The 72,089-nt window shown below is 35.5% G+C and overlaps 3 protein-coding genes across 3 annotated transcripts; all 3 read left to right on the top strand.

Moving 5' to 3' along the window:
• Nucleotides 1–39,574: 39,574 nt before the first annotated feature.
• On the top strand, nucleotides 39,575–40,770 carry LOC116110102 (transcription factor bHLH147-like). The gene is made up of 2 exons (XM_031396333.1): nucleotides 39,575–39,762; nucleotides 39,856–40,770. The coding sequence occupies exon 2, from the start codon at nucleotides 39,901–39,903 to the stop codon at nucleotides 40,597–40,599; it is 699 nt and encodes a 232-aa protein (XP_031252193.1). The 5' UTR covers nucleotides 39,575–39,762; nucleotides 39,856–39,900; the 3' UTR covers nucleotides 40,600–40,770.
• Nucleotides 40,771–50,836: 10,066 nt separating this feature from the next.
• LOC116110105 (probable prefoldin subunit 3) lies at nucleotides 50,837–55,257 on the top strand. The gene is made up of 6 exons (XM_031396335.1): nucleotides 50,837–51,053; nucleotides 51,149–51,206; nucleotides 52,178–52,249; nucleotides 54,167–54,286; nucleotides 54,379–54,480; nucleotides 54,772–55,257. Exons 1-6 carry the CDS (start codon nucleotides 50,893–50,895, stop codon nucleotides 54,850–54,852), a joined length of 594 nt encoding a protein of 197 aa, XP_031252195.1. The 5' UTR covers nucleotides 50,837–50,892; the 3' UTR covers nucleotides 54,853–55,257.
• Nucleotides 55,258–69,824: 14,567 nt separating this feature from the next.
• On the top strand, nucleotides 69,825–71,642 carry LOC116110103 (probable WRKY transcription factor 48). Its single transcript, XM_031396334.1, has 3 exons — nucleotides 69,825–70,448; nucleotides 70,657–70,800; nucleotides 70,948–71,642. The coding sequence occupies exons 1-3, from the start codon at nucleotides 69,988–69,990 to the stop codon at nucleotides 71,378–71,380; spliced, it is 1,038 nt and encodes a 345-aa protein (XP_031252194.1). The 5' UTR covers nucleotides 69,825–69,987; the 3' UTR covers nucleotides 71,381–71,642.
• Nucleotides 71,643–72,089: the final 447 nt, after the last annotated feature.

The raw sequence follows: 72,089 nt of genomic DNA, 5'->3' as shown, positions 1-72,089 counted from the left end.
ATACATATATATCACAACCTTTAGTTATGTTTTGGGGGTTTATCAAATTCAAAACAATGGTGACTTTCATCTCCAGAACCACTAGGATTTCCATAGGAACCATGACCCTTGTTCTTATCATCGTCGTCTGATGTTGCAGTATCCTTCTTTGAAGTTAATTCTTTGCCACCAGGTCCCCTACCCTTAGGATTACAATATCCCTCGGTCTCACTCAGGGCCACTCTATGCTCAGTTATCATCTTGTTTTTTTCATCCAAACTAAGCCTGTTTGCATCAGCATCCAGACAAGCCAACACCAACATGAAGGCAACAAAGAATACTATTAAGGTCTTCATGTTCAATCAATCAAATACCTGGCTGCTTGCGTAACCCCTGTAAAGTAAAGCAATTAATTTCTAGTTATCAAAACTATTTTGTTTCTAAGAGAATTTACAATACACTAACAAGAGAAATAAAACTGGAGATATGGGAAGTCAATTACCAGTTTACAATGAGGAAATTCATGTGCACAGATCCTGAGATGGAAGGATGTGGCAATATATAGGCCATTTACGGACCTGTTTCAAATAAGTGCGCATTCTCTTTAAAAACAAAAATTAATATCAAAACTTTTATTAAATAATCTCTCATATTATTTTAAAAATTATAAAATTTTTATATTTTTAAATCATTTTGATAATTAATTATTACTGAAAAGCAGTACTTTTAGATTACACAAAAAAAAAATGTCCTAAATTAATAACTCTATATTCATAAATTAATCTTCTACATAAACTTAACTTATATAAGCTGTAATTGGAACAACTACTAAGCATTCGATGGTAGGTGTAAGCACTTAGAAAAACAAAAGGTGTAGTGGGATATCACAAAGTTGCAATGCGATTGGTCGAGGCTTCGTCCATCAAGGATGAACTATGATTATGATTTGATATATAATTAGGCATTGATCAAATTTTAAATAATTAGTCATAGATATTGTTATGCCTGAAAAGGCAAGGCTGACGTGGAGCCTTCCTTGTCAGTATGAGGTGGCCAGAATTTGGGAAGGTTTTGCGACCGTTTAGACGCAACCACGTTGCGTAATGGCATAAGTGGCACACCCCTGTCAGTGCAGTGGGTGAGTGCTAGGTTAGCAGATGGTTGGAAATAGTCCTCGTGTCTAAACCCTGTATAAGTCGAAAAAATCACTCGAGCAGGTGAGCAATGAGACGCAGAGAAGAATTTGCACGGTACCCACCCACTTGCAGATTTAGTAATCATTACGTTTGTTTATCCCACTATAAATAGGGGTCTTCCTTCCCGTTTGTGGGATGGGCTAATTTTACTCTAAAATAGCGCTCTCTCTCTCTCTTTCTCTCTCTCTCTCTCTCTCTCTCTCTCTCTCTCTCTCTTGTATTCTCTCTAAATGGTAGCTCAGCTCGCTGAACGCGACCTGACCTCTACCCTCTTCTTAATACAATAGTAGTGGACGTAGGATTCACTTTTGAGCATCCGAACCACTTTAAACATTGTCTTTCACTCTTTATTTAACTAGATATTCACATATCACGTGCGACGCCTAAGTCCGCTTAGCATTTCACACATGCGAGTAGTTGGTGTCAAAAATCAAGCGCCTGATTTAGTATCTGCTCTTCATCAGAAAATCTCTGACTAATTGGTCCCACCACAGCAAATGGCTCGCGATTTCAAATCTGAGCAAACCAATTATGACAATGAAGAGATTCTCCAGGTATAGGAGGGCACTCCTCCCTAAGTGTCGCCTATCCAGCAAAATGTCATGGGGGATATTCATTCAAGCTCGCGACTCGATCCAGTTGTCATGAGTTACTTGGAGAGGTTCAATAATATTCTCCAAACGGTCAGCCAAAGGCTGGACTGATTGGATCGGGTCGTGCCACCCAAATCCAACGAGGCGGTGCCACTGCCAAAAACGCCTGCAGGTCACACGAAAGCGCAGAGAAGGGTGAAAACTCATACCGTGCGCACTGCAGCGTGTCAGAGAAAGGGAAAGCAAGTGGCGCTTAATGGACCAAAGGGCTCCGAAGGACAAGCGAACACCTATCTCGCGTCCCGGACAGAAGACCCGTGGCATTGCGACTCGACGACATGTCGCAGCATAAGCCATCTCGCGTTACATCGTGCAAGCACTCCCACAAAAGTGAAAGGCGGGGAGATTCCCAATATCGCCAAAATGACGACTTCGATCGTCGTCGAGCAGGGGAATCCCATCGTCCGTGGTCAGTTCGTACCATTGCAGAGGTCGGGAAGATTCCTCGAATCACTCGATGCCATCACACGACTCCAGCCAGCGTGTGTTGAGATTGGTTGGAGCTTTCGGCCGAGGTAAGGAAGAGTCCAATTTGCGGTCTCTCCTTAATTGCAACTATGAGGATCGAACCCACGTTGCAGAAAATAATACCCAAATAGTGTCGCTGCCACAGATTGAGGAACACAGCGAGCTCTGGATCAGCTCAAAGCTCAGCAGAACGAGTAGGGGAAGGTCGCAAAGGGGTCTCCTTTTTCCTCGATAGTGTTAGCTGCCACTGTCCCATCGAGATTCAGAATGCCCGACATGCGAGCATTCGATGGGAACTCTGATCCGCAAGATCATCTGTACGAGTTCAACGACCTTATGGAACTCTACCAAGTCTTTGACTTAGAAAAATGTCGTTGCTTGGCAGTAATCTTAATTGCCCATGCCAAGCGATGGTTTAGATCGCTCCCAGCAAGATCAATCAACTTATGGCCTCAAATGAGCTCGACATTTCTAAGGCACTTCTAGGCAAACAAGAAGTTCTCAATGCCACTAAGCTACCTAAGAAATATACAGCAAGAAAGGGATGAATCCCTCCAATCTTATATATACAGGTTCCACAGAAAGCTCCACAAAGTGGCTCATACTCTTGAAAAGTCCATTCGAACTCTCATCATTGCGAGAGTTTGCCCGCAGACAGACTTGTGGAAGGAATTGCAATCTAAGGATGATATTTCCCTCACTCACTTCTACAACCTTACTGAAAAGTACCTCCACATTGAAAATTCTGTGGGCACTCTCAACCACTACAACCCCATTCCTTCAGACAGTGCTCCCAACCGATGAGAGAACAGAAGGGCTGATCGCAGATGGGCTAATTACGATCAGCGAAAAGAAAAGAAACAGCAATACGAGCCCAAGAAATCCTATGCCCCAGTTCCTTGTCGCGATCACGACAAGAGTCAATACACTCTTCTGAATGCCTCGGTATTAGCTATTTTGGATAAATCAGAGAAGGCCAGTTTGCTCGGAGAGCCCGAGCCCATGAAAAATCCCCCTTCAGCCAGAAACAATAAAAAATATTGTCGCTATCATTGGGATAATCGACACCACACCGATGAGTGTCGGGCCCTCAAGCAACCAATTGAGGACCTCATTAAGCAGGGGCACTTCAAAGAGTATGTCGATGACTCTACCCCGTTCGAGAGAAAAATCAAGAGGAACCGAGAAAGAAGCGTCGTGGTCGCAAAGGTCTCTACTATGTGGGGATCATTTTTGGAGGGCCACACCTTGCGGGGAATTCTCGAGGTGCCCAAGAAAGGTATGCTCGTGCAGCCTATCATGACCCCATAAGCGTGATGAGCATGACGCCGTGACCCGCCAAGGTTCACAGAGAGAAAGAAATCACATTCTTCAAGAAGGACGCGGTGCGATTACATTATCCCCATGAGGATGCTCTCGTCGTCGCGCCTGAAATAGGTCGGTGCGAGATCCATAGAATGTTGGTAGATAATAGAAGCGCCATAAACATCTTGTTCCAGCAAGCCTTCAAAAAGATGAAACTGGATGAGGCAGATCTAAAGCCTGCCTCTATCCCTCTATGGTTTCACCGGGGACCATCTGATTCCCAAAGGGACGATCTCACTCCAGGTCACGTTGGGAGAGACCAACGAGATGACCAAAATGACTAAGTTCTTAGTAGTTGACTGTCCATCCGCTTTCAATGGCATCTTAGGATGACCTCTACTACGAAGCTTCAAAGCGATCACTTCAATCTACCATCTGAAGTTGAAGTTTTTCACCCCAACGGGGATAGGGGAAGTAAGTGGATCTCAACGCGCATCTCGCGACTACTATATAAGGGCAGTGTAGATGGTGTGCAAGAGAAAAGGAACTCCAATCGGTATCCTTGAGCAGGCAATGACGATCAGTAGGATCAAGCCATAGCCTAGCCTAGTTAAGGATAACATGAATCCTCACATCCAGGAATGTCCTAGCAGTGGGCCGGTCGAGGACCTATATGAGGTATCGATCGATCAAAGCGAGCCAAGCTGAGTGTTAAGAATCGGAAGTAATCTTAACTTTCAGCTCGCCAACGACCTAACAAGCTTCCTCAGGGAAAATATCAATGTATTCGCATGGACTCATATCGACATGATCGGGATCAGCCCGAATATTATATGCCATGCCCTGAATATTGATATGTAGTCAGGTCGGTTCGCCAAAAGAGAAAAGCAATGGACCCTGAGCGATATGCTGCCTTGAAAGTGGAGGTTGATAATCTCCTCTTAAACGGATCCATCCGAGAGGCACTTTACCCGAGCTGGGTTGCCAACCCAATCTTAGTAAAGAAGCCTAACGGCAAATGGCAAACATGCGTTGATTTCACCGACCTTAACAAAGCATGTCCGAATGACAACTTTCCCTTGTCAAGGATCGACCAGCTCGTCGATACCACCTCCAGCCATGAGCTGCTGAGTTTTATAGATGCCTACTTGGGATATAATCAGATTCTGATGTATGCGTTAGATGAAGAACATACCTTCTTTGTTACAAATCGGGGGCTGTATTGCTATAAGGTTATGCCCTTTGGCTTAAAGAACGCTGGGGCAACTTACCAACTTTGGTTAACCGAATTTTTTTTGAATAGATTAGAAAATCAATGGAAGTCTATGTTGATGACATGCTGGTCAAACTGCATGTCATTTCAGATCACATAACACATCTTGCTGAGATGTTTGGTATACTCCGAAGGTACAGAATGAAATCCAATCCTCTCAAGTGTTCGTTCGGAGTATTCTCGGGAAAATTCCTGAAATATATGGTTAACCAGAGGGGAATAGAAGTCAACCCTGAAAAGATTCAAGCTCTCCTCAATATGAGAAGCCCGACCAACCAAAAACAGGTACAGAGTCTCAATGGGAGAATAGCGGCTATCAGTCGCTTCATATCAAGGGCAACAAATCGCTGTTTACCCTTTTTCAATATGCTCAGGGCTAACAAAAAGTTCGAATGGACTTCGGACTACGAACAGGCTTTCCAAAGCATTAAAGAGCACCTCAAAAAGTCATCTCTCATGTCCAAGCCTCTCCCTCGGGAGATTCTTCTTCTGTATCTATCCGTCTCTCAGCATAGTATTAGTATAGCTCTAATTCGAGAAGAAGACAAACTCCAATGGCCAGTATATTACTCGAGCAAGCGACTGCTGGACGCTGAGATATGGTATCCAAAAATAGAGTGATTAGCTTATGCCTTGCTGATCGCCTCCAAGAAGTTGCGACCTTATTTCTATGCCTATACAATCCACGTATTGACCAACTATCTGCTCAAGCAAGTCCTTCAAAAACAAGAAGCTTCTGGTAAGTTGCTCTAATGGGCGATGGAAATAAGTCAGTTCGACCTGCAGTATAGACCGAAGGCAACCATTAAAAGGCAGGTTGTTGTCTATTTCATCTCGAAGTTTACATACCAACCGACTTAGGAATCTGAGCAATGGGCCAGTGAAATCGCCCAGGAAACTGTCCGAAATCTATCGATCTATTCGGTACATAGAGATCCCAAGTATCAGCTCGCCCAAACAGGTCGTGGTCACAACCGAGTCTGTTTCCTAGATGACCCCAATTATTTAGTATCTTTGTGATGGGACCTTGCCCAACGACAAGATTGAAGCAAGAACCCTACGAACCAGAGCTACTCGTTACACACTTATAGGGGATCAGTTATACAAACAAGGGTTTAGTACCTCTCTCCTTGGATGTGTGACCAATGAGGAAGCAGACTATATCATGAGAGAGATACATGGAGGGATCTGTAGTAATCACACCGCCGCACAATCCCTCACCAACAAAGTTGTTCGTCAAGGGTACTACTGGCCCCTGCTTCAAGAATAAACCTTCAACTTTATAAAAAAGTGTGACAAATGTCAACGGTTCGCAAACATACCGCGAGCTCCTTCCCACTAGCTGATAACCATAATCAGCCCCTGGCCATTCTCTATGCGGGAGATTGATCTTATTGGACCCATGCCAGCTAGAAAGGGAGGAGTCAAATATGTAGTGGTCGCAGTGGATTATTTTACCAAGTGGGCAAAAGCTGAACCATTGGCCACGATCACTACCAAGAAACTCAGGGACTTCATCTTAAAAAATATAGTGTGCCATTACAGAATTCCTCATACCTTCATCTCTAATAATGGGAAATAGTTTAACAACGAGGAATTCAAGCAGTTTTGTGATAAGCTGGGGATACATAAAAAAATTCGCCTTAGTTGCAAGACCACAAGCCAATGGTCAGGTTGAAGCTATCAACAAAACCATCAAGCATACTATAAAAGCTAAACTTGGCGCTGCCAAGGGTAATTGGGTCGACCACCTCCCAGAAGTCCTATGGGCACACATGACAACTCCGAGAACCTCTACTTCAAAAACACCCTTCTCGCTAGCGTATGGCTGCGAGGCAATGATTAAAGTGGAAGTAGGGACTAGTTCACTTCGGAGAGACCTGTTCGATGAAACACACAATGAAACACTTATGCATGCAAGTCTGGACTTAGTTTAAGAACATCACGGTAAGGCTAAGCTAAGGATAACAGCCTACCAACAGCGCGCAAAAAGATTCTTTGACTCTAAAGTTAGGAGAAGAGACTTCCAGGTCAGCGACCTAGTTCTGAAAGAAGTTATTCTTGCTACAAGGGAACCAAGTGCGAGAGTATTAAGGCCAAACTGGCAAGGCCCATACCGCATCGCTAAGGTGATACGACTGGGGACTTATCACCTAAAAAGGCTCAACGATTCTGAAGTATCATGAGCTTGGATTAATGTTGAACATCTTCGCCCCTATTATCAATAATTCCAAACTCGCTCTTTAATTTCCTTGTAAAGAATTCTCTTTTAGGCTTTGTAAATAAGATTACTCTTATGTAATATTGTTCCTCGCATTTTGCCTTTCTGTTTGCATATGTAATATTTGTGTAGTACAAAATCTATAAGTGTTATCACAAACAGTTAGAAAACGACCTTATGTCCACATGTGTAATGTTTGTGAGGCATGAAAAATTATAAGTGTTCACAAATGATTTAAGAAATAATCTTTTTATTTATTAAAAGTAAAAGCAAATACAAATGTGTGAGCACATGCACGGTTGTAAAAAAGAAAAGCAGAAACAATCACTGGTTTTCATTCCCAGGCCTTGAAGGTGCGACCTCGGTGTCTCCAGGTTGGTCGTCGACTACCTGGTCAGCTGTCAGTTCCTCCGAGATATACTCCTCTGGATGATCGTCTTCCAAATAAGGCCCTTGACCTTCCTTCTCGTCATCGACCTGCGCCATGGAACCGAGGATCCTCTGGTAGTCATCTGGGAGATCGGTGAGGTCTATGTTCGGATTCTTTGGTCGCAGGGCATAAATGGACTGAATCAGTCAGCGGCTCTCCTCTCAATTTCCAATTGTTGTCGCTTCATCTCTTCGGTTAACGAAGCGACGCACCCTTGGGACAATTCGAGTTCTACCTCAAATGCCCACCTCTGCTTCTCAATGGTTTCCCACAACCTCGCTCATTCTTCTTTTACTCGCAAGGCTCGCTCGGAGTTCGCTCATAGGCTCTTTCTCGCTAGCTTTTTTGGTAAGCCTGGTCACTGTCCTTTGGAGCTCTTTGACCTCCTCTCCCCTCTTCTCTAGCTTGGCCTTCTATAAATCCACCGTGCGGAGTGCAGTATTCCTCTCCGACATGTACTCGTTCTCCTAAATGGTAGATAGGTTTATCTCCTTCTGCGCAGCTTCTAAGTCCCATTTCAGCTGCACGTTCTCCTCTTTCAACTCGATGAGCCCCCCAGCGGCTTCCAGTTAGGTCTTTTGCTGGGCCAAGTGCATAATGAGCAAAAACTGCACAACGAAGGAAACAAGGGGTTAAATTCCATTTCATTGAAAAAACAAGGGAAATATAAGAAAGTCCTCGATGAGGACGAACCCTCTTACCTGGCTTTGCAGCTGGAACGCAATAGTCATCAGGTACACAGGGTTTGGAAGCCAATGAACTATTTAAAAGCTTCGGCGAGCTAGCACTCTATGAGGGTGAACATCACTAGCTGCAAGTGCTCCAGGAATTGCCCCATAGAGTTCAACACAGGTGTGCCAACTCCCGCAACAGGTGGCATCTCGCCTACCGTCTCTTTACTCGCTCTCCTCCTAAGAGCCGTGGTCTCCCTTTGCCCCCTGCACGAACCTTCAGGGGCAAGTGTAATGTAATCGCACGCTTGGAGGGCCCTCCTGAGCAAAAGGCCTGGTAAGGTTGCGACCTCCCAAGTTGCATGCCCAAGCCCTTCGGCTCAGACTCTGATTCCTCGACCTGCAGCTGCTTCCTTTTCTTGGATTTTTGGGCCACAATCTTCTGCTTCAGACAAGCAGTCGCAGGCTGGGGAGCATCTGCTGGTTGTTTGGTGAGAGTTAGTGCCCCTACCGGCATTCCTTCGATGAGGGTAACACTAGGGCCTGCCTCGGCTGGTCCCATGGCATCGACCCAGGGAAAGACGAACCCTTTGGCTATCAGCGACCTAGGCACTTTGGGTGGCATGGTTGCTACATGCAAGTATCGTTATAAAAGAGTTTGCTGCATGCAAAAAATAAAGATTAGCTCAGGTTGCAGACACTTATAAAGAAAGGGTTCCAAGGTCGCTTCGGAATTAAAAAAAGTTGTACTTTCTCAAGTTAGCGGTCATCACGAGCAGTTTCACGTCGCCACTCTGATCGGGCAGGTGACCAAATGCTGTTATTCAGTTAAAGTCAGTGAGAGCCGTCAACCTGGTCGTCTTGTTCCCTGCGAAGAAACAGAAGAGTTCGTTAGCAAAGATTTATACATGAGCAAGCGAGCTCTAGCGCAGTCAACTCGTCGAGACCATTCTCGCCACACTCGATATACATAGCCATGGCTATCATATACTCATTGGGCGTCAGTTGTAAAGGCGCGACCCCGAAGTGATCAAGGATCAACCTTATAAAGGGATGGACGGGAATTAGCGCTCCGCATTTGAATATATTCTCGGAGATCGTAGCCATTCCCTTTTGCAGATTCTGAGTTGAATGCGACCTGTACTGGTAGACATCTACGTTAAGTGCGTATTAGTCTTTTGCCTTCTATATTTCCTCTCGAGTGGCCACCAACAGAATTTCTTGCGAGGGACTCGTTGGGGCATCCTATATTAGCGAGTTCGCCCCCTCGTCTGTTCTGGTTGCTGAAGGGTCTATCTCTTCTACCTTCTAAAAAAGAGTGACATGCAGGGATTACTCAGTCTTCGTATAAAGTTTCATATGATGACGTGAAAGAACAGAAAACCATAATGTGCCTTCCTTAAACCCTAGAAAAAACCCTAAAAATCCTTGGGGACCACCCCAAAAGATTCATGCCTCAAAAGAAAACCCATTCTCCATTCAACCGCCCATAAACACCACCATTATCGTCTGGTTATCTACAAAACAGAAAAGGGAAAGTAATGGAAGGATCTTCCTTACCTCTTGGATGTGGGGATTGAACTTCCTACTACGAACGTCAAACACGCACTAACTTGGAGGATGGAAAATTTGGTTTTGCGAGAGCTTATTGCTTTTTCTGAAAGAGTAAGTGTTGTGACATTGCTTAAGGTGAGCCTTAGGTTTTATAGTAGAAGAAATGGCAACTGGTTTTCCCAAAGCCAAGCAACGTTTGGGCGGAATACATCTCTCATCGTTGATCATGACCACGTGTCATCAATCGGTGAGAAGGAGTAACCGCCACGCTTTGAAAAATTCAATTGTCACTTCCCTCCATTAAAATGAACGAGCGACGACCCGATTCCCTCCTCCACATTAAACGGGCTCTCATCCACATTTAATGCCCTGATAGGGAATGTCGTTTCAGTATGGCTTGCATTTAATGCGCATGGCTGGCATTTATTGCGCATAGGACAAGTTTGTTAGAATAAAGGTCGCTTTATTAATGGGTTAGCTATCTAGCGCAACGAATGACACCTGAAGAGGTCGTTAGAATATAACACTCTTCTTCGCATGTTGGATACAGAACGAGGTGATCCCTTATCAATAGAAATGCACCAAGTTCTATCAAGTCGCAGACCTAGGTCGAGGTATGAGGCACATTGGTACAACACTTAGTAGGGTTTAACCTAGGTCGCCGACTTTGCAGAAGAAGACCATCTCAAGTAGCTCATAAGAATGTGTACCGCGACCTCCTTGCAGCCAGGTCAGTTCGGTCAGGCATCATTCGGGACATGTCAAATCAAGGCATAATTATGAAGTTTTCAAGGTTCGATCCTCAAGCCTTAAAAACTAGGGGACTTCTGTTACGCCTGAAAAGACAGGGCTGACATGGAGCCTTGTCAGCATGAGGTAGCCAAAACTTGGGAAGATTCTGCGACCGTTCAGACGCAGCCACATCTCGTAATGGCATAAGTGGCACGCCTCTGTCAGTGCAGTGGGTGAGTGTCAAGTTAGCAGATTGTTAGAAATCGTCCCCGTGTCCAAACCCTGCATAAGTCGAGGAAATCACTCGGGCAGGTGAGCAATGGGACGCAGAGAAGGATTTGCACGATACCTACCTACTTGCAGATTTAGTAATCATTACTTTGGTTTATCCCACTATAAATATGGGTCTTCCCTCCCGTTTGCGGGATGAGCTAATTTTACTCTAAACCATCTCTCTCTCTCTCTCTCTCTCTCTCTCTCTCTCTTGTATTCTCTCTAAACGGTAGCTCAACTCGCTGAACGCGACCTGACCTCTACCCTCTTATTAATACAATAGCAGTGGACGTAGGATTCATTTTTGAGCATCTGAACCACTTTAAACATTGTTTTCACTCTTTATTTAACTAAATATTCACATATCACGCGTGATGCCTAAGTCTGCTTAGCATTTCACACGTGCGAGTAGTTGATGTCAAAAATCAAGCATCAACAGATATTATATTTGCCATTTTAGGATTAATCAACTTTAGGTAATTCATGCCAAATCAAAAGTGAGAAATGAGCTAAGAAGAGTGCAAGTTTGGAAAAAATTGTTTAATCACGTACAAGTGTGTGACTTAAATGGGTAAGAGTGCATAGATACAAGGATGTAGTCAAGATTTTTATTCAGTAGAGTGAAATCATCTAAGTCGATAAACCAAAACCCCAAATCTTATAACTTAGATTTTTCAAACAATTTCTACTAACCTGATACAATCCTTTAAAAACAAAAGCCAAAGAAGGAGGCCAGAACCAGCACTACAACCCGAGAACAGCAGATGAAAAATCTCCGTCACATGCACAACAGAGTACACAAGAAGCTTACCTTGAAACTGCTCAAGACAAGGAAAACGCCAGAGAACATATTTCTTATTTGCAGTGGTTATCACATAGTGTGTGTGTGTGTATATATATAAGCTTTAAATAAAAAGAGGAAAAGAATGTACAAAATGCCTATACAGTGGCCAGCCTATCAAAAGACAAAATCTCTGGGATAAGATTAAAAACAAAAGTCTAACCAAGACAAAAGAGTTATATAAAATACTATCTTCTAATATCCATCCTACCACAAAGCAATCTCTAGGTTAGGACAAAAACAGAGACCTATATATGTTATTGTTGAATAGTTTAATTTTGAGTATTAGTTTCTATCATATGCATGTTTTGTCATGATGGTTCTTATCATCTTCAGCGTATTCATTATGGATCACTATTGTTTTCCATCTTCACAATTTAATTATTAGCTGGCTAGTTCAATAAATTATAGTGTGACTGATGTCCAAACATGACGATTGAAGAGTATGTTCTTGAGAAGTAATAGTTCCACTATGGGGTAAATTATATTTATCGATCTAAAATACAAGGGATTTGAACATCAATAAACTGTAATTAAATTGATGTTATTTTCTTGGGTAAATCCAATAATTGTCCTTCCCACGACTCGAATACAAGACTCTTAATCTTGAGTCTTGCTAACTCAAGTAGCTAAAAGAAGTATCACCCAATCACAAAAGGAAAGATTAAATTGATGTTTTAGTTTTCTCCGATGATAGTTTCTTTTGCTTTTTAAAAAAAGAAACTCCCCTCAATATGCACCACGTCATGAACTAATTATAATAAACACACCAAAACCATGCAGTCCTGGACTCATGGTCTCTTTATTTTCATTGCATATCTTTGTACATATGGTAACTAGTCGGACTGATACTAAACGGATGCCATATCTATTCTTATGATAGGCACCCTAACATGCTAGTTTCAAATTATTACAATCTTCACCAACCATATATATATGTGTGTATGTATTATACATAAGCTCCATATAAATTTCACAAGCTTTAGTTTTTAGGGTTTCTGATTATTCGTAAAATTAATAGGTTACCTTAAGAACCGTTACCAGAAGGATCGTCGTACTTATTATAACTGAATTTTGTATTCTTATCAACCCTTTCCAGTACCTGTTTCCGAAGTTACTTGTTTGTCATCATTAGCAGCGGCTTTAGTATTTCCATCAGGTGTTTTGTCAGGAAAACAATGGTGTGAACTACCTCTGCCCCTGTCTTTACATTGATCAGCTATCAGCTTGTTCTTTTCGTCTGAAGTGAGGCTTTCATCAGCTTGCAGACTTGCTGAGGCCAACAAGAAGGCAACAAAGAGAACTAGTAAGGTCTTCGTGATCGTCATATTGGTTGCTAGCTGCTATACACCTGAACCCTGCAATAAAGTATTTAAAAAACAATTAATTACAATCATCAAAGTGTTCAATTAATTTCTAAGACAATATTTACTCAAGCACGAGAAATGAAACTAGTGTTATGGGCAATTAATACCGGCTTTGCAACGAGAAAGATAATGTGTGGACATCATGAGATAGAAAGAGTTGGCAATTTATAGGAAATTTGAGTTCCTATTTTGATTACGTGCTCATTTAGTAATTAATGATATTAGATTTGAGTTCCCTTAGAGCGCACGTGCCGCCTCTCTCTTTCGTCCGATTTGGTCAGTTTTGACTTCCTCTTGGAGTATGTCTTTTGTATATTGTACATTTTTCTTTCTTTTGTACATATTTACCATTTCCAAAAAGAGTGATGCTATGGGTATTAATGGATGAGTACTGATATGTGTACTAACTAAAGCATAGTACCCGTACTATGCGTATAGTACGGGTACTATGCTTTAGTTAGTACACATATTAGTACTCATCCATTAGTACCCAAAGTATTATTCTTCCAAAAAAACAAGAAACATTTGTTTAGAAGTGTAAACATTATTTATATCAATATCTTCTTATAATAAAAATGAAATTATTTTTCTAACAAGTAGTTTTTGAGCATTTTGAAATATCAAAATTACCCCATTCTATTTTAGAATTAAGAATACCTTATCCTTATTAGTAATGAATTCTTATTTTTTGGTAATTTATTACCATAAAAAATTTGGAGACTAATTTACACAACCAAAGAGCTAGTAAACTTTTTTTTTATTTATTAAAGTTTAATTTCATAAACTTTGCTTCAAGAAACATCAAATATGTTTAAGTACATAGATGAAAGGTGTCAACACTGAGAAAAGTAATCGATTGGGTATCCAAAATGCGTCACCACATAAGTGGAAATTTTTCATTAACTCTATTCCAAGATATCATATCAAAATAGAACCTTAAACTCTAAACCTTAAACCCTAAACAAAACATTACACGAAACGTGCTGTAAGCACTTAAAAAAGGCAATGGTGTAGTGGGAGTATCACAATGTTGCAACACAATTGGGGAGGGTTTATGATTGATGATTAAGCCATTAATTTTTCAATTTGTAGATATTCAAATTTTTAATAATTAGTCATGGCATAATGTTTCCCATTCAATAATTCAACATTATCTTACCTGCAATATACAATATGGATCGATCTCCCTCAGTAAATATCCTTACCCGAATGTAATAAATTTTTGAATGAATTATAATATATATTTTTTTTCTTTTGGTGACCGGTGTTCGCGAGTGTTCGGATCAGCTTGCACGCACCTCGACTAATCCTTCGAGGCCCTAAAGTTAACAACCGAGTAAACCCTTTAGTGGCTAACCCTATTAGCATTTGAGGGAAATCAAACTCAAAACCTCTTGAGTAATATACCCAAAAGTTTTTATCGTCTCATCTGACCACCCATGATTGGTTTATAATATTTTTTTTCCAACCCAAAGAGATGCCTAATATAGAATTTACCTAAATTTAATAATAATTAACGTTTTCATGAACAATATTAAACACTAGTGTGAGACTAATATTATATGTTTAATAATTGAATCTCATAATTATTATAAAGACCTTAATCAAATGTTTGACTATATGTTCAAAAAAGTGATTACAAAATTAATCAAGTTGCTAATTTAATTATTAGATTCCTAATCAAGAATGGATAAGAATGGATGAAAAGCTAGCACTTAAAATAAATGCATGAATAGATGAAACCCTGTACTGTGTGACCAACTTTTTATTATTCATCACCAGTTCGAGCATACCAAGTTTTAATTACCATGTCCAATAGTTTCTGTTCAGTGCAATACCATTAGTGGAAGTTAATACCATAATTAACTAATAATCTGACTTTCTTTATTAGTTATGTTCTCATTCTCTTTTCCCACCTTGCTTGTATCTAGTAAGACATTATAATAATATTTTTCATTGTGGATTTCGCTCAAGTGTACCAACGTGTGTGGTATATTGAGGTCGACAAATTCAAATTCTAACTATTCGTTGTGGATTTCGCACAAGAGTACCAACGTGTGTGGTATACTGAGGTTGACAAATTTAACTTCTAACTTTTCATTGTGGATTTCGCACAAGCCTACCAGCATGTGTGGTATATTAAGGTCAACAAATTCAACTTCTAATTGTTCGTCGTGGATTTCGTGCAAGTTTACCCTCGTGTGTGGTATATTGAGATCAACAAATTCAACTTCTAACTTTCTCACACTCGGTGTGTAGGGTCAAGATACCAACTTAATTATCACCACTGTAGAACTTACTTTCAAAAGTTAATTGACAGAGAAGAAAGCACAATCACATATATACCCCATAACAGTCTACCAAGTTGGCGTTGTGCTACAAATTTAACTTTTAAGAAGAATAAAGTGAATGAGGAATGATAATTTAGACATTTAAGTTCAATGTTTAATAATAAACAATATATATAGAATTTTTGAATGACACTTTGCATTCAGCTCTTTGTATGAAGATTTTGTAAGTGTAGTAATTAAGGAAAGAAAATGTTAATTCTTTTTTATTTTATTTTATAGTTTCTGTTGCATGCACAAATACAAGTTAGTTTTCATGTATATCTTAATTTATGATTATGTTTAATCTAAAATATATTAGAATATTGAATGTAAAATTGCATTTTTATAATGTCAATGGATTTCCGATAATGTCAAGGAAGTTTTTGGTACTGTCAATAGGGTTTTTAATAATGTTAAAAAAAATTTGATAACATTAAAGTAGTTTTTGATGATGTCAAAAATATTTTTTATTATAATATGAATGGTTTCTCATAATTGGTTCCTTGGATGAATCTGAAGGAGTCCTAATACCTCAAAGAAATTTTTAATAATGTCAAGGGAGTTTTTGATAATGTCAGAGAGATTCATAGCCTCCCTGTATAGGCTTTCAGACTTGGGCTTCAGTCGAATCAGCTTGGGGCCCAGTACTATGGCAAAGTCTGGCTCGATGCAACCAGGCAAGTCCACGAGATTGAAGCGGAACTTCTTGAATCTGTCCATCAACTGGCGTGCATTTAGAAAAGTGTCACGTGAGAGATGGATTATTTTTAAGTTGATTTATAATTACAATTTCAAAAACTCAAATTAATTTTAAAAAAATAATTGAGAAGCAAAGAAATTTAAAAGAAATTTCAAAACCCCCGCCACTTTCAAAGAGCCAAACCAAATGAAAGGCTTCCAAACTCCTCAGCAAGATCAGTCGCGACTGTCCGATCTTGCGAATCGCAAATCCAAGGACTCTCACTCGAAGAACTCAAATTTTCATCCGTTTTCCTTTGTTGCTTTTTTTTTTTTTTTTTTTTTTTTTTTTTTTTTTTTTTTTTTTGTTCTTCACAGGTCGTAAAGAAGAATTTGTTTACTTCAGCTCCTGAAATCTTTTGACGCATACTGTCAAAGAACTTGATTTCTCTCGCAATTCTGAGATTTCGGACGCCGATGAAGTATGTTTCAGCTCGATAATTTTGTTTTATTTTCTGTAATTTCTATTGCTGCTTCTAATTTGTGTTTCCGTTAAAGAAATTCAGAATACGGTTGTTATCGCCTGAAATGACTCTTTTGAAATTGACGTCTAAGGCTTCGTTTGGCTCACATTTGGGAATACTACTATTAATATTCCCAATAAAGTTAAACAGTAAAATTGCTAAACCCCAATATTATTCAATATTATTAACTTTTTTTAAACCTCTTAAATTTATTAATTTAATTATACCCCTAAATATTTTTTAGAGAATTGCAAAAAAACCCTAGCAACCTATATTTACCAGATTCCGGCCACAACACCAGAAATGGCCGGAACTAGTATAATACCGCACTACCGGCTGAATCTAGCTGGTAGTGCGCCGATCTAGCCTTTTCCAGCTAAATCGAAGGCCAAAGATTTGGCCGTTTACGGCCAATCTTTGGCTGTAGCAGTCGTCAACGACGCCCAACCACATGGTCGTCGTTGGCCATCAACGACGGCTGTATCTTTGGCCATCATTGGCGTGCAAATACTGCCAGATTTGGCCGTCAATGCCAGATCTAGCCATAGATCTGGCCAAAAAAGGCCATATCGATGCACGACCAAAGATCTAGCCGGTCATGCGTCGATACGACGACTCCGGCCACCCTCCAGCGGTGGTGGCTGTTAGTGTATATTAGTGTATGCCCTAGAAATCATTCGTGTGTCAGTTTCAGAGCATTTTGTCTTGTATCTATATATATTCATAAATAATAGAAGAAAGAGTTCTTCAATTCAATATATAAATTGCTTCCTTTGTTCAGTCATGCACTTAAAATAAAGTATGTATGAATTGTCTAGATGTTCTTTAATCGGTAAATGAATTATCAAAAGGGTTTCCTAACGAGCAATATAAATTTGGGCAACTATATTGTACAGTAGGCATACCGGATGCTTCCGAAAGATATCATGAGTTGATATAAGTACGGATGACGATGATAGTCATGTCACTGGGGCATTGGTATGGATTAACGGTTGGTGAACTGTTTTTCGAACGTGACCGAATAACGACAAATCACTTGGAAAAGCATGTAGTCAATGATTTATCGTTTGGTTATATCAGTGCACGATGTAGTCCTTTGACCTGAGACATTGTAGTCGGATCCGATACGGATGCGTATGGTTCATACGATGTATAAGTACAAGACTAATCATGTTTCGTATAATAAAGCCTATTTGGTCATGTGTTGTTCATATGCGAAAACAAACGATGGTCAAGAGGGGATCCATTGACTCGAAAATATAGGATCGGGAGTACCGCTGACTCTATCTGGATTCGAGTTCCTAGACGAACGTCGATAAATGTCAAAAAACAGAATCTCTGGCCAGAGTCTATTATTAGTCATACAAAAGGAAGTTTGTGATGACGAGTTCCGGACATATTGATCGACGATTCGGTAGAAGATCGAGTTTAGGATTTTGATGTTCCATGAATCCGTGCTTAATCAGGATATTTCAATGAAGAGACTTTACCTACATGGTACGTATGATCTGAAATGGGTTCGATGAAGCATTTCTTCATCGTGGTTTAGGGACTATGGCACATTGCTAGATGTTTACCATAGTTGTTGGGCCTCCGGACAGGTTTTCGAATTCATCCAGAACCGGCTCATGGCTAATCCACGGTGGACCTACATGGTCACACCAATAGCTTTGAGAAGTTAGAGAAGAATGAGAGAGAGAAATGATTATCCGAAGAGGGCTAGCACCTTCCGAGGGTAATGACGGGATTTCTATGGTAATAGTTACATAGAAAATTGTTTGTGACATTTTAAGGGTTAAAATGGTCAAGCAATAATTAATTATATTTAATTATTATGTCTTAAAGTGTTAAGATTAATGAGATGAACGAAAATTATCTTTTAATAGTTGTTAATGTAAACTAGTTTAGTTTATATGGGCCCTTGAATAATATTGATTATTCAAAGGGTAACATAATAAATTCGTGGGGTCCCTTTTTAAAATAAGATTTTATAGGGGCTTAGAAGTGAAAAATAAATAATTGTAAAATTGCCCAAGTATATATTAATGCAAAATGTTGCATTTTAGTTCATTCTTAACTTGTTCACTCAAACACAAACTAAAAGCTCTCTCTCCCTAGCCACGGCCACTCTCTAATCCTCTCAAGGTTGTGTTAAAGCGTGGAGGTCTCATCTTTTTTAGGCTAATCTTTATCAATTCAAAACAAAGGAGTAGGTATAATCTCATTTCCATGCTTTGTTTAAAAACTGTTTTTTGAATCCATCCTTTTATGCTTTCTTCTCCATTTCCACCACTCTTCACTCTTCATGCATGCATGCTATTCTTTCAGTGGCCGGCTGTCCATATTTAATGGGTGGGTTGGGGGTGTTTTTGTTAACTTTTAATGTTTTATTATAGGGGTGTTTAGTAAATAAACAAACATAGGGGGTGTTTAGAAATAAACAAATATAGGGGGTATTTTTATTTATTTTCAAATCCTACATCGTAATACCCGCCCAATTCAACTTTTTTTAACTTTTTTCCAAAAACTTTTCTAAAAAGTGTAAAAAGGTAAACCAAACGGAGCCTAAGTTTTTCAAATTTCGTAGTTCAAAATTTGTTTTTTCTTCTGTTTAAGAGCTTTGCACTAGCTTCGTTGGAACCGTTCGATCTGCCTCTGACATCGACAATCAAGATCAACAAAATTGAGTCAAATCTTTCATCGAATGATTATCACTAGAAAATATCAAATGGTTTTAAGATCATTTCACTGGAGGCAGAAGTATTGGCGAATCTTTTCAAACAAGCTCAAAATCAAGTTTCCAACTTAATTGATACACACGTCTGGTCTAAGAGACTTTTGGATGCACTTGTTAAGATCATTGTAGAGGAGTTCTACGCAGTGCCTGAAGAGAAGGACCGTTTGACTAAACTTGTTTTGATGAAGACTGGTATTGTGTCGCTATGTTTCTTGATTTGGATTATTGTAGTGTCGGTGATTTTGTTCTTCAATTCAGGCTCTAAGGGATCTTTCATTGGACCTCAGCCTAATTGATCTATTGCTTATGAGGTAAGGTTCCTTGTTTGGCTGAGTAAGTAAAATAACATTTGTTCTTTGCATCTAGTTATTAATTTCTGAAGTGTAATTGAATTTGTTTCTTCCTCATTGCTTCCAATACATGCAGTTGTTAGCTTCATATTCGCTAAATTGAGGTTCTTATATTCTCATTTACATGATCTGTTAGTCCGTTTTAACCATAACTTGCTCTAGCATAGTGTTACTAAAATGTTGCTTAAACTAAATTGAGTCTTCATTCAACATAGTGTTACTCCTCTTTACATGTCAGACCTATAGCTTAAAGCAACCAACGTTTAACCATATGAAGTGACTATATTTGCATCCATAACATAAACTAGGGGTGTTCGGTTCTGGGTATCCTGCATTTTTTGAAGGAATCAGAACTGACGGTTCCTTGAAATTTGGAACCGGAACTAGTAATAACGGTTCCGGTTCCAGTTCTGGGTACCCTGTAAAATTACAATTACCCTCGAAAAGTTTTTAAAATGGCAAAAAAACCCTTAAAACTTACAAATACCCCTCCTGGCACTTGTTAACAAAAATAATATCATAAATTATAAATTTAAAATTACAAACTCCATTACTTTGTAAAGGTAGATTCTCAAAAATCAAACCAACTTACTTTAAATGTTATGAAATATAAATATAAATGTATTCACATTACTTTTTTCTATAAAAGTTTTTATTAACCCCTCAACTCTTTAATTTTATTTTATATTAGTCTCGGTTCCCAGAACCGAAATCGCACAGTAACGGTTCCAAAAATTTGGAATCAAAACCTACCCGTTAACAGCCAATTTCGGGTAGGAACCGGAACCAAACCCCAGGTACTCGCCAGTTCCGGTTCCAATCGGTTCTTTTGAACACTCCTAACATAAACCCATTTCTTGTTTTATAAACTAGTTTTGTAATAGTTTTGGTTTAATTTGTTAAATAAATCAACAAGAATTCTAACTTCACTCAATCAACAATGTGAATAGAATTAAATTATAATCAACACCAACCCAAAAGATCAACAAATAAATTATAGAATACTGAATTATTAGTAAAGGGTTTTTGACAAACCTGTTTGTGCCATGATATTTTATTTCTTTAGTTCCGTAGAAGAGAAGTAGTAGATTTTCCCAAAAGCAACAGAAAGCGTAAATCCTTCTTTCCAATAACGCACACTAAATGACTACATCTAAAATGGGTTTTAGTTATCGAATGCGTTCAGAAAGGGAATTTAGTCAATTTAATAATAGTTTATTGGGCTCTCCCATTAAAGGCCCAATAAACCCTAAAACCCATACTTTGTCGTCAGTTCAGATTAATTAAACGAAGTGTAATGAACAAAACTTTAATATGAGCACATTACCCATTAGTATATCAGTAGACTATTCATTTACTCGGTTTTAATTAAAACAGCATATAATTAATGTTAGCCCGCAATTAAGAAATTTTTCTAACATAATCAACAAAATGTTATCCATTTGTTGAACAAAAGTTTTTGGCTGGAGAGAGATACTCTAAAGTAGTGTTTCTTGAGTATGACTAAAGTGAAATTTGAGGTTTGTGATGTAACCACCGATACTCTTTAGATTTGCAATAACGTTACTTCTTTTTTTACAATCTTTCATCCACTCTAATACATTGTTCTACGTTATTAATCATAATGATGGGTCTTTTCTATTCATACTATTCTGATATAGTTTATTAAAAGAGTTCAAGCGTCTTAGGAAATCTCTAATTCAAGATGAGATTAGAGAGAGTTGTATTTCAATACATATAGAAGAGTACAAATGTGGGAAGATTTACAAGATTTACATAATTGAGACAATTAAAGGAGATTGAATCAATTTATGACATAATTGAGACAAATAAGGGTGATTGAATCAATTTATAGGTCAATAGATTAATATCTTGAAGATGTCGTAGCTGTAGTATCTTGATTTAAGGAGCCTTTGTCAATTTGTATAGCTATAGTATCCAGATTCACATAACTTGGGTCAAGCGGTATAATCTTGGCATCTTTTGAATATGGTAGGCAAGAGAAACGACTAGAAGTCATTTCCTTACCATTTATTTGTCCTAGAAAAAGCTTTTCTATTGTCTAATATTGAGTTATGCCAACTGCTAGTTTGCTCTGACATTATGCTACTAACATCTTCCCTAATCTGAATTTGACTTTTTATTAGCATAGCGCTATTCTCCTTCAGATGCCACACCTTGTTTTTAACTGCATCTAGTGACTATAGTTTATCATGGAGCAAACGACATGTTCCCACCCAAAGATTAGAGAAATGGTAAGTTTCCACCATTGGTTTCATATATTCCAGATTCACACCCTTAAAGTAACAAAAAATTGTTTCATGTAATGGTTAAAGTGTAAAATGATCATTCCATATCCCATAACTCATTCAATCAGAATTGCATCCGATGACCCAAACCCACCTGCGCGACTGCCATCTGAGGCCAATTCGACCTGATTCCAGCGTCATCAAACACCCCCGACACCACCAAAGGATTTCCCTTAACCCACACACGAAAACCCCTTTCATCCCTCCCCAAGAACACCTTTCAATCGTCGACAGCCGTTCATCTAGGGCAAGCATGCTTCAAACCAATTTTCGGTTGATTTCGACATAAAAAATCAACCTTGACACCACCATTCACCTCACCGGCTTCCACTCACCAAAACCCTTATCATCCCCACCTAAGATCACCCATCAATCGCCAGTCATCGGTCATCTATGGTTCACAAGTCGATTTCTAGTTGATTTTAGCATCGACAATCAACCCCGACACCACCATTCACCTCACTGACATCGCCCCACCAAAACCCCCATCATCCTAGACCGTGATTGACCACTAGTCATCGTTCGCCACTTCCCTAATGATTTCGTGCCACAATTGTGATTGGGTTTGATTGAAGTTTTTTTTGGAGTTCCTTTGAAAAGAGATTGATTGTGTTTGGAGTTTATTTATGTTGTTTGAAAGGAGATTGATTGTGTTTGGAGTTTATTTATGTTGTTTGAAAGGAGATTGATTGTGTTTGGAGTGAATTGGACTTTGATTTGGAGATTGTTTGAACGTATTTTGCTTTAAATAAATAGTGGCTAGGTGTCGATGGTGACAATGGCTGGGTGGTGGCAGTGGCTAAGTTGTGGTGGTGGTGGTAGTGGCAATGGCTGAAGATGAGGAGGGGAAGATGAAGAAGAAAAAGATGGGAGGGTAGTTTAGTAATAACACTCTCTGCACCTGTGTTAGAATTTCACAGTCACTAACGGTGTTACTTTAAGGGTAAGAATCTAAAATATATAAAACCAACAGTAAAAACTTGTCATTTCGCTAATCTTTGTGTGGGAACATGTCGCTTGCTCCAATAGATTCCAATTCCTTGTTTTGTTTTTACATCAGTAGGTTCATGTGCAAATTATGTGGATTGACTTGGGCCTAACTTGAAGCCCATTTCTGGCGATGTTAAAAAAGATTAAAACCTAAAAAAGTACTGCACCCCACTTAGTAGTTGGATTTTGCATCTAGGCTCCGAACTTATTGAGAGTCGACATCTGTTTCATCTATGTAAGAGCATAACAAATTTGCACCTCAAACACCTTATATTTGGGATAAAATCTTTCTCGGTTATATATATATAGCTTCTAAATTATTTATATGCATAATAGTGAACATAGATGAAGTGATAATGGCGTAATTTAGCCTCTTTTTGTTTTTTTTTTTTAAGAATAATAATTGAGGATGAGAGGATTGCCGTAACACACACTTCCATTCTTCTCCCCCATCGTTCATGGTTGATGCCATTAAGGAGTCAACATGGCAATATTATAATGTGGTCATTATCAAATTAGAATGCTAAAGTTCTACTGTGTAATCTTTTAGCTTTCTCTCTCCCTCCACTTTCTTTGTTGTGGTTGGGTTATCCATCTGGGATTGGAAATTGAATTAAGTTATGAAGAGGTAAGATTCATTTTTAATGGTGATAAAGCTTGACTTTCTTATATTCTGTTAAAGATTATAAAAAATGCATGAGTTTAGTACTTTAAACTTAGTTTCTGAGAGATGATATCTAAAATGCTAGGGTCAGTTGGATTGTAAAATTTTTTTTAATTTAGTGTAAGGATATCAAAGTAGTAGTTTAAAAAATTATTACAAATGAATAAATAGTTGTAAACCGGTCAAGCGAAGCAGATAAAATTAATTTTTATATTTAGAGTAGAAGCAATCCAACAAGACAACTTCAACAGGGGTTTTTTTGTTACAAGCATTTGGAAGCTTTATATGTGTCTTATCATCGGATTCTATCTTTGTAGTTTATCAACTAGTTTTATATATTAAAACACAAAACTGTGAACGGAGCAAAGACACGAAGAGATGAGAATGAATTTGGGATGAGGGGATGAGAGGCAGAGTATTGTTGAATGATCGCATAGATGCTTGAGTTCTTGCACCTCTTCTATTTAGTTGGCTGCAAAACAACTAACTCTTGTCTGAGTACGCAAACCCTAAATAAGTCTTGCTACCTGATGATCTTCCATCTCAGATAGACCAAGGCGAGACTGAAGGCATTGACACTCGACGACGACACAGTTTTGGCTCTTTGTCGACAATCATGGTATTGATTAAATAAAACCTAATCGTAATCAGGAGGATGAAATTGCTCCCTCAAAAACCTCTTCATACGGTATCACGTCTGTACTGTACTCTTTCCTTGGCGAATTCATGGCTGTTGTAGTTGATCCCACCAAGCATAAGTGCCTCTTTTAAATTTGTAACCTACCAACTTCATTTTCCTATCTTCAACATCAAACTGCTCGAAATATTTTTCCACCGCACCCTCCCAATCAAGGAATTTTTCGATTTCCAGTTGCCAATTAAATGATGGAAGCTCCACTTGAATACTATTGTCACGCTGCTGAGTGCTGNAACTTAATGAATGTGTAGTTACAAAAATTATGGCTATGTTTGACTTAGTATTTTTATCCATATTCTGGATCCTATTCTCCAAATAATGTTTGGCACATTATTCCAGAAATATTACCCTATTTTTTTAATTACTTTTAGACCCCATAAGGTTATTAATTTCACTAAATACCCCCTGAAAAAAAAGTTTAAAATTAACAAAAACACCCCCATCAACCCAACTTGTCAGATTCCGGCAACCACCGTCGGTGATAGCCGGAATCTGTACAACGGCCTAACTTCCGACCAGAAATGGCCGGAAGTTCACCATTGTGGCCTTTTCCGGCCAGATCCACCACGGATCTAGCCTTCAGCGACGGCCAAAGAAATGGCCGTCGTTGACCGAAAACGACGGCCACATCTTTGGCCGTCGGGCCGTCGTTTGGCTTTTTCTGGCCGTCGACGTCCATAATAGACCGTAGATCTGGCCGGAAAATGCCATAACGACGTGTTACAGCATAGATCCGACCGGTCTGTGCCGTAACAAAATTTTTCGGCCAGATTCCGGCGGTGGTGGCCGGAATCTGGCACTGCAGGTGGTAGGGGTGTTTTTGTCATTTTATATGTTAGGGTCTTTAATTAAATTAGTAAACCTAAGGGTTTTTTTATAAATTTTTAAAATTTACCTCGTAATACTCCCCTATCCAATAACCCAATACTATCCCCAAAATCCTATCCAAAATACAAAACCAAACGCACCCTATAGTTTTGATTTCTTATTTTATAATTCATGTTTTAGTAATACAGTATTAAGATTTCAATTCATATTTTAGTAATATTAGAATTTCAATACAGCGTTTCAATTGCCTACTTTTGAAACGGATAAAAGATCGTTTCTTAGAACCAATAAAAATAAGTGTCAATGATGGAACTATAAATATAATTGATGCATGGTCCATTAATGTGAAGCCACAGACAATTGTCAATGGTTTTAAGCACTGCAAAATAAGGATCACTAATATCAATGAATTGTAAGTTATAATAAAGTGAATGAGGAGAATAAAAGAGTCATTATAGAATTAAGTGATCAGATTCGACAAATTCACTACACTAATCGAATGGATATTAATGTCTTCTTCGATTATCCAAATGAGCAATAAATCGTGTATACTTTAACCAAAGGAGAAATCATTGTTGCAATTAGACAATAAGAGAAAGGAAATAATCCTAAGGATAATAGTACGGAAATACAAAAAGTCTTGTGCCATGCAGCTCTAAACATACTTGAGAAACTAAAAATATTTTGGCTTCAACAAGAAGGTATCCATACTAACGAGCTATTACGTACTCGTAAGGTAAAAGATGTGATAACAACTCTAAAACATAAATTATTGTCCGAAACAATTTTAAATAAATATTTTATTTCATTTTAAACCTTTAATTTTACATAACATATATTTTTTTGTAATATATCGACAATTATTACTATGTAAAGACAATTTTTTTAAGACGAGAATTAGAAAAATTATAACTTAAGTTTACTCTTACTTATAATTATCCCTCACGTCATCTTTTCATCTTTTCATCTTTTACGCTCATGTTTCATTAATCTCTTTAAATTAAAAGAAATTAATAAAATTAGGTGAAAATTCAGGGATCTGAACATTAGTAAACTATATTTAAATTGATTATTCAGTTTTCTCCTATGAAGAACTGATCAAGGCCGGCTCAAGGGGTAGACAGGTGAGGCACATGCATAGGGTCCCCAAAAAATAGAGCCAAAAAGTGCCAAATTTTTTATAATTTTTTTTTAAATATATTAAAAAATAAAAATAGTGTATAATTTCTCATCTAGGGCAATCTAAGGGGCCCCCCAAAAAAAACCAAAAACCAAAAACCCAAATTTATTATAAGCTTTTTACATATATTCTCACCCAAAGTTTGACGAAATAACAAGTTTGTACCTTTAGTTTCATATATTCTAATTTACACCCCTAAATTAACACATTGAATTTCTTTTAACAATGAAATGCTAAAATGGTCATTTATATGTCTCAAATTACTCACCCAAAATTCAATCCCAAAATTCGACATTCACATAAATCATCTCCACCTTTCTTCCGCCGCTGGCCGTTTGGAGCTAATTCCGATCGATTTTCTCACCAAAATCGATTGGAACCATCACTATATCATTTTCCAAGTGTTTTCCCAGCCTTGATATCCCTTGATTTGGCCGATTTTTTACGAATCTCGCAACCTAGCTCCACTACTGCGACAACCATTTTCGGCCTTTTCGGCATGTACCTGGCATCATTAGCCTTCCCCAACAGCACCATCTTCCTTCCTTCAGCCTTCTCACCAAAACTCCTATCATACCTTATCCGTTTACTCCGCCATAGCTGACCACCGATACCTTTTGGGCCGCGACTTCTCAAGTCTTTTTCAGTCAATCCTGGCATTGGAAATCACCCATTTCACCATCTATCACTTCTCCAGCATCCGCTCTCCAAAACCCGGTACCAACCTAACCCTGTTAGCCCGTCGATCGTTGTCCATCTTTCCTAGTGATTTTGCATCACAAAAGATAAGAAAAATAAATTTAAAATAATTTTTTTAATATATACTTATATTATTAGAAGACCTTCAAAGTAACTTTTATCTAGGTTACAAATGTTCTTGAGACAATCCTGTAACTGATGATAGTTTCTCTCTTCAATATGCACCACGTGTACTAATAATAATAAACACGCAAAACCATGCAGTCATGGACTCATGGTCTCTTTATTTTCATTAAATATCTTTGTACTGAACGGATGCCATATCTATTCTTATGGTAGGCACCCTAACATGCTAGTTTCAAATTATTACAATCTTCACCAACCATAAAAGCTCCATATATATTTCACAAGTTATACATAAGCTCCATATATATTTCACAAGCTTTAGTTTTTAGGGTTTATGATTATTCGTAAAATTAATAGGTTACCTTAAGAACCGTTACGAGAAGGATTACCGTACTTATTATAGCTGAGTTTTGTATTTTTATCAACCCTTTCCAGTACCTGTTTCCGAAGTTACTTGTTTGTCATCATTAGCAGCGGCCATAGTATTTTCACCAGCTGATTTGGGACCAAAACAATGGTGTCCACCCTCTTCCTTTCCTCTGGGCTTTTGTGGACATAATTCGGTTGTCAAATTCTGGGGTTGATGCTCGGCTATCGGCTTGTTCTTTTCGTCTGAAGTGAGGCTTTCATCAGCTTGCAGACTTGCTGAGGCCAACAAGAAGGCAACAAATAGTACTAGTAAGGTCTTCGTGATCGTCATATTGGTTGCTAGCTGTTATACACCTTAACCCTGCAATAAAGTATTTAAAAAACAATTAATTATAATCATCAAAGTGTTTAAATAATTTCTAAGACAATATTTACTCAAGCACGAGAAATGAAACTAGTGTTATGGGCAATTAATACCGGCTTTGCAACGAGAAAGATAACTTGTGGACATCATGAGATAGAAAGATGAGGCAATTTATAGGAGATTTGAGTTCCTATTTTGATTACGTGCTCATTTATTAATGAATGATATTATATTTGATTTCCCCTAGAGCGCTTGTGCCCCCATCTCTTTTGTATGAGCCTTTTTTTAGTGGTTGTGTCCATCTTTTTGTCTTACTGGTCCAAAATGATGGACATCTGTTTTGATCAATTTTTTGACCTCTTGTATCTCTCATATATTGTACATTTTTTCTTTATACATATTTATCATTCCCACAAAAAAAAAAAAAAAAAAAAAAAAAAAAACATTGTTTAGAAGTGTAACATTATTTATATCAGTATCTTCTCATAATAAAAAATGAAATTTTTTTTTCTAACAAGTAGTTTTTGAGCATTTTGAAATATCAAAACTACCCCATTGATCTATTTTAGAATTAAGTATACCTTACCCTTATTTATAATAAATTCTTATTTTCTGGTAGTTTATTACTGAAAAACATTTGAAGACTAATTTACACAACCAAAGAGCTAGTAAACTTTTATTATTATTAGTGAAGTTTAATTCCATAAATTTTGCTTCAAGAAACATCAAATATATTTAAGTATATAGATGAAAGGTGTCAGTACGGAGAAAAATAATTGGGTCGTTAGGTATCAGAAACTTGTCACGACATAAGTGGGAACCATTTCCTTACGAGTAATGCTAGGTCACAATTCAATCTCAAAACCTACGATGTGATAGCTTGCAATTGATCAATTTGCAAATGAACAGGCGAGACCCATAGTAAGCAAGCAGGACTCATTTGTGAGTTAACTAATTGCGAACTGTCGCGTTAAAGGTTGTGATAGAAGATTGTAAGATTGAGTTATGGACCTAACATTACTCTTTCATTAACTCTATTAGAAGATGTCGTACCAAAAACAAAACATTAAAAACGTGTGCGTAACTCTATTCGAAGATGTCGTACCAAAAACGAAACATTACACGAAACATGTGCTATAAGCACTTAAAAAAGGGAATGGTCTAGTGGGGGTATCACAATGTTGCAGTACCATTGGAGAGGGTTTACTATCCACCCAAGATAAAAATTTTATGATTATGATTAATAATTAAGCCATTAATTTTCCCTTTGTAGATATTCAAATTTCTAATAATTAGTCATGGCATAATGTTTCCCATTCAATAATTCAACATTATCTCACCTGCAATGTATATGGATCTCCCTTATATAAATATTGGGGTCCTGAAGTTAACAATCGGATAAACTTTTGAGTGGCCAACCTTGTTAACAACCGAGGAGAATCAAACTCAAGACTTCTTGAATAATACACCTAAGAATCTCTGTTGCCCCACCCACCCTGAGGAGGATGGTTTATAATATATTTTTTTTCCAACCCAAAGAGAGGCCTAACATAGAATTTACCTAAATTTAATAATAATAATTAACGTTGTCATGAACAATATTAAACACTAGTATCAGACTAATATTATATGTTTAATTATTGAATCTCATAATTAATATAAAGACGTTAATAAAATGTTTGACTATATGTTCAAGAAAGTGATTACAAAATTAATCAAGTTGCTAATTTAATTATTAGATTCCTAGTCAAGAATGGATAAGAATCGATAAAAAGCACTTAAAATATATGCATGAATAGATGAAACCCCGTGTGTGACCAACTTTTTATTATTCATCACCAGTTCGAGCATACCAAGTTTTAATTTACTTTTTAATTACCATGTCCAATAGTTTCTGTTCAGTGAAATGCCATTAATGGAAGTTAATACCATAATTAACTAATAATCTGACTTTCTTAATTAGTTATGTTCTCATTCTCTTTTCCCACCTTGCTTCTATCTAATAAGACATTTATAATAATTTGTTCATTGTGGATTTCGCACAAGTGTACTAGCGTGTGTCGTATATTAAGGTCGACAAATTCAACTTCTAACTATTAATTGTGGATTTCGCAAAAATATACCAATGTGTATAGTATACTAAGGTCGACAAATTCAGCTTCTAACTGTTCATTGTGGATTTCGCACAAGTGTACCATCGTGTGTGGTATATTGAGGTCGACAAATTCAACTTTTAACTGATTATTGTGGATTTTGCTTAAGTGTACCAGCATGTGTGGTATATTGAGGTCGACAAATTCAACTTTTAACTGTTCATTATGGATTTCATGCAAGTGTACCAATGCATGTGGTATATTGAGATCGACAAATTCAACTTTTAACTCCCTCACGCTCAATGTATAGGGCCAAGATCCCAACCCATCACCACTGTAAAACTTACTTCCAAAAGCTTGCTCAAGAGAATAGAGAGCCCAACCACATGTATATACCAATAACAGCCTGCCAAATTGGCAATGTGATAAATTTAACTTCTAACAAGAAGAAAGTGAGTGAGGAATGATATTTTAGACATTTAAGTTAAATGTTTAATAAATAAACAAATATATATATATTCAAGGAAGTTTTGGGTACTGTCAATAGGGTTTTTAATAATGTTAAAAAAAAATATTATTAACATTAAAGTAGTTTTTGATGATGTCAAAAAAAAAAAATTGATAGGGAATTTTTTTATTATAATATGAATGGTTTCTTTGATGAATCCAAAGGAGACCTAATGCCTCAGAAAAAATTTTAATAATGTCAAGGGAGATCTTTGATAATGTCAGAGAGATTCGCCTTCCTGTATAGGCTTTCAGACTTGGGCTTCATTCGAATCAGCTTGGAGCCCAGTACTATAGCAAAGTCTGGCTCGATGCAACCAGGCAAGTCCACGAGATTGAAGCGGAACTTGTTGAATTTGAATCTGTCCATCAACTCGCGTGCATTTAGAAAAGTGTCACGTGAGAGATGGATTATTTTTAAGCTGGTTTTTTATTATTAGAATTTCAAAAACTCAAATTAATTTTAAAAAAATAATTGAGAATATCAAAGAAATTTCAAAACCCCCGCCACTTTCAAAGAGCCAAACCAAATGAAAGGTTTTCAAACTCCACAGCAAAACCAATCGCGACTGTCCGATCTTGCGAATCGCAAATCCAAGGACTCTCACTCGAAGAAGAAGGTAATCGCAATTCAAAGCTTCAACTCAAATTTTCATCTGTTTTCCTTAATTGCTTTTTTTTTTTTCTCTTTCATAGGTCGTGAAGAAGAACTTGTTTACTTCAGTTCCTGAAAATCTTTTGCCGGATATTGTCAAAGAACCTGCTGATTTCTCTTCGATTTCTGAGATTTCGGACGCCGATGAAGTATGTTTCAGCTCGATAACTTTATTTTTGTTTTCTGTTATTTTTTATTGTTGCTTCTAATTTGTGTTTCCTTGAAAGAAATTCAGAATACGATTGTTATCGCCTGAAATGACTCTTTGAGATTGACGTCCGAGTTTTTCAAATTTCTTAGTTCTAAATTTGTTTTTCTTCTATTTAAGAGCTTTGCACTAGCTTCGTTGGAACCGTTCAATCTGCCTCTGACATCTACAATCAAGATCAACAAAAATGAGTCCGATCTTTCATCAGATGATTATTACTTGAAAATATCTAACGGTTATAAGATCATTTCATTGGAGGCAGAAATATTGGCGGATCTTCTCAAACAAACTCGAAATCAAGTTTCAAACTCAATTGATATAGACGCCCGGTCTAAGAGACTTCTGGATGCACTTGTTAAGATCATTGTAGAGGAGCTCTATGCAGTGCCTGAAGAGAAGGACCATTTGACTGAACTTGTTTTGATGAAAACTCGTATTGTGTCGCTGTGTTTCTTGATTTGGATTATTGTAATATCGGTGATTTTGTTCTTCAATTCAAGCTATGGAGGATCTTTCATTGGACCGCCGCCTACTTGATCTATTGCCCATGAGGTAAGGTTCCTTGTTTGGCTCAGTAGGTGAAATAACTGTAGTTCTATGCATCTAGACTTATGGTGAAATTCATGTTATCAATTTATGAAGTGTAATTGGATTGACATCTTCCATTCTTCCTCATTGCTTCCAATACATACTGTTAGTTTCATATTCGATAAATTGAGCTTGTTATATTCTCATTTACATGATCTGTTAGTTCATGTTAACTTTAGCTTGCTCTAGCACAGTGTTACTAAAACGTTGCTTAAACTAAATTGAGCCTTCATTCAACATAGTGTTACTCCTCTTTAAATGTCAGACCTCTAGTTTAGAGCAGCTAACTTTTAATCAAATCAAGTGACTATATTTGTATTCATAACATAAACCCATTCCTTGTTTCATAAACTAGTTTTGTGATAGTTTTAGTGTAATCAACAAAATGTTATCTATTTGTTGAACAAAAGTTTTTGGCTAGAGAGAGATAGAGAGAGCTAGTTGTACTCTAAAGCAGAGTTTCTTGAGTATGACTAAAGTGAAATTTGAGGTTGGTGATTTAACCATTGACACTCTTTAGATTTGCAATAATGTTATCTGTTTTTTTTAAATGTTTCATTCATTTCTTATATCTTGTTTTATACTATTAATCATAGTGATGGGCCTCTTCTATTGTCACTATTCTAATACAATTTATTTGTCCTAGAAAAAAGTTTTTCTGTTGTCTAAATGATTTATGCCAACTATTTAGTTTGCTTTGACATTGTGCTACTAACTTCTTCCCTAATCTGAATTCGACTTTCTGTTAGCATAGCGCTATTCTCCTTTTTTACTGCATCTAGTGAGTATAGTTGCGTCATAATAGATTTCCATTCTTTGTTTTGTTGATTATATCAGTAGGCTCATGTGCGAATTATGTGGACTAGCTTGAAGCCCATTTCTGGCGATGTTAAAAAAGATTAAAACCTAAAGTACCTGACCCAACTTCGTAGTTGGATTTTGCATCTGGGCTCCGAACTTATTGAGAGTTCACATTTGTTTCATCTATGTAGGAGCATAACAAAATTTGTACCTCAAACACCTTATATTTGGGATAAAATCTTTCTCGGTTGATTTACAAATATATATATGTGGCTTCTGAATTATTTATATGCATGGTTGTGAACACAGATTAAGTGATAATGGCGTAATTTAGCTTTTTTATTTTTTTTAAAAGAATAATAATTGAGGATGAGAGGATTGTCGTAATACACATTTCCATCGTTCTCCTCCATCGTTGCATGGTTGACTCCATCAAGGGGTCAAAATGGCAGTATTATGTGGTCATTATCAAATTAGAATGCTGAAATTCTATTGTGAATCTCTTAGCTTTCTCTCTCCCTCCACTTTCTTTGTTGGCGGTTGGAGGCCATGTTATCCATCTGGGATTGGAAATTAAATTAAGTTATGCAGAGGTAAGATTCATTTTTAATGGTGATAGAGGTTGACTTTCTTATATTCTGTTGAAGATTATACAAAAATGCATGAATTTAGTACTTTAAATTTAGTTTCTGAGAAATGATATCTAAAATGCTAGGGTCAAAAACCAAAGTTGTCAGAAAGTCTTGGATAGTAAAAAAGTGTAGTGTAAGGATATCAAAGTAGTGGTCTAAAAAATCATTATAAATGAAATAAATAGTTGTAAACCGGTCAAGCGAAGTAGATAAAATTAATTCTTATATTTAGATTAGGAGCAATCCATCAAAACAACTTCAACAAGGTCTTTCTGATTACAAGCATTTGGAAGCATTATATCTGTCTTATCATCGGATTCTATCTTTGTAGTTTATCAACTAGTTTTATATTATGATACAAAACTGTGAACAGAACAAAGATATTATGTTTTAGAGGAATCCGTTAAAGAGCTGCAGGAAGAGATAAGAAAGAATTTCGGATGAAGGGACGATTAAGAACTAATTTGACAGTTAGATTAATGATTAATAGGTCAATAAAGGAGCTTGAAACTTAGTAAGAAGAGAATTAGCCATTAAGATAATGATGACGTTGCTTGAAGTAAATCTTTGGAGATGATTTAGGCATGGTGGAATTGGATGACCTGCACTTAAAATAATCAAGTGGTGTAATCCTCCAAAGTTTTGTTAGTTTATGAATGATGATATATGACTTTGGAGGTAGCTGTACCTAAAGGCGAAGATTTGTTGTAATCCACCAAAGATTATCCATTTGTTAAATAAGCGTAAAAGTCATTTACTTGGAGAGAGAGAGGTAGAGCTAGCTAATTGTACTTTAAGGCAGTGTTCCCTCAGTATAATTAAAGGGAAATCTGAGGTTTGTAATGTAATCATTGGGTTGGGTGTGTGCAAGGTTTCCATCAACAAGTTTCTCCACGCCAAAATCTGGTTTAACCATTAAGTAAAGGCCAATTTTTAGGTGTCCATAGAAAGTGAAACGACTTGGTTTAGTCTCTAGCGTTTCTTGCAGAATTTCATTCTCTAGGATAATGAAATCCGAACTTTAAAAGCATATTAACTTCGTACCTTAGAGATGAAAGTAGTAAACCTTCATTATTACATAGCACATGTCTCTCCATCTATTTTGTGTACTTATTTATTTTAACTGCTTGCAACTTTGGATTATAGGTGCTGGAATTAAGATGACAGAAGGACATTACAGCTCACCAAATTTTTGGGCTTACATATCTCTATAACGTTGGAACATTTAACTTTATACTATGTATACATGAATCCATGAACAGATAATAATTTAGAGACATTTCTCTATTTGTGTTTGTCAAACCCCAGTACATATTCATGATTGTTGATGCACGATTCATGCCTCGTTGTGGGAACCTGTCATACAGCTTCTGCATGGCTTTTTTTTTTTTTTTTCTTTTATTAGAACTTAATCTTTATGGATAATTAGTGAGCTCACTATCGGAATATAGTCATTTTAATAAAGCACTATACTTTGGCTTTAATATTTTGCCAGCCAAATTGATATCTTTAAAGGGTTATGAAAATCAATGTACCCATTTCTTCATTCAGGGTTATTCTTTACAATCAGCTAACAAACTGATATATTTTTTCAGGTTGAATGAAGCTAAGAAATGAAGCTGACATCAAAGTAGATAGGTCATATTCTTTCTGCTCTTGAGTTTAGTTGGTTTATACAAGAATAGTTTGATTCTGGTTTGAGTCATGAATATTATACATTTCATAACCCTTCATGCTAGTGTTATTAGGTTCAAATCTTTACCATTTCCCAGATTTCTACTCTGAGTTAATATCACAGATTCACTCATAAGCATTTGAGTGAATTAATCAGTTTCTGGTGCTGCTCATTGCTTTCTCCCTTTTTTGGTGCTCTCTGTTTAATTGTGTCTCACAAAAAGGAGGCAAACTCACTGGCATATCATAATGCTTTGTAGTGTTTTTAGATTTTCAAAGAAAAACTATTTTAAGGTTTCCCTGTATAATGCCCACAAAAGTGCATTGCCCATACACATGGATCAATGATTTTGGTGAGAATTAGGATTAGGTTCATCATTATCACCATCTTTTTTTCTTTTTCTTTTTTTTTTTAATTTTTTGACATAAACTAACCAACTCATAATCATAGAGAGAATATTAACATTGTTTTGATCATCCAAGGGCCAGACTGTTTTTATTTAATTTAAGAGATTAATTTTGTTAATTGGATCTTTTTAGGGAGAGTTATAATAACGGGAAGTGTTAGCATGACGATGGTTGTGATAATTGTTTTTAAAGTGGGAAGTCGTCGATTCTATTTGTTAATGTTTTGTTGATGGCACTATCTTTATCTTTGATAAGTATGATGAAGGGTAGTGATTATTGGATTAGAAAAAAGAAGAAGGGACCCATGGCATGACATGTGGAGCATGACTGTCCACACCTCATAAAGGAAGAAAATTCCAAACCTTCTCCAACAAATACAAAACAAAGCCCAAGATAGAAAAGTGCCAGAGGAACAACCCACATTGCACATGCATTTTTCTTTTGTTTATCTTTTCTTTCACCTCCAATAATCATTGCACGGAATTAAAACAAATATTTTTCAATGGGTCCCAGATCCCTAGTCAATTAGTGGAAGCCAACACCATGGATCCATCCAAACATCAGTTGACACCTCAGCAACCCATACTCTGCTCATTTGTATTTTCTTTTATCTTTTTTAGAGCATGGGAGTCTGAAAATTGTGTCCAATTGCTCTGGCTGTGGGTTAACATTTGAACACTCGATCTTAAGCCCACTCTGCTTCACCATTGTAGAAGAAGAAAAACAACTTATTAAAGCGGCTTTTTAAACCATCGAGTTTATAATTTATGGAAACAAATCAAGAGCAATATTAAACAAAACTGAGGATAATGATATAATTTTATTTTTTTTATTTAGATCAAGAAATTCAAACTTTAGAAAAAGGTTGTTGGTTCGGTTCTTTAGTGATCTGCAAATTTTTAAGTTTAAGATAGTATTATCATGTGTTTTTTTTTTTTTTGGTAGATTTGTACGCACTTTAAATAATTTTTAAAGTTTATTGAATATTCTATAAATGTGATAGATGATTACTTAATGTGACTTGAATACAAACCTTTGACTAACTTAAGGTTTTGTTATTTAGTTTCAAACCAAGTGACTTCTAACATCTTTTGATAGTGACTTTGGGTAAAACTCGTCTCAAAAACTTAGTTGTCATGCCTTTGTTTAGTCATCTATTTAGAAATTTAAGTCCATGATATGTACAATAGAACATTATGAGGGTGGACATGTACTTATTTTTTTGGAATTGGGGTAATTACATTTTCTTTTTCCCTAGTTCCCTTTTTAGGTTTTATCCACTTTCTAATTTCCTTACATTTAAGTGTCATTAGACCAACATTCTCTCTATAGATGTGATAGGGATAAAATTACCTGTACGTCCATGACGTATGTTAAAAGGTGAGAGGATAGCATGTTTGAAATATCTAATATTAATTAGAGATATTTATGGTCGCTTTCTTTGTTTTAAAACATTATTGAAACCTCTCTATAATTATAATAAGATTAATTAAATTTATTATTATAAAGAGGTTATAATTTAATAGAGGTATAGTTACAAAAATTTTTTATTTTATAATTCATGTTTTAGTAGTACAATATTAAGATTTCAATTCATATTTTAATAATATTAAGATTTCAATTCAATGCTTCAATTGCTTACTTTTTAAATGAATAGGAAATCGTGTATTAGAACCAATAAAGATAAGTGTCTTTGATGGAATTGTAAATACAATTGTTACATGGTTAAATTGATGTGAAGCCACAGACAATTGTTAATTATCAATTATTTTAAGCATTACAAAATTAAGACCTCTGATGTTGATGAATTACAAGTTATAAATAAAGTGGATGAGAAGAATCAAAGAGTCATTGTAGACTTGAGTGATCAGATTTGACAATTTCACTACACTAATCGAATAGATATTAATGTTTTCTTTAATCATTCAAATGACCAACAAGTCATGTATGCTTTAACTGAGAATAAATAATTGCTACAAGTACACAAGAAGAGAAAAGAAATAATCATGAAGATAATAGTACGGGAATACAAAAATTTTTGTGGCAAAAAGCTCCAAAGATGCTTGAGAAGTTATAAATATTTTGACTTCAACAAGAAGATGTTCATGTTAGCGAATAATGTACCCGCAAATTAAAAAATGTAGTAACAACTCTAAAGTATACATTATTCTCCCAAACAACTTTAGATAAGTATTTTATTTCAACTTAAACTTTTAATGTAACAAATAATATATATTTTTTTTTTTTGGTAGTATACACATAATTATTATTATGTGGAGGCAACTTTCCTTAAGACGGGAATTAGAAAAATTATTACTTATTATAATATGAAGTTTATTCTTATTTATAACTATCCCAAGTTGGGAATAAAATTTTTTATGATTATGTAGAGTTTATTCTTATATAGAGTATCACTATAGAGGGGTTTTACTGTATCTAATATTAATTTGAGATTGATTTTGACAAAACACTTTACAATAATATTTATGTAAAATAACTACTATATCCTTTACTTTTTATTTGTTTGTATGATTAAGTTATAAATATAGTATTATTCAACACTTTAAAAGTGCCTTTTTGAGAATCACTCATCCACGAGTTTTTTAAATGATTAAAACGAATTGAGAATAATATGGATAGGTGTACGGTCTCAAGTTAAAAAAAAAAAAAAAATGGTTTATGAGAATCCGAATTTTAGGCAATCATGTATTATGAGATCCACCACTTCCCCCATTTTTGCATTTCAAAAACAAAAACAGTTGGTGAACAAGATTTGTACAATTCTACAATGCAAAAAATTTGGAGAAAACGGAAATGAAATTGAAAACGAACGGCCATTTTAACATATTATGGAGCAGCTTTCTTGTGAAACCTCATGACCCCAGGACCCCTTCTAGAATTTGTGGGGTTTATTATATATGATAAAAATAAATTTGTTAAATTCAAAATTAAAAGCCTATTATAAATAGTAAAGGGAGGATATCAATTTGTGGACCCGTTTATTTGAAAAATAACTAAGTTTTAAAAAATGCGAAAAAGGACAAATCACACTTAAAAGTTTTAGATACGTTTGAGAAGGGCAAAAATGTAACTAGCCAATTTTTTGTTTTTATATATATATTTGACTTAACAATTTTTTCTAATTTAAAAAAAAAAAGACTATAATTAAAAATATTTACCCTTAAGAATAAGTTCAAATTAAATTTAAAAAAAAATGATAAACCAAAACTACAAAAAAATAAAAAATAAAAACACAAAAATAGTGTCCACGAATTGATATTCTCCCTAAATATTAATGAAAATTAAAAAAAACTTTTCAATCAAAGTAAATAAAGCAACTGTTTTGTAATTTTTATGTTACATTACGTCTTGCAATAACTCGACTTAGTAATCTATCATAAAATATGTGATAACGATAGATTTGTGCTTTTGTATTGGTAAATTAGGATAGGGGACCCAATTTTAGTGCATAGCTTTAACAAAGTGCGCATGAGCTAGGATGGAGAAGTTAATTAGACTTAGTGGTGAAGAGCCACACCACAACTCAATTCGAGTCACAGTGGAGCATAGAGGAACCAGCCGACCAACCACAGGTAAAGCAAAGGCGCACCCACTCAAACCCACCCACCTACACACAAAGTAAAGAGTAAAACAACTTTTTCCCACCCAAGTTTGCTTAAATAACTTTTGACCTAAAAGGTTTCAAAATACTATTTTTGCACCCAAGTTAATATTTTGTTACTACCTAAAGCAAATTCCGATGGAAAAAATTATCTCTATCACCACCATTTAAACTTCTGTTCTCCTTTTTACGAAACCCCTCTCACTCCGGTATCTGATTTCTTGCCAATTATCGATCACCACAAAATTAGGATTTCCTATTCTTAGCTAATTTTTGACAGATTTCGACGACGTACATTCAATCGATTACTATCATTCGATCCACTAGCCTCCACTCTATAAAACCTCTCTCACTTGGCTCTTGGAAACTCGGCGAACGTCGGTTGAAAAAGTGAAATTTTGAGTATTAATGAAATATAAACTTTGGGTGAAAAAGTGGTATTTTGAAAAGTTTGGGGTAAAAAAATTAAGGCAAACCTTGGGTGGGAAAAGGTATTTACTCCAAAGTAAAATGAAATACATTGGGCCACGGCAGCTACAGAAGCATAAAGCAATTTAATGTGGTTTTAAGGAAATGACTGACGCCTGGTCTCTTTTCATTCCTTTATAACCCTTTCCCTCTCCCTTTCTCTCTCCCTTCAATATCTCTCCCACCACCACCACCAAACCTCGCCACCTCATCCTTCCCAAACTCCGTCCCGTTTTCTTTTCTTCCTCTCACCCCGTTCCGATCTTCTCTCTCTCTCCCTCTTTTATTTCCTCTCAAGGTAATATTCTCATCCCAATATATTCTTAAATCATCAGTATTCATTCAGTATAACCAATCTTGGAATATCTGCTTTGTTTTGGTGATTCTACAGAACGATATATATATATCATTTTATTTCATATCCAATTATTTCATCATGTCCTCCACTGTGATATCCAATCCGGTAACCAACTCTGACCGCTCCAAAAGGAAAAAGAAGAAGAAATCTTTGCAACCCAAAGATCAAAACAACCCAAACAACAACATAATCAAATGGAAGTCTGAAGCTCAGCAACAAATCTACTCTTCAAAACTTATTCAAGCTTTAAACCATGTCACCATCAGCAACAAGACCTCCTCGCCATCTGCCCCCCGCGGAGGTCGAGCCGTTCGTGAAGCCGCTGACCGCGTCTTGGCTGTGGCGGCCAAAGGGAGGACCCGGTGGAGCCGAGCCATTTTGACTAATAGGCTGAAGCTCAAGTTTAGAAAGCAGAAGAGGCCGCAGAGAGTGCCGCCGCCGTCGTCTTCTGTGGTGGCAACCGGGAGTAGCCGTTCAAAGAAGACGAGATTTAGCGTTTTGAGGTTGAGAAAGAGTTTGCCGGCTGTGCAGAGGAAAGTTCGTGTTCTTGGCCGGTTGGTACCCGGTTGCCGGAAACAACCGTTTCCGGTAATTCTAGATGAAGCTTCTGATTATATAGCCGCACTTGAGATGCAGGTACGAGCCATGACGGCCATCACCGAGCTACTCTCTGGCGGCGGCGGCGGCGGCGGCGGCGGCAGCAGCAGCAGCAGCGGTGGTGGCGATTCTAGTTCTAGTTCTAGCTCAAGCTCAGCCGCCCCTCCTCCAACCTCTTGATGGTGACACCTTGTTAATTTTCACGTGTATTTTCTCTTTTTAATATTTTTCACTTTCTCCCTCGCCAAGTAATCTCCTCTCCTCCTGTTGAATACATATTTTCTTTCCCTCTATTTTTCTCTCTGTTTCCAAATCACATTAACAATAATTGACTGCTTCATTTTTGTTGTATGGTTTTGCCAATTAATAATGTTATAGTATATGGATTATAAATTTATAAAATTTTTAGGTAGTTTGAGGTTTGTTGAATGCTGCAAATCCATTCAATTTGTGTTTATTGAAGAGGGTTTTCAAAGATTCTGCAATTAAACTGACATAGATGTTAAAAGATGCAAGATCTTTGGTGATAATTTAATGGTGTTCAACTTATTGCTTAAAGATGAATGTAAACGGAATCCCGAAGCAAGGTGTGTTATGTAAATATCAGGTAGACAGAGAAAACGACAGAACAATATGGGGCAGATGGGGAGGTCAATTATTTGGGGCATGTTTGATATGAGTTACTGAGTTTCCATAAAAACTGAAGTGAAATATTTACCAGAGAGAGAGAGAGGGAGATGGATTTGGTCATATCTGAGTTACCAAAATGATTTGAATATCCAACTCCACTGCCCAAAAGTTGGCGAAAACGCCAAAAATTTATGAGAATTCTGGACATATCATGTGGGTTATTGTCCCCACCTGGACAAAACCCCTTTATTTCAGCACATAATATATAACCCCTTAACTTAAACTACCCTAGAAATTAGTGAACCCAGCCCTCCATCGTTAAGACTGCCCAGACAAAACAAGGCTCTTTCTCAAAGGTCACTCTCACCATTAACAGACCCCCCCTCCCTCATGGTTGACACCTGTTCCCTCTTCTTGTCTCTTTAAGTTTCAGCCTAAACAAAACCAATTAATTCACTCCTTTCTACAGTCATTTTCGGTGGAGGACAGGTAGCTTAGCTTTCTTAAGGAGTTAAGTGAAGTTTCAGCAGTATCTATCAGATTAGATTGGATTGGATTGGATTGGATTGATGAAAAAAAATTGAACAAAAATTTAAAGTGAAAGTAGTGCTTCTCAAAGAAGCACTTTCTTTGTTTCCATTTGCAGTCATTATGTTGCTGTGTTGTTGGGGCATACTAACATCAGACTTACACATGCACCCATGTGCGTTTATTTAAGCCTCCTCCCTCTTTTTCAGCAGCCAAAACAGTAGAGACCCCAGTTTTTTTCTTTTTTCTTTTTCTACATTAGTGATGAGAGTTAATAAAAATTCTATCTTTCTTTCTGTTCTATCCACTTTGACTGATAAAATTAAAACCCTCTCTTCCCGAACCCCATCTCTTCTGTGTTTTGCTTTAACTATTGAGACAGTTGAGTTGAGAGATGGAACTAAAGGAGTCTCTTTTTAGCTGTCAACATCCTCCCCACTACTTGTTAAAGGATGCCTTGCTTAAAAACCCCATCAACAATGTTACTAGTCAAACCCTCAAGGTTTTCAACTTAACAGACCACACCCTTACGTTTACTATCCAATGGGTTATCAAGATGGGTATAGTCTTCAACCATTAGCACTATAATCTACAAAGAAATTAAATAGCGTGATCAATGTTTCTAATTATGAGTTTGAGAAGAATATGTGTGGTCTTAGTTTCAAATGTTTAAGGGGAACGAATTGATTCTAAAGTAACCCCCACATGTATAGCCGCAAGAGGCAAAGAAGCAAGCTTTTCCACTTGCCGTTTGAATTCTGTTTACCGTTTTTCTACCTATTCAACCATCTAATTATAACATACCACCTAAATTGGTGCTCAATCAATTCATTTTTGGTGCTTTTTTGTTTTTGTTTTTTTATTAACTGGACTATCTGGGTTAACTTACGCGTCCCACAACAACTCACCGCCACTACCTTTGCACCCAACAGGGAGTCGAACCTGAGATGTAGATTGAAATTATGCACAACCCCAATAAAAAAGATTAAGAAACCTTATCCATAAAACCTTATAATTAATTGGATTGATNAAGTAGTGCTTCTCAAAGAAGCACTTTCTTTGTTTCCATTTGCAGTCATTATGTTGCTGTGTTGTTGGGGCATACTAACATCAGACTTACACATGCACCCATGTGCGTTTATTTAAGCCTCCTCCCTCTTTTTCAGCAGCCAAAACAGTAGAGACCCCAGTTTTTTTCTTTTTTCTTTTTCTACATTAGTGATGAGAGTTAATAAAAATTCTATCTTTCTTTCTGTTCTATCCACTTTGACTGATAAAATTAAAACCCTCTCTTCCCGAACCCCATCTCTTCTGTGTTTTGCTTTAACTATTGAGACAGTTGAGTTGAGAGATGGAACTAAAGGAGTCTCTTTTTAGCTGTCAACATCCTCCCCACTACTTGTTAAAGGATGCCTTGCTTAAAAACCCCATCAACAATGTTACTAGTCAAACCCTCAAGGTTTTCAACTTAACAGACCACACCCTTACGTTTACTATCCAATGGGTTATCAAGATGGGTATAGTCTTCAACCATTAGCACTATAATCTACAAAGAAATTAAATAGCGTGATCAATGTTTCTAATTATGAGTTTGAGAAGAATATGTGTGGTCTTAGTTTCAAATGTTTAAGGGGAACGAATTGATTCTAAAGTAACCCCCACATGTATAGCCGCAAGAGGCAAAGAAGCAAGCTTTTCCACTTGCCGTTTGAATTCTGTTTACCGTTTTTCTACCTATTCAACCATCTAATTATAACATACCACCTAAATTGGTGCTCAATCAATTCATTTTTGGTGCTTTTTTGTTTTTGTTTTTTTATTAACTGGACTATCTGGGTTAGCTTACGCGTCCCACAACAACTCACCGCCACTACTTTTGCAACCAATATGGAGTCGAACCTGAGCTTGTAGATTGAAGCTATGCACAACCCCAGTAAAAAGGATTAAGAAACCTTATCCATAAAACCTTATAATTAATTGGATTGATATAAAAAAGAAAATGGTCATCTAAATTGGATTTGATAGATCTCCAAATTCCAAAAACACCCCACTTATAATAGTAGTGGTTGAGAGAGGTATCAAATTAATCAATCCAATTATTCAACATAATAACAACTAACTAAATTTCTTGGTTGGAAAGCTACCTTCCCTTATCATCTACCATGTATTATCTATCAATCATCTAATTACATAAAATTAAAGGGTTGGCTTCTTGGATGAAGCTTAGAATAATTAAAGGGTTGGCTTAAGTGGTACTAAACTTGAGCCCCAAGTGTTATTGCTTTATTAGGAGTACATTTACTATGAAGGGAACAAATGGGACTTAACTTTAAGCAATTACTTTGTTTAATTAAGGGAGAACGACATTTTCCCACCCAAGGTTTGATGAAACGACACTTTCCCACCCTTCGTTAGGTTCTGTTAGTATTTTCTGTTAATATTTGACTGAAAAGACGAAAATACGCTAAAATATTTTATTTCTTAATTAGTTTATTATAAATTAAAATTTAGTTAATTTAAAGTTTTTATTCGATTATTTATTAGTCCAAGTATAAAGATATATTTTTTTCTTTGTTTATTTAATTAATTAGGAATATTAATTTTTGATGTTAATTAGTAAAAATGAAAAACGTTATAAATAATAGTGATGTGATATTGATAATTTTATAAATAAATATTAAGATTATTTAACTTTAAACAATTTTATAGCATTACTCCTAATTTTTTAGGTGGGGTTAACTATTTTTTCTTTTTTGAATTTTTAATATTTGACTTATTGGCTAATTAAAAAATAATCAAAAATTTATAAAGTAAAATATTTAAGGAAAATATAACAAAACATAACAAAGAGTGGAAAAGTGTCATTTTGAAACTTGATGGGTGGTAAAGTGTCGTTTTGCCAAACCTTGGGTGGGAAAATGTTGTTCTCCCTTTAATTAATTATCATTTTACATATATTGAAGATGAAATTTGAATTTGATCCTTTTCTTTAATCCCAAGAGATAAGATTATATCATTGGGTGGATGGATCTTTGTCCCAATTAATAGATCCAAGAGATGACCCTTCAGTATATCTTTTACACTTTTATTTTTTTAATAATTTTCTATCTAAAATACAAAGAATTATTTGACTTAGACCTAATTAAGCCATTAATAATTTATTTTATATCTATACTTTTAATGACGTGAGACAGTTCGATCTATATTTAATGTAGACATTAGACCATTGAGTGGATTTTTATTGCCAATATTTGCAAGTTGATTAATTAATTATTATTAAGAGATCAAATGGTCTATAATTTATGCATCAAGTTAATTAAATTCATGGATAAGTCTTAAAAAATAAAGTACTTAAGGAAAAAAAAAAAATATAAAGAGTTAAATTATAAACGTGACATACTCTCTTCCACTTAATTCCTTAACTACTCATTCCACCTTGATATTAAAATTTTAAAACTAACTAATATCGACTATCTATTTTCTAAACAGTGTCTCCAAATACAACAAAAACCGATTGATTTGCCGCTTGTAAGAAATGATAAAGTAGGCTTTAAGTAGAACTTACGTTCCAAAAACTAATTCAAGGAGGAGGGAGTCTAACCAAATTAGCGATCTAGAACAAATATATATAACTTCTAATACATATATTATATTTTTTTTCTTTTTTAGAAATTTTAAAATAATTTTTTTTTATAATTATAAATTACACAAACATAAAACTTTATATTGCCGTGTAAGCAACCAACACCCTTCTTCTCTCTTCTATTCTCTTATTCTCGATAGAAAGAAAGAAAGGAAGAAAAATGATGAAGGGGAAGCCATCTTTTCTTAACTTTATATCTTATAATACGACATGCACCAATGTGAATACAACAAAAACCAAAGAAAAAAAAGAAAACGACGTGCATTTAGTTTATATGCATAGTTTACTTTAAAGTATTCCCTATACTCACATGGAGGGGTCCTGCTTTGCTCCATTAAACTCCAAGCAAAACTATACTTTATTTATTTATTTTTTTAATTTTAAAATATTTAATTAAATAAATAAAAGTTTATGTCCATCGATGGCAACCCAATCCCATTTGGCCACCATATATTACCACTGTTCATCGACTCATCCACCTAATTATCAACTTTCAGAGTTCCCCATTGAGGGATTCCTGTGAATATTATATTATTCTAGGCCAGCTGAATCGTTTTGGATTTCAAAATTTCAAGAGCTACCTGTAAATATATAAGTTTAGTTATGAGCAGCATTCTGATGCTGGTTACTTGTTAGGGCTACGTGCATTGAATATATAAACAGTGATAAGATAAGAAGAAAGAAGAAAAGGTATTTGCAGTGACCATTAATAAATAGGCAGAAATTTTGCCAAACTGTTGATACATTCCAAAACGAAAAACCAGGAGCTAGTGCTATACTGGTATAAATCAATGATCTTCAACATGGGGACCAAGAGCTACAGCAGCTGATCGAGAATTAGATCCACCTTTACTTTATGCCAACCTAGAAGCCCCACTCTGAAGAACTGAACAACCAAAATGCTTTGAAATTTATCATTGCAGATGAGATCAATCACTGTAATTCAACTGTTTTCTCCTTTTAATATCCATTGAATCCATTTCTCTTTGAGGAAGACGAGTCCTTTTCATTTTAAAGAACGACGGCCGCCCCGTCTGCATTACCAAAAATGAAAGTTTCATGAAATTAGTATTTTGCCTATGCTCTTCCACGTTTAATTCAATTATATTTACCCAATTGAGTCGTATTATTATTATTATTATTATTATTATTGTTATTATTATTTGTGATCGGGACCTCGATTCATCTCTCTAGACCTTGAAATTAAGGATCAAATAAATCTTTCAGTAGTCACTTTTATTAACAACCACTTAGCGATGATTTATAAATAATGTTATTGAATAAGGTATCATAATAATTTTTTTAAGTGTAAAATCTATGATCCTCAATTGATGATATAATCTTAAATCATTATAATACTAAGCAGGATTAACGATTAATAGCTATACCCTTTCCTAAAGAACCTAGACTAGGCGTGGCTAAGGCTAACACACTAATCAACAAAGGATTAAATTCTTGATTTGATTAATTATTTAATTAATATTATATTGCCGCAATAATGTTGCTGGGTCTTTGTAGCCATTGGGATGGTCCGAAGATTACCAACCCCCAATAAGATTAAATTCTCAGTAAAATTAATTATTAGGATATAGTCCAAAACATCCTTAATTAATTTAATTAAGCATAAATCAACCTCTCTTAGTAATTACACTAAACATGTTAATGCAAAAGGCAAGCACCACTATTTTTCACACATGCAAAGTTACAAAATTTCAACAATGTAGGCCATGTCTGGTTCATTATTTTTATCCATATTCTCAATTCTATTCCCCAAATATTGTTTGACACATTATTCTAAAAATATTACTATATTTTTTTAATTATATTTAGACCCCTTAAACTTATTAATTTCATAATACCCCAGAAAAAAAAGTTTAAAAATTAACAAAAACACCCCCATCAACCCATACTTGCCAGATTTCGACAACCACAGTCGGTGGTAGCCGAAATTTGTATAACGGCCTACTTGCCGACCAGAAATGGCCGAAAGTTAACCGATCTGGCCGTCAACGACAGCCAAAGAAATGGCGTCAACGACGGCTAAATATTGGCCATCGTTGACCGAAAATGACGGCCATATCTTTGGCATCGCTGACAGCCAAAGATTGACTTCTTTTGACCTTTTTTGGTGGTCGACTGCAACATTTGGCCGTAGATCTGGCCTTTTCCGACCAGATCTGTGGTGGATCTAGTCGGAAAAGTCCTTAGCGACGCGTTACGATATAGATCCGACTGGTCTGTGTCGTAACGAAATTTTTCGGCCAGATTCCCGCGGTGGTGGCCGGAATCTGGCACTGCAGGTGGTGGGGGTGTTTTTGTCATTTTATATATTAGGGTCTTTAATTAAATTAGCAAACCAAATGGCTTTTTCATAAATTTTTAAAGTTTACCTCGTAATACTCCCCTATCCAACTATCCAATATTATTCTCAAAATCCTATACAAAATAATGAACCAAACGCACCCGTAGATATCTAAGGCCTAAGATTCAAGTAGCTTCAGATTTTTGAGAGTATGCCATTTGCAGTTTCAATATTCAAGGAGCAAAATTTCTTCTCCACAAGCAGGCTTTTTGTAAGTCTAAACCCTCATCTTTTGAGGTGGTCGGGTGAGACGATTGACACTCTTGAGTGTATTAATACTCAAGAGGTCTTAAGTTCGATTCCATTTGGTTGCTAATAAGGATAGTTACTGGAAAGTTTATCCGGTCATTAACTTCAAGGTCTCGAGGGATTAGTTAAAGTTCATACAAGTAGGCTCGGAACATGCATTTGGACACTTTTCCTAAATGGGTGTGGATAGGAGATGATTTTTTTGTTTTGCCTTTTAATTCTGGCCTCTTAATCAAAACCCCATTACTGTTGATCATGACCCTGTATCCACCCACCATTCTTCAATATCTGCCAAATATTTTTCTGGGATTCACTGAACATGTGAGTCTATTTAGATGCATATAATATTAATGAATGTCATGAGTTGACTTGGTAATTAGTTTAGTATAATTGTGAGATTAAGGAGAATAATTGTTTGGTTTTGGAAATGACATGAGCGCGAGTTTCCAAGAAGGGCACATGATTTATTCAATTCTTTCCCCAGGATGTAGATTGAAGACAATGACTTGACACTGGGATTGGATCAAATTAAGCAAGTTGCAATATGGTGTGAGCTGGTTTCACGACTCATTGATGTTTAATTAATGGACAGAATTAGCTTTAATTGGCATATTAGGGAGAGATTATTATTCTCGTTCAAATAAGTGGAAACACTTTCCCCGTAATTCATGCCCATGTGGGTTATCTCTATTATTGCTTCAAACGAGACTTAATGTGACGTCTTTATTCCTTGTTTACATACACTGTAATTAAAACACAGTGAATCTGGAAACTCTCTGTTGAGAAACCTTTAACAGTCTGAATGAAGTGGGCCTGTTGTATTGAACCTGCTAGTCTTGATGAACCATGGGCCATGGCCATGGATCCATATTAACAACAGCAGCCATAACACAGGACTACAGGAGCATACTGCATACCATGAGAGAGAGGAAATGCAACAATTATAGAATGTGAATGGCAAGTTTTAATTTTAATGTTAAGTATCCTATCTGTCCAAGGATTATTATCTCAGGTCCTCAAGCAAAAGCACTAAATTCATGGCATTTAACAAGGACAAAAGCCAGAACCCAGTTGATAGAGAATGTTAAGGGTTTGCAGTGTCAATGGCAGCGTGGGACACTAAGAACCTTTTCTGGGTGACTTTGGAAACTCTCTGTTGATAAACCTTAAAGCTTCCGAATTGTTAATATTAATCCATGTGCTCGAGCCGCCATTGATTTCACATGTTCCATTGGTTAAACTCCCTTATCCATAACCATTACAGGAGGTACCTTCAATGAATCCCAACTTTATGATTATTGTAACATTAATTACTCCGTTACTTTCAGGGTTTTTGGATTTATAAATCCTTAGAAGCTCATATATTCCAAGTCCAAGAACAAAATCTAAGATTACGATCCATTTTCATATTACCAAAGATGAGGCAACGACATGTATAAATGTAGTGGGAGACTGATATTCATTGAACTTAAATAAAATCTGGAAAGAGAGGAATCAACCAGGCTGTTTGGTTTCAATGGGGTGAGGATAAAGGAAGCGGCTAAGAGGATGTGTTTTTAAGGAATCATGTGAAAGCATGTGAAATGGCATTGAGAGAAAGATAACCAAAACACGAAGCAAAAGCCTGTATAGCTTCATTATTTTCATTGAATATTCATCCCCATGCTCCTGGAGAAAATTATGTGGGTCCATTTTGCCCCCTCCCATGTTATCCTTTGCAATAATGCAAGCAACAACAACAACAACTACATATAAATGTGTCTTGTATAACCTTATATTTGCTACCTTTTCAATTGTTATATGCTTCTTTTGAGCCTGAAAGTTGTGCTTAAAGAGAAGAAGATTTGTCTAAAACTCTTTCTCTTCATGAAAATCATGAGATCAAGAAGGCAAGCGAGGGAAAGAAGTATTTGCAAGAAGCATACGAGGAGGAGCATTATCATGAAGAGAAGGGTTGTTAAAGAAGGTTATAAGAGGTCCATTAAAGGAAACAACTCAAGGATTAGAACCCTGAAAGAGCTTGTAAATGGTAAGTCCTTGAGGTTAGATGAGCTTTTCAGAGAGACAGCTGATTTCATCATGTGTTTACAAACGAAGGTGATGATTATGCAGACAATGATCAAGTTATTATCGCCATCTGATGAATAACTTCAACCAGCTTGTATGTAATTTTATACAACTGCATATGTAGTAGCAGTGGATTATTGTTCGTATGTGTAAAGTGTGGGATGGTTTATGTCATTTGTGAGGTAACATTACCAGATTGGTAATTAACATTTGATTAGAATCTTTAAAGTAATATACAGTGATTCAAACTGTTATTCTTAGTCCAGTAACGTTACTGACCCAATGACTGTAACAACTACTATGTGTAATGTATAATGATACATTTATTTGTTTTAATTACTTGATTCATCAAGAAATTAAACTCTTTGTAGTTGCTCTTTTGATTTGGGTCTTATTGTTTTGCAGTTTTTAACTTCTTTAATGTTCCCACGTTTCTCAAAGTTGAATGAACTCTAAATCAAAGATATACACTTACGTACCCATCCCTGAGTAGCCTATCTGGTTAGGACGAATTGGAGATAGTATAGATAGACGTACGGTTTTAGGTTCGATTCCTCATCAGTGCATCTGCGATTTAAGTGGGGGGCCGTAAAGGTAGGTTATTGTATTAGTCTCTCTAAGAATTAGTTGAAGTACGCGTAAGCTAGACTAGACACCTAGGTTACAAAAAACAATACATTTTACTTGAAGTAAGCTGATAGGTTGACATGATTTTGCAGGTTCTGCAGCATAGGAGGGGTAATAAAAAATTGGGCTTGAAATTGAGTCATGGGATGTGCCCGACCCAAACCCAAATCTAGGGCACAGTTGTAATTAAAAGAAGTGAAAGAAAACCAGCCAAAAGTCCTAAATAACAATTTGTGCAAAACAATAAAACGGCGCCGTAAACTGACGAAGAAGAACGACTAGGAGTTCAGTCGAAAGTCGAAACCTCAGTGCCCAAACCCAAAAACACACAGGAAAGTCTCTAGTCTCTGTAATTGATTAAGCGAGAATGGCATCAACTTCAATAGAAACGACGTCCTCTTTTTCTAGTCAAACAACAGCTACTGAGAGAAGAGGAATACCAGGAGCTCAGTTTGTGGAAGATGTACAAACTTATCTCTCTCAATTGGGTCTCGATGTCAACTCTGCTCTTGCCTTTCTCCAAGAAAGGTCTCTCTCTCAATTGGGTTCTCTTTAAAATCAAATCTTTATGTTTAAAAATGTTGCTTTCTCTATAAAAGTTCATTGCCTTACTGTTTTTGCAGACTTCAGCAATACAAGTTGGTTGAGATGAAACTTCTAGCTCAACAAAGGGATCTTCAGGTGTTCTTATTTTGATATTTTACTCTTTTTTTTTTTTTTCTAGTAAAGCATGCAATTTTTGCTTCAAATTCCTGTATATGAAGTTTAGTGGTAACTGTTTTGAATTTAGATTATGTTAAGATAGTTTTATATGTATATATATTTGCATTTATGTTACTGTCGGTGTTTCAAGAATTAGGGATAGTTTTTTAATGATCAACGTAGTGAGAAGATCTGACTTAAGCTTGATTTGTCATAAATATGAAACCTTGTAGTTGTAGTTTTGATTCGTTTGGACTTGTAGTTCTGTAAAACATAAGTCAAAGAATACTTGAAGCCTAATGTCAGCCCTAGGCTAACAAGAAGCTTGACATGATAGGTTCAAGTGTTGGGAAATCTTTTTACCTTTTTGTGAATTTTATTCAAATAATACTCTAAATGTTATTGTGAGATGTGGTTTGTCTGTCTTTGAGAAGCATAATTTTTTACTGTTTAAAGAGGTTGAGCATGGAATTGCATCTCAACTGTAGAAGTTTCATTGTAATTTTGATTTCCATCTTGTTTTTTGAAGGAATTTGGAAATATTTTGAAAAATGTTACTTTCTAGTTTTTGCCTTATATGAAGACCTTAGGGCTGAAAAATGTGAATTCTTATACTGCTTTCCCAGCTTGCAGTATATAAGTGATCTCAGTAGTTTTACTTTTTGCTGTCTGGATAAATGTTGAATTCATAACATTGTCATATAAGCAATTTATAGTTCTACATTGCAACATAATCACATTTCTACTGTTCTTTCACTCTTGACTAATTCTTAATATCGAAGTCTCTAACTGCTTTCATTTCCGCTTTCTATTGTTGGAGTTAGTTTTTATTTACAATCTATGCTCAAAACTTGACAAAGTTCACTGGACAAATTGATGCTCAACTTAAATTTTATTTCTTGTACTTTTTACAATTTTTGGTAACTCACATTTGTTCTTATGGTTGCCAGGCAAAGATCCCTGATATTGAGAAGTGCTTAGATGTAGTTGCAACTTTACAAGCTAAGAAGGGTACTGGTGAGGTTCGTTTTTGTTATTTTTCTTTTTGATGATATGAAATATGGTTTGAACTAGTGGTACTTGAATGTTTGGTTTTGAAGAAGTCTAGGACATCCAAATTCTCATCCTCATGTTAACTGGTATTGGACATCCTTTGATGGTTGTTTATTTGCCATATTGCAATTGCATGTTATTTATTTATTTTTGAAGTGGATAAAATCTGGTAAGTAGATTGGATAGTCTCACACATTGGTTTGATGGGTAATTGTGCAAGCAATTGTATAGATTGGCATAACAGGTCTTGAAACATGCATTACCATGCTTAATGTAACTGGTATCTGATTTTTCTAAGTTGCAATCTTAATATGATTCAGCCAATGAGCATTGTGTCATGCTGTACTTTGCTACTTGTTCGTTCCATGCCTTGTCAATTGTTTTCTGTTGGACTTCTTAAAAAGTGCCTGATTCCTGAACTAATGCCTTCAACAATTCTACCTAACTTCTGCAGCAACCGTAGTGTCTTTCTTTCTTCTTGAGCCATCAGCTAGAGCCTTTATCACCTGCTTTGGTTTTTACTTATTTATGACACCTTGGAGTCCCTGTCAAAATTTTCTCTTTTCTAGTGTTTTCACTCATCAGCCCCAGCATCATCTATTTTCTATAAACTCACTTTTATTCATGCCATTGTATGATTATTAACTGTTGTTGGTTCTGCATGCATCTCATCTTTAAGAAAAATTTCATCCCTTCATTTCTGATTGGTGTGATTCAACCACGTGTTCTCCATTGTTAATCTAACTGCTATGGTATTGTGTGGAACCTTTCTTTTCTTATTGAAGTTTGAACCTATTTTTAACCCTCCGCACCCCGTCACAATTCTCATTAACATTGATGCTAAAAATTTCTAAGTTACTAACTCACCTGATGGTCACTTATTGCTTTTAAGTTTAATCCTTTTATCCTGTGCTGATAGGGTTGCACTCTTTTTGTCATACACTTACACAAGAAATTATCCCTGACTTAGTAGCTCATGCTAAGCATTAATCTTTTGGACATATTTCTAATCCATCTTAGTTGCAAGTTGTACTTAGTCTATTAGGCACACTATTCATTTATATATGTCATTTCTGTTTCCTTTTATTTTTGCATCTTCCTGTATCATATACATAGTCTTGTAGGCATACATTCACTTATGAATGTCATCTCTTTTCCCTTTGAACTTTGTATCTTCCTGTATTAGATGCATTGTCTTTTAGGCATATATTTCACTTATGAATGTCATCTCTTTTTCCTTTTTAACTTTGCATCTTCCTGTATTAGATGCATATGGTTATTCTGACAATATAAAATTCTTCCTATTCCGTCAGTTGAGGCTGAGGTTCCTTTTAAGCTGAAAAGAATATGTATGTTGGGTTGGTGTTCTGACTTCTGATCTTCCCATGGTGGCTATTGCTGTGTAGAAACGTTGGTTGTTGTTTTAGCATTCAGTTTGATGGTCTTTGCTAATTTCATCTGTGTGGTTTAGAAAACTGAAACATTTATATTCTTCAGATGCCTTCCAGTGGCGTGATCTTTTTTTAGATTATTTACTTAGACCTTCAGTTAGGTGGCAAGAATACATCTGAGCCTAGCCCTTCTAGTCCTTCAGTCCCAAAATAGGGGAAAAAAAAAAAAAAGAGGTTTCTGTTCTGCCAATTAAACTTTCCATACAGTAATTGAGTTCATGTCTTTCGAATCCTGTATAAAGTAGTTGTGAAATTATGCGGGACCTAAACACAGTAAGCTGTAATGGCATCTGCTGCAGTCATGACTTTAGGAATTATCTAGTTGTAGTGTTCGGAATATCATCTGTTGAAATTGGGGCTCTAATTTAATAGCATGTGCATATATACTGGAACTATCAGATTTTGTGCTAAAAGAATTTTCTGTTATGGATACAGGATCTTGTTGCTGATTTTGAAGTGTCTGAAGGCATATATTCACGTGCTCGCATTCAGGATACTGACTCAGTGTGTTTATGGCTGGGAGCAAATGTCATGTTAGAATATTCATATGAAGAGGTCCATCCTTCTCTTCTATTCTGATGCCTTTTTAAGTTCTCTTTTCCTGTGTTAAAATTGATAGGATAATTTTTCTGTGACTTGTGATGCAGGCCACTTCTCTTCTGCAGAAGAATTTAGATAATGCTAAAGCAAGTTTAGAAGTTCTTATTGCCGATTTGCAATTCTTGAGGGATCAAGTTACTATAACTCAGGTATGGTAGGCGTATCAAAATCTTTTGTTTCCAAGTGGTGATTGAATGAGTCAAGGCCTCATTTGAAAGCAAGCTATTGCATTGAATGGAATAAAAAATAATAATTAAATAAATAAGAAATCTTTGAATGCATCGAATGCCTACAGTATGGTGGAGCCCTATGAGCCCCTAAAACTGTGACTTCTTTTTCACTGGAGAAATACAGCGAGTCTATATACTTAAATCTTCTTCAGTATCCTTCGTTTTCATGTACAATTTGTAATACTTCTCGACTAATATACTGTTTGGCAGGTCACCATCGCTCGTGTTTATAATTGGGATGTTCATCAGCGTAGAGTTCGACAAGCTACCACAGTGGCTAAAGATTCATGAAATAAAAGTCTCATTACAACCATATTTAGACGCGGCAGGATTTCACCGGTTGAGAACATAATCCCAGTCTATCTTGTTGCATCATTCGGGCGACTAACTCGTCTTTGTATTATACTTTTCTTTGTTCTCTCCACATCAAGACTTAAAGTTCCAGATCTTTTAGGGTGTTTTGTGTTGTTCAATTTCATCTGATGTTATGTTTATTTTATTTCACAGTTACTTTTGACATAGACATGGTGGTGGTGGGTAACATGTTTAAATTTCAAAGTTCTAAAATTCTAAATCCTTGGGCGACTGGAAGAAATATTGGGACCCAGATAAAACTTAAATGTGAAGTTTGATGCCTTTTCTTGCCTAGTCTATGTTGATGTCATTTCATTTCTCTCTTATCCTTTGTTAAAAGGATCATAATTCTTGGAGTTTGGTATTATAAAATTGTAATCCTTAGTCAGAAATGACATTATGTTAACCTTAACAGCCTGATCAAGTCAACCAAAGAAATGATTCTGTTTCTTGAAGAAAACACAGAAGCTGCCATTATGGTATGGAAAAGGAAAACTATAGAACTTTGGAGCTCACGCTTGAATTATATATTGTTATAAGGCTTCTGTTTTTGACTCAAATTCAATTAGTTTGGTGGGGTTGCAGCACTTAAGTTCCATCAAACTTAAACCATTTTTAATTTCACTGTCTGACTGAACCTTGAAATGGGTTGATCTGATCCTCTTTGCCCTTAAGGTCCTTAATTTACTGGCCATCTACATCTGGGAAGTCTCTGAATCAAATCTGAAAACGTCTAGCAGGAAACCACTTCGCTTTATAGCCCTTCAAATGTTTTTGCATTTATTGGATGGTTTCAAATTTTCAATACAAAAATTTATTTTCTTTGTTCTTTTCTACTTCTTCTTCTTCTGTGGATGGACCAAACCAAGAATTGATAATGGCAGTCAAGATGATGCATGTCCATTGGAGAAGTAACAACAGCACACAAAGGTGTAATTTTCAATTTCATCTTTTATTTTGTTGACCTAATATAAAAATGGACCCAATTAATTAAATGATGGTCCCAATTCTCTACCATGTCGCTTTGACACTTTCAAATAGTCAAATACAAACATCTTCCTTCCCTTCCGATTCTGCTGTTGACATTCTGCTTTTCTAGGGTTGTGGGATTAAAATAACCTAATTATAATCTTGATGGGTATAATTATATGTAGAGAGATTTGACTGCCTGGAAAGCCGCATTCAAGTCACGGGATTAGATTTTCTATCTACCCATTTGAGTTATTAAATTCATTCTACAAATTATCTTCTGATTTAATCTAAACCATTTAATGGTGTGGGAAAAAAATCACAAACTCATCATGATCATCAAGAACATCAAATTTTTCAACTACTTTTATCATTATAAATTTATAACTACATTCAAACACTATTATTACAGTCAATCAACTACCCTCACTTGTGTAGGCCAAAGTCTTTTTTGTCTTAATGTCTAAACTTATTTTGAGAAAGTTTTTCGTATATCCGTCGCACATCCAACCAGTTAATAAGGGTATTATATCACATCAATTCGAGTAAAACGTTCTTATCGTTTGAATTTTGAATGTCTTTTATATATACCTTATGCATATTCAATTAGTCAACGAAAATATTTCACGTGAAATATTTTTTACTGTCTAATTGATTGATTGTATATATGATAAATGCAAGTTGTAAAATGAGTTTGAAAACTTTACTACCCGTATTCACTGCTTTAACTTACTGCTTCTCAAAAGATTGTAAATTCAAATTGGGTTCCAATTTCGAATTCGGTTGACATTGAAACCCTAATGTGAGTTATGGGTGGGGAGGAGGTGCAGGTACACCAGAAAAGCATGGGATAAAAACTTGGGAAAAGGTGAAGGGAATCGGTAGTAAAATTATATAGAGACGTGCACGCAAAACGAGGCTGATTTGTCTTCACTGCCTTGTGTAATTAAAGTCGTTTTGTCCGTTTCTAAACGACGCGTTTTAGCCTTACCCAGTTTTATAATATAAATATAATCATCATTTTTTTTTTTTGACTTTGACTTATCATGTGCGGCCAAGATCCTATCTCACTCTCCAAAAAAAAAATACCCAAAATAACTTTAAAATATTTAATTAAGGTATATATTTATTTATTTATTTATTAAAGTAACTTAATTTTGCCGCAATCATCGGTGGTGTTTTCATTCATCAAACTACTAGAATTGAAAAGGTCAACGGGTTGGGTCTGGATCCGGGTTCGGATTCGGATTCTTTCAAGATATTAATTAATTAAATTTTTTTTCTAACTTTTTACTTGATGTTACGTAACTGCTATTGGGGTGCACTTATATATTTTTCTTCTTTTAATTATTGAATTTGCCTAACCCACAAGTTTCTTGCACCTTGTTGAAAGATTCAACACTTAACCAAATAGAAGAACGGATTATCCATATATTTATACAAATGAAATAAGTGTCTTTTTGAGTTTTTTCCTCGAGTGATAATACCACTAAATAGAACTAATATTCTTATTTCTTCTTTCTTTTTTTTGGTAATCGGAGATGTCTGAATCAATTTGTGTATACCTCAATTAATTTTTCAGGACCTTAAAGTTAACGGTCGTGTAATCTTTCAGTCACCATCTCTATTAGTAACCGAGAGAAATTAAACTCATGAGGTGTTCTTATTTCTTTGCCCTTTAAATGACCCAGTATGACGAGAAAATTGGTTTTATATGTACATAATTAGTGTAATTACACTCGGCTAGATACTTTGAAACGTGTCATCATATTTTATCATTGTTTTTTCACCAGAAATTTAGAAGATTTTTTTTGGTTTCCTCTCTCTCTCTCTCTCTCTCTTTCTCTTATTAATGAAAATGATTTTTTAGGTGACCTAATGTTAAGAGCAGGAAGAAAATTTAGAAGAAGACAACCAAGTTTGAAACATTCTATCTTCTTTGTGAACAGAAACTTGCAAGTTTTAACATTCATCTCTAGTGCTTGCTTTTATCTTGACAAAACAAAACAAAAAAATCTGTAAATGTGCACCATATAAACCGTTGTTGACTAGGTCTCAATTCAATTAACTATGGCCCTCAATTATAGAAAATGAAATAGATTAGTAAGTCTCAATCAAGACCTTTGGTTTATGTCTTATTCGAGTGGTTGGGTTGACTATTGTTAAGACTGTAGTCATAGAAAGAGATAGATAAAGAGAGAGAGAGAGAGCCCTCATTATCAAGATATTAATTAACCCTATGACTCAAGGGTAAGTTCAAAGCCTAAAGAAGCTGTATAATTTACATATATTAAAGGGAAAATCTAGCAAGGATCTCGCTGAGAAATAAATATAATGAGGGAAGGAATATGTAGTGGTTTCTCTTCTCTAGAATCTAACTTTGTTTAACAATACGTAATCATGCAGGAAGTTTTAATTAAAATTAAAAAAAAAACTGGCATTAGTGGATGATGTCAACATTAATCTAGAGAAGGAATCATTTAACTATGACATCTCATGATAGGGTTAACCCTAAAATATTGTTTGAAAGCACCAGATAATTTGTTTCAATGCTATATATTATAATGTCAATAGACTAGGAAATGAGAACTCCTCTATAAACCCAGTTGAATAAACATCAATCCCATTGTTGAAGAACAAAACCGAAAGCGTGACGTCTGGAGAAGTAAGCTCAGACAAATAAAAATGGTCGTAGTCAGTATCCGAAGACCACAGCACTATGCTTTCAGATCGTGAAAGTCAGACAAGTGGAAATATTTTTTTATAAATTAACACCAGAATTATTCTGTCTATGATGTATCTGGTAGTTTATTTTGAAAGAATGATTCTGCAAATTTGTGTACATAAACATTGAATTAATGAAACGAAATGGCCGGTTATAGGATATGGTTTTGAAATAAATTAGCTCTATATAATAGATCAACAAAGATTCTAGCTATGCCGTCTGACATATTCCCTGCCACCAAACATAATAATATATGTACTGAATACAGTTTCAATTTCAAATGTTTAAACCAGCAGGCAGTTGGATATTATTGTACAAATATATATTCTGACCACTGCGTCACTGCCTAGAGAACCCAACACAACTAACTATACAATAAGTAATAGGTAAACCCTAATTATTCTTTTATATACTATAGTTAAAATCCTGTAACAAAGAATCTTATATATATATATATATATATATATAACGTTAATGCAAGAACAGATTAAGTTACTTCGTGCAGATATTAAGAATTGCCTAATCATAGTGACATAAACCATTGCATTAAAATTCAAATTGAAAACTGTTTGACGTAGAAATTTGCCCCAACCAGAGGTACGTGCCTAAAAGTGTTAGAACTAGGGGTGTTCAGTTCCGGGTATCCTGCATTTTTTAAAGGAACCGGAACCGCCTAAGTACCTAGAACCAGAACCTGTAACAACGGTTCCGGTTCTGGTTCTAGGTACCCTATAAAATTACAAAGACCCCCCAAAAGCTTTTTAAATGGTACAAAAACTCTCAAAAACTTACAAATACCCCCCCACCTGGCACTTGTTAACAAAAATAAAATTACAAATTATAAATTACAAATTATAAATTACAAATTACAAACTCCATTACTTTGTAAAGATAGATTCTCAAAAGTCAAACCAACTTACTTTAAATGTTATGAAATATAAATATAAATGTATTCACATTACTTTTTCTACAAAAGTTTTTATTAACTCCCCTAATCTTTAATTTTATTTTATATTAGTCTCGGTTCCTGGTTCCTGGTTCCAGTTCCGGTTCTTAACTATGGGAACCGGAACCGTATAGTAACAGTTTCAAAAATTTGGAACTAGAACCTATCCGTTGACGGTGGGTTCTGGGTAGGAACCGGAACTAAACCCCGAGTACCCGTCGATTCCAGTTCCAACCGGTTTTTTTGAATACCCCTAGTTAGAACCATGTAGAATGTGTGTATGATCCCGGTGGATCAGCAATGAAATAATACGATGGTGAATATGAAAAAATTAACAGAAAACACAAAGAACCAAATACTTGTTGAAGTGGTTTTGCTGCTCATAATGCAATGTCTATGTTCCATTTAATGTTATTGAATGTATAGAAATAGTAATTTGATTTACAAAGAGTTTGCAGTTTGTCTTCTGTAACTTACTTTCGTCCCTAGAAACAGATTATAACTGAGTTTATATAATGTCAATTACACGGTTGAGTTATAAATGAACTCAAATTTCGGTAAAACAGGGAGTTGCGTTATATGGGATCTATATCACCAGATATCTACATGCCAAAAGGAGAGTTTATCCACTCCGAATTTTTCGCACAACAAAAATGTATTGAAAATTTAAGAGGTGTTTGTCTGAGCTTATGAAAATTAGCTTAGAAGCAATAAGTGCTTATAAGCATTTAAAATTTTAAGCAATTGCGTGTTTGATTAAAGTACTTATAAGTAACTAATAAGTAGTTGACGCGTTTGATAAAATATGACTTATAAGTACATTTTATTATAAAATGACTAAAAAAAGTACTACATTAAACAAAGATATATTATGGAATTTTAAAATTAAACAAAGATAATGTCGTAATATACTTGGTCAAACTAATTTATAAGCAGAGTGCAAGCTTAAAAAAGTTATAAACAAGCATGTCAGTTTAATTTTAGAGCTTATAAGTTTAGACAAATACCCCCTTGCTAAGTGAGAAAGACTTTAACCTTTGTATTGTCATAAATATTCGTATTAGCTATGATATACCAAATATTTTGTCAAGTTTAATATATGATTAACAGTTAATTAGGTTTCTGTTGCAACTTTTGACTTGGCTATATTAATTGAACCACTTTTATTATAAATAAATTAAATGATGCTCCCTGTAATTCTTATATTTATTTATTTATACCGTTATACGACCGTAAGCATATATCTCAAGAATATTAAACAATTAATGGTACTTAATCTTATAAAGTAGTTTTTTTTTTTCGAGAACAAAAACATTGAAGCATCTTGTTCTATCACTGTTGGAAATTTGGAATAGTAAACAAAAAGATTTTATCCTGGACTCTTTGAATTACACAAACTATTTAAATAGGTCCAAGTTTTGGAAATTGACCCTATAATTAAGCCTCATTATATTCTCCATACTAAATCAATCAATTAAGAAATTCTTTTATATATATTTTTTTTATTATAAATATCATCAATTTCATGCTACATAATTGGGATAAGAATAAGATCAAGCAAGAAGATCAAAATAATATTTGAATAAACTTGGTAGCATGTGAAATTGTGCACAACCATGTGCAATGGAGAAGAAATAAATTAACAAAAACCCTAAAAAATGTTATGTAAATAACTCGACATCTACGTCTGTTTTGTGTCGTTGAACAAACATTATTCAAAACTTTTGACTTTTGACCACTGCGTTTTCAGATTGTTAGATCCCAAAGAATTGACATATCGCCCACTACATGGATATCAGTATCACAGCCTTAACGATTTTACTAAAAATCGAACCCCTCTGTTTTTTAATTACGATTAATTAAGCAATTAAATATATAATAATCTTAATTAGTCGGTGTCTGTTCGATGTGTCCTAAGCTGTAGATTAAGGATTACGCGCCATTTTTCACTGTGATTCTCACCCTTCACATCTCTGTTTCTTCTTCACTCTTTTTTTTTTTTTTTTTTTTTTTCATCACGATGTTTGATCCAGCTTACATATATCTTGACTAAATCTTTTAAAACTCTAAAGTTAACGATTAGATAAACCCTCTAATGATCTCTCATATTAACAATAAAAATCGAATTTAAGACTTGTTGAATAAAATATTTAATAATTCTTATAGTCTATTGTCTCACCTAACCAGAGGTGGTTTTCATATTGACCAGTTGGTCAACTAAGAAATGAATCAGTATGTAAATGGAACATATATAAACAAAGAGTATGAAACCTAATCTCTGAATGACTTACTATGTACTCTTCTCTTTCTTGTCGATTTGGAATTCCAGCCCTAAGTTTTCTCGAAGTATAAACTAAGTTGATATTTTTAATTTACAGTACAGTAATAAAATATTGTGACCAGTACGGTATTGCCAGCTTAATTCTGTATTCTATGTATTATTAATTTATGCTTTTACAGCATTTTCAAAGGCAGAAGAATAATCTACCATCTGCGAGGAACTTTCAAAAGACAATGTAAATTCATTGAACGTTTATTATTATTGGTCTACGAATAAAGGGTGATTCTGATCACGTTCAGATTTACCTTAAGCTTCTACGAAGATGATGCATGGATGGAAGCTTAAAGTTCTGATCTTGTTTAGAAGAAAATGAAATTCCAATAGTATTAATCAATTAAACCTGTTTGTTGTTGAGGTTATTGCAGCTAATTGATCCTAATCCGCACAAATGGGTTCAAATTATAAATCGTTGAAGCTTAAATTGAAATATTGAATGGATTACAGTTCACAAAAGAGAAGAGGTAGCCAAGATTGATTTAAACTGAGCGGAGCGTGTGACAGAAGCAAAACCCTAGGAATATACTAAAACCGCGTAAATTGCATGTGCTTTCAAAGTCGATTAAGAAACCACAGCCGTCTGATTTGATATGTGTCAGGCTGACAAAGATTCAGGCATCAAGAAAATAAACATATCTGACACGTGTGAGCCCATCACTTGCTTTTAAGATCGGTCCCACACAAAAAATTCCATCCATTCCTTGAAAGTTCTTCGTTAAGAATGTTTAAAATTAACTTGAGTAGTCGGATAGGATGATGAAAACGTGTTTTATTCAAAGGTTTTAAATTTAATTTTTTTCGATCATTAATAAAAGTGATTATCAAAAAGTTTACTTCATCGTTAATTTTAGGATTCTAAAATACTAGTTGAAATATATACAAACTGATCGAACACCCTAATTACCAAAAAAATTAAAAAAAGTAAAAAATATGTAAAATAAAATCTCTATTCATACATTAATTTTGTCTTAAAAAATTAAATTTTAGGCTCCGTTTGATTCACTCTTCAAAATACCATTATAAGTTTTCCTAATAATGTTAAATAATAAAATTGACTTATTCTCAAAATATTATTCTATATTATTCAATTTATTTTAAACCTCTCTAAATTTGTTAATTTAACTAAACACCCCTAATTTTTTTTTTAGAAATTACAAAAACACCCCAGTAACCCGCATTTACCAGATTCCGGCCACCACTGCAGGAAGCTGACCGGAATTTGATATAATAGCACACTACCGGCTGAATATGACCGGTAGTACGTTGATCTGGCCTTTTTCGGTGGGTGGATCTGGCCGGAAAAGGCCATATCGGCATACGACCAGCAAGTTCCAGCCAGTCAGGCATCGATACGGCAACTCCGGCCACCCATCGGCGATGGTGGCCAGCTATTCGTATTTAATGGGTGGGTTTAGGATATTTTTGTTAACTTTTAATATTTTATTATAAGGATGTTTAGTAAATAAACAAATATAAAGACTATTTTTATTAATTTCTAAATCCTATATCGTAATACTCACCTAATTTAATTTTTTTTAAATATTATTATAAAAAATATCAAAATAATAAACTAAACAGATGCTTAGTTAATTTTTGTGTACTATAGAATTACATATTTATTTAACGGCTAATGTTACACGTATGTAGATTGCACCAGGAACTGGAAACGGGGATTATGTCTCTTTTACAAGTAATGATAACCAGAAGAAATTTGCATGAAAAATCACATGGAAGTGGGGCTCAATCTTTTATGAAATGGAAGAAGCTTTATTAAATATATATATATATATGTGGACCAACCATAAAGTTGTACTTGAATTATATTTATGTCTCTTTAGTGATTCACTTTTAACAAGGTTTGTTGGCCACCACGCAATCACCAAATTTCACGTAGATTTTTAGAGTTTGGGGATAAGATCATATATTCCTAAATAATTCAAATTAAGTATCGTGCAATATGCTTTATAATTAAGTTATTGTATAAAATGGGAATGAATATTTAATTAATTAGGATATAAATAACTTTAAGATAGAATGACAACCAAATTTTGTTCACTATTTATGGTCAAACTACACATAATAAAATGAAAATTACCAAATTTATTACGTTAATTGATACAACATTACACGAATTTGAAATCCTTAACCCTTTTATAGATGATTGATGTTTCTAGCTATCTAGCCCCTTCAATGATTTGTATTTACTATTAATGTTATTTAATCAAATTCAAGTGCCTATGCAAAAAGTATTAATCAAATTAAAGAAGAATCGTAACTCATAAATGAGCGAAGGGATTTAGATATAACCTCACCGTTCAAGAAAGAGTGAGTCCAACCACATATATATACCATAACAACATACCAACTTTAACAACGTGAGAAAAATACAACTTCTAACAATAACAATTAATTTTTACCGATTACACTACACGAATAAATATTACAACTTTTTTTTTTTTTTCTGAATGATGTATCATCTTATATGATGTTAGATATTTCCTCGAGCTATATTGAGACGTTAATTTTTATGTGAAAACACATCGTGGTTAGTAGCAATGTTTTAAAACCCGGCCCAGCCTGGTCGGTTCAACCGGGACCCTGAAGCTTCAATAGGCTGGGTTTAATTTTCTCCTATTCACCCAATACCCTAGGATTTTCGGTGATGATCGGCGAACAATTAACTGTCGGAATGTTGGGGCTTTTGAAGAGCTATTTCTGGTGAATGTAATGGTCGTGAAAGATTTGATTTCCGGTGAGTAAATCGACCAAAAATCGAACAAAACTAGCAGCGGCAACAATGAGATTTTTCTGGCGATTTACGAGGCTAACGGGGGTGGGGTGAGGGGGGTTTTGGTCAGGAAGAAAAGGTGAGTAATTATGGGGTGATGGGAAGGGTTGTTGTTGTCGGAATCGATGGGATCTGGCCTGGAATGCCGACATCGACGTCGGTGAGATCTGGCTGAAATCGAACCTATTTTGGCCAGATCTTGGGTATATTTTGATGGAAATGGGCTCAAGGGACGATTGAGGTTGCATCTGGGGTATCGTCGGTCGATTTGCAGTTAGGGTGTGTTTGATAAATTTCAAACTTATAGAGACTTGTCGTGATTTTTAGGGATATATTTGTTAAATTTTAAAAGTTTTTATTAATCGGTCAACCTAAGACCCATAAGCTTTGTCGGGTTTCACCTCAAGTTGGGTTTTAAAACATTGGTTAATAGCATTATTTGTTTTCCATTCAATGAAATATTAATTGGGTAGTGTTGAATATAATAGTATTAATAAATGAGAAGCGTTAAATAAAGCAGTCAATTGGCGGCAATGGCTTGTCGGAGAAGAAGCAAAAGAAGGAGCGGGAAAGCGAGTATGGTGACGCGGTGACAGGGTCAGCAAAGGGGTGGATTTTGGGGCGCACGAGCGAGCCGAAGTTTCTTTGGCACGCTCACAACGCGGTTATTTTCAATCAAACTTTTGGTGGTATTCTTAATTGCTTTGCTTGCTCGGTTTTATCTTCTTTTTAGGCAAATCTGTTTTATTAACTGAGTAGTCGGATAGGATGATGAAAACGTGTTTTATTCAAAGGTTTTAAATTTAATTTTTTTCGATCATTATAAAAGTGATTATCAAAAAGTTTACTTCATCGTTAATTTTAGGATTCTAAAATACTAGTTGAAATATATACAAACTGATCGAACACCCTAATACCAAAAAAATTAAAAAAGTAAAAAATATGTAAAATAAAATCTCTATTCATACATTAATTTTGTCTTAAAAAATTAAATTTTAGGCTCCGTTTGATTCACTCTTCAAAATACCAATAAGTTTTCCTAATAATGGTTTATGAAACCTAATCTCTGAATGACTTACTGTGTACTCTTCTCTTTCTTGTCGATTTGGAATTCCAGCCCTAAGTTTTCTCGAAGTATAAACTAAGTTGATATTTTTAATTTACAGTACAGTAATAAAATATTGTGACCAGTACGGTATTGCCAGCTTAATTCTGTATTAAGAAATTCAGAGTTCGTTTGTCAGTATTCTATGTATTATTAATTTATGCTTTTACGGCATTTTCAAAGGCAGAAGAATAATCTACCATTTGTGAGGAACTTTCAAAAGACAATGTAAATTCATTGAACGTTTATTATTATTGGTCTACGAATAAAGGGTGATTCTGATCACGTTCAGATTTACTCTAAGCTGCTACGAAGATGATGCATGGATGGAAGCTTAAAGTTCTGATCTTGTTTAGAGGAAAATGAAATTCCAATAGTATTAATCAATTAAACCTGTTTGTTGTTGAGGTTATTGCAGCTAATTGATCCTAATCCACACAAATGGGTTCAAATTATAAATCGTTGAAGCTTAAATTGAAATATTGAATGGATTACAGTTCACAAAAGAGAAGAGGTAGCCAAGATTGATTTAAACTGAGCAGAGCGTGTGACAGAAGCAAAACCCTAGGAATATACTAAAACCGCGTAAATTGCATGTGCTTTCAGAGTCGATTAAGAAACCACAGCCGTCTGATTTGACATGTGTCAGACTGACAAGATACAGGCATCAAGAAATTAACATATCTGACACGTGTGAGCCCATCACTTGCTTTTAAGATCGGTCCCACACAAAAAAATCCATCCATTCCTTGAAAGTTCTTCATTAAGAACGTTTAAATTTAACGGATCCGTTTGTTTTCTTACTTTTAATAAAATTTTAGGAATAATATTGGGTAGTTAAATAGGGGAGTATTACGAGATAAAATTTATAAAAAAACCTCATAGGTTTGTTAATTTAACTAAACACTCCAATAGATAAAAATTTTATAAAATGACAAAAAGCACCCTCACCCACCCACAGTGTCAGATTCCTGCCACCACCGTCGAAATCTAGCCGAAAAATGGCGTTACGATGCAGACCGATCGGATCTGGCGGTTAGGGCATCGATTCCGGCCAGATCCACCACGGATCTGGCCATTGACGACCACAAAAGTTCAGATCTGGCCGTCGTTGTCGGTCAACGACGGCCATTTCTTTGGCCGTCACAGTTCTGGTCGTTTGTAGGCTGTTGTGACAAATTCCGGCTATCACCGATGGTGGTTGCCGGAATCTGGCAAGTATGGGTGGGTGGGGGTATTTTTGTTAATTTTTAAACTTTTTATGGGGGTATTTAATGAAATTAATAAACTTAAGGGGACTAAAAATAATTAAAAAAATATACTAATATTTCTCAAATAACAAAACAAACAAGTATTTTGGGAATAAGATTTGGAATATAGGTAGAAATAACAAGCCAAACGGAGCCAATGATGGTGGTTATCGAGAGGTTTACTTGATCGTTAACTTCAAGATCTCAAAAGATTAGTCGAGATATACGTAAGTTGACCAGACACCTCCGATCAACAAAAAATTAGAAAAAGTATAAAATTTTTAAAATAAAATCTCTATTTAAACATTAATTTTGTCTTAGAAAAACGAAATTTTAGTTAATTTTTTTGTACTATAGAATTACATATTTATTTATTTAACGGCTAATGTTACACGTATGGAGATTGTACCAGGAACTGAAAATGGGGATTATGTATCTTTTACAAGTAATGATAACCAGAAGAAATTTGCATGAAAAATCACATGGAAGTGGGGCTCAATCTTTTTATGAAATGGAAGAAGCTTTATTAAATATATATATAAGTGGACCAACCATAAAGTTGTACTTGAATTATATTTATGTCTCTTTAGTGATTCACTTTTAACAAGCTTTGATGGCCAGCACGCAATCACCAAATTTCACGTAGGATTTAGAGTTAGCGGATAAGATTATATTCCTAAATAATTAAAATTAACTATCGTGCAATATGCTTTATAATTAAGTTATTGTATAAAATGGGAATTAATATTTAATTAATTAGGATAAAAATAACTTTAAAATAGAATGACAAGTGACAACCTATGGTCAAACTACACGTAATAAAATGAAAATTACCAAATTTATTACGATTAATTGATTCAACATTACACGAATTTGAATCCTTAACCCTTTTATAGATTATTGATGTTTCTAGCTATCTAGCTCCTTCAATTAATTTTATAACATACCAACTTTAGTAACGTGACAATTAATTTTAATCGAATAGACTCCATGAATAAATATTACAAATTTTTCTTTATAAATGACGTATCATCTTATATGATATTAAATATTTGCTCGAGTTATATTGAGACGTTAATTTTTATGTAAAAACACACCACTCATTAGTAGTATTATTTGTTTTCCATTCAATGAAATATTAATTGGGTAATGTTGAATATAATAGTATCAATAAATGAGAAAGTTAAATACAGAGAAGCGTTAAATAAAGCAGTCAATTGGCGGCAATGGCTTGTCGGAGAAGAAGCAAAAGAAGGAGCGGGAAAGGGGGTATGGTGACGCGGTGACAGGGTCAGCAAAGGGGCGGACGTTGGGGCGCACGAGCGAGTCGAAGTTTCTTTGGCACGCTCACAACGCGGTTCTTTTCAATCAAACTTTTGGTGGTATTCTTAATTGCTTTGTTTGCTCTGTTTTATCTTCTTTTTAGGCAAATCTGTTTTCTTCTGTATGGAAAAGGGCATATATTTTATATTATCAATCTCATCCGTTTATTTGCATGAATGAATGAAAGTAACCCCTTTGAATCTCTCATCGTCTTAAAGTTAAACGATCGGATAAACTATCCAGTGATCATTCTAATTAGCAATCGACGAAAATCAAATTTTTTAAGTAATATATCTAAAAATCTTTATTATCTCTTCCGACCACCCAGAGAATCTTCGATCAATTATACATCTCATTATGCGGTATATTGCTTATTGCAAGTTAGGTTGGGCATCAATCAACAATCAAGTGAAGCTTTTGTTTTTATCAGTATATGCAACAAAAAAGGGTAGCTTTAATTAGCTTATCATCTTCCATGCTTTGATTTGATTGGGATGTTAGATTCTTTTGCAATCTATTATGCAATTTGGGAGTCTTATTAGTAAATGATAATTTGCTACATATTAAGGACTGTTACTCTTTATAATCCAAAAAGATTAAAACAAAATAAATAATTTATTTTGTCCGATCAATGTCAATTTCGACCGACCACCAAAAGGGTCATAAAGATATATCAAATTGTGAATATGAATCGCTTGATTTGTAGTCAGATGAGTATGGGTTACTCAGAGATTTTATCTTCGAGTCACATAAAATGTCTTTACTTACCACATTTGTGACTTATCTAATCCATTAGACTTTTAGGGTGTTCAATAGATACTCGAGATCAGTTGAAGTACGCATAATTTAACTCGGACACTTCGGCCAAACAAAAAAGTGTGAATACGGATTGCCCTGAACCAAAAAATCTCCTAATTCACTTTACAAACTCAAGTTTGAAATTATAATCATAAAAAATGTAATCAATCTTAATGTCTCTTAAAACGGCAACAGATTGAATGAAATATTTTGTTTTCTTAAACACAAAAGCACAAACTTACATAACAAAAATAGGGAGTAGAGAGGGGCATTTAAGTCATTTGAATTGCATTAATTTAAGATAAAAACTTGGGCCAGCCTCTCACGTAAAACAAAAAAGTAATTTTGCCGTTTAAAGTTAAAAAGGCTCAGCCGCGAAAGAACGGGGTTTTTAAGTTTCACATGCACACGAGGCCACGTGGGCACACAAGTCCGTCCAGTCCAGTCCACACACAGAGACAACCGGTTAAACCGGTAAAAATATCCGCGTACGCAATTGTGGACCCAATGACCGCTCTTGAGTAATTAATGCCAACACCGTCCCAGTCGACATGGCTCCGTACACATTATTAACCGGCAAATGGCGGTCAACCGCAAATGGGAAACCTTCCAAATCCAAGCTGTTTTCCAAAAACGAAGCCCAAGTCTAATTCACACTTGAAAAAGAACCAAACCAAATTGAGTCTTAAACTCGAACTCAAAACTCAAAACTTATATCTCTCTTTTCTTCGGTTTTGGTTTTGTAATAACGAGAGAGCTTGAAGAGAAAGAGAGAAGAAAACACAAACACTAATGAAGAAGAATATCTGAGTTTGATTGATCAAAGCTGAATGGAGAAGAAAGGTGATGATAATTGTATTGTGTCCATGGCAAATTCGACATTTTCCGATGAGAATCCGGTGGCAAGTAATTTTGCTTTACCAAGCATCTTTGACATGTCATGTGAGGGAGATTATAAGTGGGGGTCTTTTGGGTTCGTGGATTTGCTTAGTGCCCATAACCAAGATTTTGGTGGCGGTGTTTCTTTATTCGATTCTTTACCACACCCACCACCGATTAATTTGCAGCCACTACAACAACAGCAACAGGAACAGCACCAGCACAAGAAACCACTCCCTTCACCGGCCTCCACTGTACCGGAATCTTCAGAGGTTTTGAACAACCCAGCTACTCCAAACTCTTCATCGATCTCTTCTTCATCAAATGAAGGTGCTAATAATGAAGACCAAACTAATAACAATAATAAAGGTGGGGATGATGAAGAACAGGATCAAGATAAGACTAAGAAACAGTAAGTGATCTTTCATTTCATGTATGCTATTAGTTTCTTCTTCTTCTAATATGAATATGAGTTTTGTTTGATGAGGATATTAAGGGAAAATTTGAGGATGAATAAGTGGGTTTAAGTTCTCTTAAATTTATGAGTTGTGGGGTTTGATTTGTTGTTTGTTTTTTGATTTATTAAGTGAAATGTTGTGTGTGTGTGTTGGTTGGTGTAGGTTGAAGCCCAAAAAGAAGAACCAAAAAAGGCAGAGAGAGCCGAGATTTGCGTTCATGACGAAGAGCGAAGTTGATCACTTAGATGACGGATATAGATGGAGAAAGTACGGCCAAAAAGCAGTGAAAAACAGCCCTCATCCAAGGTACTAAGTTTACCCATCCGGTCCCTCATCCTTTCTGATCACTCAAATTCTGTTTCTTGTTTCCCAAGATTTCAAATCAGTTTTACATTATTCTTTGGATAGTTAAAAGCTATTTTGTTTTTTACATTTTTATTTTGCTTGGCGCAGAAGCTACTATCGTTGCACCAGTGCAGGATGTGGTGTGAAAAAGAGAGTAGAGAGATCGTCTGACGATCAAACCATTGTTGTGACAACTTATGAAGGTCAACACATACACCCAAGTCCAATAACGCCTAGAGGAAATATTGGGATTATGGCTTCAGATTCAGCTCGTTTTGGTGCTACTTCTGCTTCATCTTTTGTCGTTCCCCAGCCTCAATATCTTCTAAATCAACATCATCCCTTTATATATACCTCCTCACCTTCTCTCAACATCACCTCTACTACTACTCCTTCTACTTTCAATAATCCTTCATTTTCCCGCTTTATTAATCAAGAGAAACGTATTAGTACTCCTTCGCCAGCTGCGTTGCTCAGAGACCACGGGCTTCTTCAGGACATAGTGCCATCACAGATGCGCAATGAGAACGATGAGAATTAGTATTATTTATATATTGATCTGATCTTATTGTACTGGTATGTAGTTCTCTAACATAACCCACTTCCTTCACCACCTCGATCGTAGACAGACATTTCAGATTGTCTCAATTGGGAAATGACCAGTCCATGGAGAACTGGTTTTGTACTTGTGAATTTCTATGTTTATTCTTTCTTTGTATCTAGAGATGAGACTATCCAGATGTGGAGTTAATGGGTTTTGTATCTTCCATTTTACTTCAGTTACTATTTCCTCTTTTCGCTTATTTTAGTCATTATCATTAACTATTTATCCATCTCTTGTGTTCTTCATTCACCTCTTGCTTTCTTAATATTCTTCTTCGTTGGTTGGAAAAACTGATATGATAATCAGAATTAGGGTTAGGGTTTCCCATTATTAAGAAAAAGTCGGTTTAAAATTGTTATATTTATCTCTCCTCCGTGTAAAGCTCACTTTATGGGAAAAAGAGAAGAATCTAGGATGAACTTTGGAACTTGATCCTACGATGGTGTGAAACCCTAAAAATGGGAATGGTTAAAAAGAGTTAAATGCGATATCTTGGAACATGCATGGGTTGCAATAATAATATGCAGTAATAAATATATATATACATATATATCTTCACCATGCCACCACTAACCATTTATGGTCTTTTTCTTCCTCTTTAAGCCACATTTTCATAAAGAAGAAGCTTGGATCACTAGTAAAATGT

The sequence above is a fragment of the Pistacia vera genome, unplaced genomic scaffold (assembly GCF_008641045.1).
Source record: "Pistacia vera cultivar Batoury unplaced genomic scaffold, PisVer_v2 Contig597, whole genome shotgun sequence".
Taxonomy (NCBI): domain Eukaryota; kingdom Viridiplantae; phylum Streptophyta; class Magnoliopsida; order Sapindales; family Anacardiaceae; genus Pistacia; species Pistacia vera.
The sequence above is the reverse complement of the archived record's forward strand: the minus strand, read 5'-3'. Positions and strand labels throughout refer to the sequence as shown.

What these genes read in the sequence shown, in the direction of transcription:
- LOC116110105 (XM_031396335.1), top strand. Translation starts at nt 50,893, where the DNA reads ATGGCATCAACTTCAATAGAAACGACGTCCTCTTTTTCTAGTCAAACA. An exon ending in CTAAGAAGGGTACTGGTGAG is followed by an intron (nt 52,250 to 54,166) that starts GTTCGTTTTTGT and finishes TTATGGATACAG; the next exon opens with GATCTTGTTGCTGATTTTGA. An exon ending in TAGAATATTCATATGAAGAG is followed by an intron (nt 54,287 to 54,378) that starts GTCCATCCTTCT and finishes CTTGTGATGCAG; the next exon opens with GCCACTTCTCTTCTGCAGAA.
- LOC116110103 (XM_031396334.1), top strand. Translation starts at nt 69,988, where the DNA reads ATGGAGAAGAAAGGTGATGATAATTGTATTGTGTCCATGGCAAATTCG. An exon ending in CAAGATAAGACTAAGAAACA is followed by an intron (nt 70,449 to 70,656) that starts GTAAGTGATCTT and finishes TGGTTGGTGTAG; the next exon opens with GTTGAAGCCCAAAAAGAAGA. An exon ending in AAAAACAGCCCTCATCCAAG is followed by an intron (nt 70,801 to 70,947) that starts GTACTAAGTTTA and finishes TGCTTGGCGCAG; the next exon opens with AAGCTACTATCGTTGCACCA.
- LOC116110102 (XM_031396333.1), top strand. Translation starts at nt 39,901, where the DNA reads ATGTCCTCCACTGTGATATCCAATCCGGTAACCAACTCTGACCGCTCC.